The sequence below is a fragment of the Pinus tabuliformis genome, chromosome 6, assembly GCF_031772625.1.
Source record: "Pinus tabuliformis cultivar Carrire ecotype Pingquan chromosome 6, CPIR1, whole genome shotgun sequence".
NCBI classification, from domain to species: Eukaryota; Viridiplantae; Streptophyta; class Pinopsida; order Pinales; family Pinaceae; genus Pinus; species Pinus tabuliformis.
The window spans coordinates 376,638,998-376,711,086 of record NC_142292.1 but is presented as its reverse complement, the minus strand read 5'-3'; the positions used below and the strand labels follow the sequence as shown (position 1 = coordinate 376,711,086).

At 36.7% G+C, this 72,089-nt stretch overlaps 3 protein-coding genes across 4 annotated transcripts in view; all 3 read left to right on the top strand.

Moving 5' to 3' along the window:
• The first annotated feature begins 784 nt into the window (after positions 1-784).
• LOC149258879 (uncharacterized) lies at positions 785-3,555 on the top strand. Its single transcript, XM_089439641.1, has 9 exons — positions 785-1,216; positions 1,337-1,529; positions 1,618-1,751; positions 1,816-2,019; positions 2,198-2,326; positions 2,473-2,628; positions 2,719-2,798; positions 2,912-2,961; positions 3,062-3,555. The coding sequence occupies exons 1-9, from the start codon at positions 833-835 to the stop codon at positions 3,181-3,183; spliced, it is 1,452 nt and encodes a 483-aa protein (XP_089295767.1). The 5' UTR covers positions 785-832; the 3' UTR covers positions 3,184-3,555.
• Positions 3,556-25,878: 22,323 nt separating this feature from the next.
• On the top strand, positions 25,879-40,273 carry LOC149258878 (uncharacterized). Of its 2 annotated transcripts, none has more exons than XM_089416623.1 (9): positions 25,879-26,310; positions 26,431-26,623; positions 26,712-26,845; positions 26,926-27,129; positions 27,464-27,592; positions 39,446-39,601; positions 39,693-39,772; positions 39,886-39,935; positions 40,036-40,273. In XM_089416623.1, the coding sequence occupies exons 1-9, from the start codon at positions 25,930-25,932 to the stop codon at positions 40,155-40,157; spliced, it is 1,449 nt and encodes a 482-aa protein (XP_089272749.1). In that variant the 5' UTR covers positions 25,879-25,929; the 3' UTR covers positions 40,158-40,273. The 2 variants fall into 2 exon arrangements, with proteins under 2 accessions (XP_089272749.1, XP_089272742.1); XM_089416616.1 differs by lacking the exons at positions 39,446-39,601; positions 39,693-39,772; positions 39,886-39,935; positions 40,036-40,273 and adding exons at positions 27,739-27,894; positions 27,986-28,065; positions 28,179-28,228; positions 28,329-28,566.
• A 31,552-nt stretch (positions 40,274-71,825) lies between these two features.
• The window catches only part of LOC149258877 (uncharacterized), a 2,751-nt gene continuing 2,487 nt past the window's right edge, over positions 71,826-72,089 (top strand). The window contains exon 1 of the mRNA XM_089373632.1: positions 71,826-72,089. This exon is cut by the window's right edge and continues 169 nt beyond it. Coding sequence (XP_089229758.1) covers positions 71,875-72,089 — 215 coding nt within the window. The 5' untranslated portion in view covers positions 71,826-71,874.

Sequence of the window (72,089 nt, the reverse complement as noted above, 5' to 3'; positions counted from 1 at the left end):
GTGTTGACCGCCGTAGGTGAGAGAGAGTCATTGAATTTAATGGTGCTACGTAGATTTAGGTGGGCCTTTTTATTATGGGTATGGGCACGTATAATATATGTCTTTTATATATATTTCTTATATACGGCATGTATTAAATGTGAAAACGTATGTAATAAGTTTTTATGTTTTTTGAGTGTGTTGACTTTTATTATGTATTGCACACGGGAGGTAAAAATACATAGGTGTTCACAGTAGCGTAAATATACGAGGGTGCAGTAAAAAGAAAAACACACAGCAGTGTGTAAAATGTGAAGAACCAGAGGGTGTATGCACAGCAGTGCACAAATATGTTGTAATGTTTTTGTGTGGAGCATTGTAAAACGAAGATGCAGTAAAAACCGAAAAACCATGTGTGGTTTTGCACAGTAGTGCAGAAAGGAAATGGTGGAGCGATTTTTGTAACTCTGTGTAAATTTCTTTTACAGCAGTAAATTTATGTAAATCCTTTTATTATAGCAGTAAGTTGTTTTTCACACCAGTGAATATAAAAAGGATTTTACAGTGGTAAATCTTTGTATCAGGTTTTAATGAATAGAATGTTTTTATGGTGGTGAAATACTCTGTCTCTCAGTGAATTTTTTTAGTCTTCTGTGCACAAAAAGATCCTGGAGAAAAGTAAAAACAGAGCATTGCCTCTGTGTGTTTGAATATTTGCTTTTTGGTATTTTCCCCATGAAAAATACCCAACACCATATATATATATATAAAGTTCATGAGATTTTGTATTACATACAGAGTTTTGTCATTCGGGAATATAGTCAGAGCTATCTCTCGAGAGTTCAGAGGAATAATGGGTTTCGAGGTGTATAATGCATTTCGTATCTCTCTACTTTTACTGATAATGGGGGGTAGCGTTATAGATTGTTTAAGGACCCATTCTTTGTCTCTCAGATTGCGTAGTCATCATGATTTGCGAAAGCAGCGGGAGGTAGCTGCCCAGTCGGATGAATATGAGACACATTATTACACTCAACTTCTCGACCATTTTTCTTTCGTATCAGAGTCTCGCACCTTTCAACAGAGATATTTTGTCGACAAAACTTTCTGGGGCGGTCCCCTAAAAAATTCTCCCATTTTTGTCTACCTGGGAGGGGAGGGGAGTCTCGACAGTCCGGTCCCCGGCATCCCTAGCGAGATTGCTCCCCAATTCAAAGCCCTGCTCCTCTTTGTCGAGGTATAAAGTTTATCTTTCCAAATTTTATTTTGTTCTTGTTTTAATCCTTAACGTTTAAGGCATGTGCAAATTTTCTCTGTAAAAGCCCTGAGTATATCAATAAGCTGAATTTTTATGTAGCATCGGTATTATGGGGAGTCGGTGCCGGATATAATAGGTGACCCACTGAATCCCGTGGTCAATACCAGCACATTTGGCTATCTCACTTCGGAGCAAGCGTTGGCCGATTGCGCAACTCTGATTACAGATTTTAAGAAGAATTTATCGGCGGAAAATAGCCCAGTGATCGTGTTTGGTGGATCATATGCAGGAAGTAAATGGTTGCAATTCATATTAAAGTTCCATTTAATTATTACCGTGTGATTGCAGTGATTAATTCAATTTTAAATATATGATTGCAGTGTTAGCTGCATGGTTTCGTCTGAAGTACCCACACATTACAGTAGGCGCACTGGCGTCTTCCGCCCCAATTCTCTTGTTCCCCAACGTCACTCCTGACTATAGCTTCTACGCCGTTGTTACCAAGGATTTCAGAGTATGTTTCGTCCGTTCATCGTTTTCGTCTCTCAAATCGTTCTGACTGTGTTTAATAAACACAGGATACGAGCGAGAGCTGTTACACTACAATTAAAAACTCGTGGGGCGAAATGGACAGAGTTGCGTCTCAGCCCGGAGGCCTCCAAAATTTGTCCAACATATTTAATACGAGCCTAACGGACGTAGCGGCCGTAGCGGACTTGCGTGATGGTCTGATTTTTATGTATGAACAAGCAGCACAGTACTATTATTCGAAGGTTATAAACGTAAGTAGTACTGCATAATTTTATTACTACAGCAAATGGATTTTATGTTTATACAATTTATTATTTATCCTGTTACCCCTTTTAATCTCAATAATCTGCGCTAAAATGTTTGTACAATTGCTTTAAAGTTTGTTTTCTCAGCTGTAGAAATGAATCTTAACATCGTTGGGTACTCTAGATATGCCATGCCATCGATAGCGCTCCCGAAGGTACCGACGTTCTGGTTCGGGTGGCAGCAGGAGTCAGAGCCTCCTCTCTGTCTTCTTTTTCTGAAACATTGGAGCAATTTTTCCCATGGCTGTGGCAGGTTTGCGAATCTTGTTTTGGATGATTAATAGATTTAGTATGAAGTGGTGAGGAGATAATCTGTTTGTTTGCAGACATGCTCATGGAGGACATAATCTGTTTGTTTGCGGACATGCTCATGGACGACATAATCTGTCTGTTTTGCAGACGTGCACGGAAATGGTGTTTCCAATGGCCCAGAATCCGAATAAAACAATGTTTCCCCTTAAGATATTTGATCTAAAGTCCTACGCTGAAGATTGCAAAAGGGAATATGGAGTGATTCCCAGGCCCAACTGGGTAACAACTGAATATGGCGGCCATGTAAGTGCTAAACTAACAAATCAATATGTATGTCTATACATCCTCACCAAAGCTTTAGTATGTGTTTTATTATAATTTGTGTGCACACAGGACATACGAAAGGTGCTGAAACACTTTGCGAGCAACATCATTTTCTCCAATGGTTTGTGGGATCCATGGAGCAGTGGGGGGTAATTCATTCTAAGCACATGAGTGATTAATCTATTTTCAGGGAAAGTCTTTCTATCAACTCTGTTATCAATTCTTCTTTAATGGTCTGCACTTTTTACGGGATGAATTGCAGTGTGAAGGAGAATATATCTGAAAGTATCGTCGCCCTCCCTACACAAAATGGTAAGTGGTAATATGATTTCCAAAAAGGCTGAATATTCATATAACAAATATAGACCGAATTTATATGCACGGTATGTGGTGGATACATTATGAATTGTAGGAACCCATTGCCAAGACCTAGATCAGTCTTCTCCAGATGATCCCGGATGGCTTAAAGAACAGAGATCAGCGGAAATCGAGTACATCAAAAGCTGGATTGAACAATACAACTCTCACAAATGATGTCACCAGTGAAGCTAATAGAAAGCGTTGCAGGAATGAATATGAGATGCAGTTAATTAGGATAAACACTTTTTGCTGGGCATAATCCCCGCATATTGAGGGATCCGGCGGACATAGGCGCAATAAATTTTTTTTTGACTATGACCATATCAGTCAGATTCCCAAATATTCGGGAATCTGCAATCCACTTAAGCGCACCGCTTTTTGCTAAGACGGATCCTGGCATTGACTCTTTTCAAAGGCGTCTCCAGATTTGGCCTTATAGGAAATGTTTCTTTTCAGCCTGGATATTATTAGTGGAATTGAAGCCATTCTTCAATGGTTTTTTGCTTTTATTTTATTTTGGAAAGGTTTAGTTGAAGTTGAAATTTTTATGGAAAGGTTTAGTTGAACTTGAAGTTAAAGTGGTAAGAAATTTGATTTAAATGTTTTATTTGAAAAAATTAGTCAAAGAGGTGTTTAACGGATCAAAAGATCAATTAACACTTAGATTGATTTTAAAATAACTATGGTTTTTTGTTCTGTTGTTGATTAATTAAAAAAATTAATATGGATCTGATTTATTGTTTCTTGTGATGTGGTAAGTGGTATTACTGAACATAGTGTTGGCCAACGGCATCTCAGAAATAAAGTCTATTTACATCAGTGTTAGCACATGGTATTTTAGCATCTTCGTGAATTTCCAAAATGTTTTTTTGGTTATGATGTCGATTAAATAAAAAAAAGGTAATATGGACATGATTTATTGTTTTTTGTGATGTGGTAAATGGTATTACTAAACATAGTGTTCGCCAATAACATTTCGGTAATAAAGTCTATTTACATCCATGTTAGCACGTGGTATCTTAGGGTGTTCATGAATCTCCAAATTTAAGATTTTGATATATATCTATCTATATATAATTTAATTGTGTTAAATTACTGAAATCAGAAATTTTATTAAACATAAATATAATGAGTTCTTAATTTTATTGAATATAAACACAATATATGGAAGATTAGATTACTAAATGAATTTAAAAGTATTAGAAGAGGAAATAAGCTCTTATAGCCCAAGTCCACTTCAAATTTAATTAATAATTTTAACTTCATATTTAATAAAAATTTTAACTTATAAAAATGAAATTTATAACTATGTAAATATAATGAGTTCTTAATTTTATGGAATATAAACACAATATATGGAAGATTAGATTACTAAATGAATTTAAAAGTATTAGAAGAGGAAATAAGCTCCTATAGCCCAAGTCCACTTCAAATTTAATTAATAATTTTAACCTCATATTTAATAATAGTTTTAACCTATAAAAATGAAATTTATAACTATGTAAGAACGTGACATTTAGTTAATAATTTAAGAATGTTATAGCATGTAGTTATGTAAAAGCATTTGAAATCATGCTACAGCATGTAGTTATGTAAAAGCATTTGAAATTATGCTACAAATCTTATCTAGTGAAGTCACTAAGAAAATGTTTTAGAACTCTATAAATTTTTTGAACAAAAAATTATATCTTAAACATAAATCACATCATACAATTTTACATCATACAATTTTACATCATAGTTACCAAATTCATCAAAATCAGATTCAAAAGATTCAAAAATACGATTTGAATATCAAATATAAATTCTTTGAACAAAAAATTATATTTTAAACATAAATCATATCATACAATTTTACATCATAGTTACCCAATTCATGAGAGTCAGACTCAAAAATGCGATTTGAATATCAAATACTTCGATCAAAATTCAAAAATACGAGTTGAATATCAAATATAAATTCTTTGAACAAAAAATTATATTTTAAACATAAATCATATCAGACAATTTTACATCATAGTTACCCAATTCATGAGAATCAGACTCAAAAATGCGATTTGAATATCAAATACTTCGATCAAATTCGCTCTGGTTTGAGTGTACCTGGTTAACATAATGGATTGGATGAAAGCAAACCCATAGTTCAGCTACCCTCCGTTAGTTGTCATAGCTAAAGGAAGTACATTGTGGTAAATAATAATCCCAACAATTACCTTAAACATATTGACAAACACCATGTTTTCCCTTACTGCTTTCCCTCTTTCACGATTGCGATTTTGTTTGCAAGGGAAAGGACTGAAATCAGAGCAAAAGTACAACCCTAGCTATTCAACAAAACAAAAGAGAGTTGAAGGCATTTAATATATTTTGGAAAATAAATGTGGGAAAATATTTACTCTGCCACTGTTGCCCGCACTACACAACACTTGCAAGATCAGAAAACCAATTACGATATTGCGTATTAGTTATTTTCTTTGTCATGTATTAATGTCAAATTTGTATGTGATATAAATATGGATTATTATATTGCGTATTAGTTATTTTCTTTGTCATGTATTAATGTCAAATTTGTATGTGATAACATATGGATTACTATATTACGTATTAGTTATTTTCTTTTTCATGTATTAATGTCAAATTTGTATGTGATATAAATATGGATGTAAAAATCATTTGTATGTGTTGGGAAAGTTAGAGAGCAAGAGTCTCTGAGGTAGTGAGCAGAAAATTGTGGAGGAAATATTGGTGGGTGCATGAAAACTGGTTTTAAGGAGTTTTACAAAGATTTACTCTGGAACCCCAGTGATGGGTAAATCTCAGTAAGTTTTTTGTATTTTCACTTGGAATTGCAGCCTCCATTTATCACGTGAATTTATTTTCCTGTATTTTATATTATAATCAAGAGTATGTTATGTTGCCATGTTTTATTAACCCTGTGTGTGGTTGTGATTTCCATGTTGCAACATAAGACTTACCTCGAAGAAACTGAATTCTCATAAGACTTACTTTGCATTGTGTTTTATTAAGCCCTTCAAAGCAACTGAATTCTTGTCAGACTTACCTTGCATTGTGTTTTATTAAACCTTTGTGTAGTTGCAATTTCCATCCTACAACATAAGACTTACCTCGAAGCAATTGAATTCTCATAAGACTTTGCGATTTCCATGCTGCAACATAAGACTTACCTCGAAGAAACTGAATTCTCATAAGACTTACCTTGCACTGTGTTTTATTAAGCCCCTCAAAGCAACTGAATTCTCGTCAGACTTACCTTGCATTGTGTTTTATTAAACCTCTGTGTAGTTGCAATTTCCATCCTGCAAGACTTACCTCGAAGACTACTCTCCTCTGCCCTAGTAAAATTTTTCTAACATGGTATCTAAGTAGGTTAAATATTGTTAGTGTAAAAACAAGTGGTTTTACTGGCAATTAAAATTTGTTTTGAGCACAGAATTTTTTAAGTGTATTTACTAGCATGTAGAAAGTTGTGTTTTATTAAACCTCTGTGTAGTTGCAATTTCCATGTTGCAACATAAGACTTACCTCGAAGCAATTGAATTCTCATAAGACTTACCTTGCAGCAACCGAATTCTAAGTGAGACTCCTCTCGCCCTAGTAAAATTTTTCTAACATGGTATCTAAGCAGGTTAAATATTGTTAATGTAAAAAGAGTGTTTTTACTAGCAATTAAAATTTGTTTTGAGGAAAGAATTTCTAAGTGTATTTACTAGCATGTAGAAAGTTTTCTACGTGAGACTCCTCTCGCCCTAGTAAAATTTTTCTAACATGGTATCTACGCAGGGTAAATATTGTTAGTGTAAAAACAAATGTTTTTACAAGCAATTAAAATTTGTTTTGATGGAAGAATTTTCTAAGTGTATTTACTAGCATGTAGAAAGTTTTTTCTTTCAGCCATAAATGGAAACATCAAGCACAAGCTTGACTAATTCTTGGATATCTCAGTTTAATGGAAGAAATTATGATTATTGGGCTATTACAATGAAGAGCTTATTTTCGTCTCAAGACATTTGGGATTTGGTGGAGAATAGTCTCCAAGAACGAACAGATGTAGTATCATATAATGCCTTGTCTCAAGTAAAAAGGGATTTTTCAAGGGACAATAGGAAGAAGGATTCAAAAGCCCTATTATATATTTTCCAAGCAGTTCAAGAAAGTATTTTCTCAAAGGTTGTAGCAACAACGAAGTCCAGGCAAGCATGGGACACCCTCTAGACAATCTACCAAGGCATGGCAAATGTCAAAACATCAAAATGGAAAATGTTGAGAAGCGATTTTGAAACACTTTGTATGAAAGAATATAAGAATGTAGACTCATTTTTTACACATGTAATTGGGTTGGTTACTCAAATTAGGTCTCATGAAGAAACAAGAATACTTGAGAAAGTTTTGAGAAGTTTTCCAACAAGGTTTGATGCCATTGTTGTGGCCACAGAAGAGACAAAGGATCTCTCATAGTTCTCATTGAATGAGCTTCATGCATCACTGATTTTCCATGAACATAGATTGAATAGAGAAACAAGATCCTCATTGGAGCATGCCTTCAAGACACAAGTTTCATTTGGTCAAGGTAGAGCTAGAGGAATATCTTATGCCAAAGAAGTCAAGGCGCAAGCCAAAATCAAGCACAAGGTCAGAGGTATCATAAATCTCAAGTCCAATGTCATTACTATAAAAAGTATGGTCATTATGCAAATGAATGTAGAAAGAAGCAATATGGCATTAGTAACAAGCCAAGTGTAAATTTCACAAAAGAAAATTAGAACTATGATAGCATGTTTTTAGCTTGTAATAAGAAAAACAAAGTGATATATGGTATCTAGATTCAGGGTGTAGCAACCACATGTTAAAAAACATAGAAATGTTTTCCAATCTAGATGAAAGTAGTATTACTAAACATAATGTTGGTCAACCACATCTCCATAATAAAGTTTATTTACATCAGTATTAGCACATGGTATTTTAACATTTTCATGAATTTCCAAAATGTTTTTTTGTTATGATGTTGATTAATTAAAAAAATGTAATATAGACCTTATTTACTGTTTTTTGTGATGTGGTAAGTGGTATTACTAAATATAATTATAGTGCTGGCCAATAACATTTCAGCAATAAATTCTATATACATCAGTGTTAGAAGATGGTATCTTAGCGACTTCATGAATCTCCAAATTTAAGATTTTGTTATATATATATATATATATATATTAAAATATATATCTGTTATAATGTATTTAATTGTGTTAAATTATTGATAACAGAAGTTTTATTAAGTATAAACCCAATAAGTTGGTAATTTTATTGGATATAAACATAATATATCCGAGATTAGATTACTGAATGAATTTAAAAAGTATTAGAAGATAATCAGCTCGCATTGCCCAAGTCCACTTCATAATTTTAAGCTACAAAAATAAAATTGTGTAGCCTTTATAACTCTGTAAAAACGTCACATTCAGTTAATAATTTAACAAATGTTGTAGCCCTATAGTAATGTAATAGCATCTGAAATCATGCTACAAATCTTATCCAGTGAAGTCACTAAGAAACTATTTAAGAACTATATAATTTCTTTGAACAAAAAATTTATATCTTAAACATAAATCACATCATACAATTTTACATCGTAGTTACCAAATTCATCAGAATCCCACTCAAAAATACGATTTGAATTTCAAATACTTCGACAAAAATCGATCTGGTTTGGTTTGGAGTGTAGGTGGTTAACATAGTGGATTGAATGAAAGCAAACCCATAGTTCAGCCACCCTCTGTTTGTTGCCATAGCTAAAGGAAGTACATGCCCAAACAGAAATAGATAACCGTTGGGTAGCGTTCACCCAGAAGAAAAGGATAAAATTCTATAGTCAGATTGTTAAGCACATTAAGTGGGTGGACGAAATGATCATTGCCAATATTAAAGGCAAGTCATAATGTAAAAACATAGATGTTAAGACTAACGGAGATAATTATTTCCACCGCATGCGACCAGACCTTGTCCGGTCTCCAGAGGTCACCACGGCCATTCTTGCACCGCCTTACCTACCAGTGATTTCCACTTGCAGAAATGAAAAGGCAGCACCACCTCAAACTAATATTTTAATTCTTCTAACCCACACGAAGTTTTGTATAAATACAGATACCAAGCCGAGGTCATTCACTCTCGTTTTTTTTATTTGTGTAGTTAAGCAGCTGTAGTTACAGTTCACTGTGTTTTCTTGATTTGTTCCATATTTCTTTCATGTGGTATCGAGCCCACGATACAGGGTATCGTTTCGAGCATGAAATATTGAGTGGAGAGAAATAAGATTGTAGAAGAGCACCATAAATTCATTGCTTTTTGACTATTCCAAAACAACTCTCATTTGCCTTTTTGTATTCTCTTCAATTGCTCACGCTGATGTTGACTAAATAGTCCACTAAATATTTGGGACTCTTCCCAGCGTTATTGGCAATGTTTGTGAGCTAGGTCTTGGTTATCACTTGAGGGGCTTGGTATGAGTGGAACACCATGTCCACTAGTGCCCTGTCGTTGATGCCATTGAGGTGACCGCATCTTGAAGTATTGTGAGCAACCTCCAACCGTCACCAAACTGTGTGCAAATAACTGCAAGATTCGTTTGACACTACAAGAGTCATAGCCAAACCTTTGAAAGTAATTTCTTGGCAGCGAAGTGTTGGGATGGGGTCCCCTAAAATCAATTTTCGGGCAAAAGCCCAAGTTTTGTTGTATAAAGATGTAAAGTCTCCGCAAGTTGTAGTCGTGGAGAGCGTAGGTAATTAAAGAGTCCTAAAGGGTTTTACCCTTCTTTTATGTAAGTTGAGTCAGCTTTTGAAGATCTACCCATGGTCTACGGACCTTAGGATTGTATAAATAAATGTGTCTTTGGATGTCTAAAGGGGAAAAAAAGTAATGAAGTTTGGTCTATGGGAGAAGTCTAAAGCATAGTGAAAAAGAGTAGGAAGAAAGGCTCTACAGCTGTGTGCGCAAAGGACTAGAGTAGAGTCTGCAGCTGAGTGCGCAAGGAAATCTTGAGTTTGTAAGTAGAACTGAGTATTAATAAAGAAGATTGTTGCAGAAATACTTGTGTTTATCTATTTACTTTTGCTTATATGAATGTGTCTTATGTTATAATAGGTTTATGAAATAAGGATGTATTGATGCACGACTTTACACGATTTATATTGTTATATGAATGCAATTATTGTTTAATGTTTACGCAAAGATTTTCTTGTTGTATGTTGAAGTTATCGAACATTTAAGTTGATCCGAGTAATTATTATGTTATAAGTAATCTTTGATTTGTATAAGTGAAAGATTCGCCTATTTAGGGTCTGCGAAAGATAATCTTAGACTTTCTCGGAGGCCTAGAGGTTGATTAAAGGAAGTTACATTGATAAACCTTAAAGGCTTATCGATTTGCACGAAGGTAGATTTAGGGTGTAAAACGACATCACGCTCATCTCTCGGTGTAGAAACCTGGTTTCAACACCCCCCCATACTATTTCGGGTGAGACTTCAGTCTGCACTCCTCGGATTGATGCCGAAAGGGCTAGTATTGCAGGGATTTTTTTGACGCAAATAACATTGAACGTGGGTCACAACCCACTAAGCCAACAAATCGTTTCATTGTCTCGTCTTGAAGCTGGGTCTCTCAGGTGAGAGATGAGTATCCTAACCAACTCACTAGGCCACAAAAGATGTTGTGCGGGTCACAAAGACCAAAGTCTTTTGGGTGCTAATGGAGGCGAGCATTCACATGGCCATCAAATAGAAGTCGCAGTTGTCACCAAACATGTTTGAAAAACTTTCAGGGTAGGTGGAGTTTAAAACGACTTCCATTGCATATACATATGGGTGTGGATGGATCCACAAAAAAATTTGTTTGACCTACCCTACCTCACTATAGATGACGCTATTGGGGAGGTCATCAAGTGTTGGCCGACAGATTGGCATTCCCCATCCAATTTGGCCGCAGGGACTAGCAAGTCCATAGAAAAGAAGAAGAAGGAAGCAACCAAGCAGAAGGTTCATCAGTTGGCTGAGAAGTGGAAAAAAGAGGTTGAGGAGAAGGCCCAGGTGGAAGTGGAGCCTGCCGCGAAGCAGTAGTCCAAACAGGAAGAACGTGACTCTGAGCACCTCAAACAGTCTCCTTCGCCGCAAATAGAGAAGGAGGAGCAATTAACACACTGCGACGATGGTCAGGAGGAGCAGGAGAGCACTCCCTTCCAGGTCAAAAGATCCAGAGAACAAGGAAAGGAAGGACTGCAGAAGAAGTCAAAGGTGACAAAGCCATCGCTGGATCTGATCACTTTAACGGATGGCGACCTGGGCGAGATAGGCGAAAATGTGCGGGATACTACAGCAGAATTGTTGCAGCAGTTTGAACAACAATAACAGTAGGCACTGAGCACCATTCAGAAGGATCTGCGTGAGCTGCAGATTCAGAAAAATAGGATATAGGAAGGCACAAGGCATATCAGCGCTGCATCAACAAGTTTGGCACCAGGGACCACTCAGGCAGCAGAGATGGTTCGATCAATAGATCTCCAGATAGTTGTGTTGCCAAACGAATATTTGAGCGCAGAGCTGGCCGATGAGAAGGCCATAGTGAGTTATTTGAAGAAAATTGGCCTCAACCTAGCTGCGCTCCTGAATGAATACCTGAACATGCTGCAGGCAGGAGTGATAGCAGAATTCAGAGCTTGGGAGCAGCGCACACTCAGCCTCATGAGCGAGTATAGAGTGAATAATTAATAGATGTTCACTGAGAAGTTAAAGGCACTGGAGGTACAGAAAAATATCCATGTGCAGAATGACCAGCGTACAGCTATAGTGGCAGAAGCCTGAAGAATAGTGCTCGAACTGCATATACCAGAGGAAGCGTTGTTGGAGGCGAAGATCAGAAAGTTGGCTGTAGGCGTGCGTGATGCCAAGAAAAAAGTGGCTAGAGTTTAGTTTGAGCTGAACTTGAAGATCATTAGAGTTGAAGTCCCAGCCTTCAAATCCGCAAGAGGTGAGGGAACAACGTGAAGCTATTGTGAAGGATGAAGTCGCGACGGTGGATACTGCAGTGGTAGACTACATCGCACTTTGTGGGTAGGCAATGGAGGTAGTCACGTCTCTGCAGGAAGATCCTACCCTGCAGTCCTAGAATACAGAAGCCCACGAACTCCAGCAATAGTGTGATGAAGTAAGGGCAACGACGAGCACCGTTGTTGCCACACAACGCCTTGTTAAGCTACATGAGGTGAGGCAGCTATATATATAGGTGGAAGTAGCACAGAGGAAAGAGGCAGTCCTCAAGGCCAAATTGGGGACTTGGTTGGATGAGGCCTACATCATCTCTGCCAAAGTTCAAGAGAAATTGGTGAACTTACAGAGTATGTAGCAAAAATTCCAGTAGGATAGTGCAGGACAATCCACAGAGCAACTAGTGGAATAGATCAAGCAATAATCCACAGAGAGCGTGACTGAGGTAGCAGTGATATGGGTGGAGCTGAGGGATCTTCGCAATAAGATCTCCATGCTAACAAAGTGACTCGAGGGCGACTCACGATATTTATGTTGGGGGCCTCTTGGGATGGAGTCCCTTAGGGTAAATTTTAGGGCAAAATCTAAAGTTTTGTTGTATAAAGATGTAACGTCTCCATAAGTTTTGGTCACGGAGTGCAAAGATAATTAATGATTCATAAATGGCTTTACACTTATTTTATGTAAGTTGAGTCGGATTTTGAAGATCTACCCATGGTCTGCAGACCATGGGATTGTATAAATAGGTGTGTTTTAGGATGTCTAAAGGGGAAAAAAGAAGTAATGAAGTTTGGTCTATGGGAGAAGTATAAAGAGTAGTGCAGAAGAGTAGGAAGAAAGGCTCTGCAGCTGTGTGCGCGGAGGCCTAGAGTAAAGTCTGCAGCTGAGTGCGCAGATCCCTCTAACTGAGTGCACATGGAAGTCTTGAGTCTGTAACCAGAACTGAGTATTAATAAAGAAGATTGTTGCAAAAATACTTGTGTTTATCTCTTTACTTTTGTTTATATGAATGCACCTTATGTTATTACGGGTTTATGAAATAACGATGTATCGATGCGCAACTTTACATTATTTATATTTTTAAATGAACACAATTACTGTTAACTGTTTACGCAAAGATTATCTTGTTGTATGTTGAAGTTATCGAACACTTAAGCTGATCTGAGTAATTACTCAGTTGTAAGTAATATTTGATGTGCGTAATTAGAGGATTTTCCTATTCAAAGCCTGCGAAAGACATACATAGACCTTCACAGAGGTCTAGAGGCTAATTAAAGGAAGTTACATCGATAAGGCTTAAAGTCTTATCGATCTGCATGAAGGTAGATTTATGACATAAAACAACAACACTCTCATATCTGGGTGTAGAAAATTGGTTCTAGCATCCCCCCATATTTCTTCAGGTGATACTTCAGTCTGCACTTCGCAGATTGATGTTGAAAGGGCCAGTAGTGTAGGGATTTTTTTGGTGCAACTAACTTTGAACCTCAGTCAAGACCCACTGAGCCAACACGAAGGTATGAGGAAACTCCATGTTGGTCATTAGAGCACAAGTACATCAAATTGGACTTTCTGTGAAATTATGCTCGTGTTTTACACACAATTTTATTAAAGGAATATCCTTCTAGTATTTGGATTACAAGGGGTTGAATTTAGCATTTTTACATAGTCGTTGGAATCTGAGAGTGAGCATTTATTCCTTGAGATTTAGTGAGAAGCCTTTGTTGTGTCCCTAAACTTTGGTGAGAAGCCATTGTTGTGTGAGGATGAACAAAACCGTTGTGCAGAGTGCTTGTGACCGAAATAGTTGGTGTTGTTAAGGAATTGTTATTGAGTGGCTTAGAGATACATTGAAAACAAATCTTTCTAGCATAGTGTAGTCTTGTCACATGATGTGATTGTTGCAACGATCCCAGTAGAAGTTTAGAAGACTGAGTGTTGAACCTGAGCTTACCATGAGTTATTATTTGAGGAATTTCAAATTCAAATTTTTATACGTTTTTCAATAATTAGTTCTTTTCGTTGTTTTTGAAAATTTATGTGTTTCCTTAAGTATTATGAGTCCACTTTCTCTTCATATATAAATATTTGCTCCTTCACGTCAAAGGTAATCATTCAGTTATTATCTTGACTTCCTACCCATGAGTTTCTTGGATTTGTTTTTTTATGGAGAATGGCTTATGTTGTCTAAATCATTTTTTGGTATGGTAGAGAGTCATCTACATCATATTTTCTAGCACTAGCCTTTAATTTTCTTGTCCATTGCTTTAAGTAATTCATCCATATTTCGAAAGATTTTCATATTCACCTATTATTGCTAGTGAATAAGCCTAAGCTTCCATCCTCTTTTTTAATTGTCGTGAGTCTAAAGAGCTATAGCCATATTGTGAAAGTACTCTTACATTCCATCTTTAGAATTAGATCTTCTGTGAGAGATGTCGACAAATACTAATATTACTGAGTCATCAATTCCTATTCTAAATGAGCAAAACTTTGATTCCTCATTTATTCGAATGAGAACATCGTTGAGTTCTCATGGTCTTTGGAGATTTGTTATTGATGGGTATCCGGAACCTGATAATGAGGCAGAGTAGATGACTCTTACAAATGTTAAACGAACATTGTTCAGAGAGAACATAAAGAAGGAGAGATGGTGACAACTACCAATATTACTAAGTCATCAAAAAATACAATTCCTCATTAATTCGAATGAGAACATTGTTGCATTCTCATGACCTTCGGGGATTTGTTATTGATGGGTATCTGGAGCTTGTTAATGAGGTGGCAGAGATGGCTCTTACAAATGTTGAAAGAACATTGGTGAGAAAGAAGAAAAAGAAGGACAATAAATATGTTTCCCTAAATTCAACAAGGCTTAGATGACATGATACTTTCAAAAGTCTCAAATGAAGAATCTTAGAAGAAGGCATGGGACACTTGTGAATCATGTTATCAAGGTGTATCAGAAGTGAAGAATGTCAAGTTGTATAATTTGATAAGAGATTTCGAGAATATGAAAATGAAAGACAGTAAAATTGTAGATGCTTTTATGACTCAAGTCGTGATTATCGTTAATAAATTGAGACAATATGGAGAAGACCACACAAACAAGAGCGTGATCAAGAAAGTCCTTCGAAGTTTGTGAAATAAATTTGTAGCAATTGTTGTATCCATAGAAGAGTTCAAGGACACAAGTCAAAATTATCAAAAATATAAATGATTGGTGGTAAAATGTATGACAAAATTGGAGTTTGTAAGTTTAATGTGGTGATATTGATAATAACGACAACTAAATTCCTTATTCTAAAATATATTTAACTTAGATATCATTTTTGGGATTCAACTACGTTAAGTAAGTCATTCACGTATGACTTACTTAACGTAGTTGAATTTCAAAAACGATATCTAATATAATGCATTGCGTAAACCCACTATACTTAAATTCAAAAAAACTGAAGGGATCTCTCCTTGAATGGCTTATGAAGCACAACACTTGCTAAGGTTTTGCAAATGGGGTAGTAAACTAAGTGGGCTTGATTGTGGGAAAAACTCCACAGTTAAGCGTGCTTGAGCCAGAGGCGATCTGGGATGGGTGACCTCTTGGGAAGTCCTGGTTACCAGGAGCAAGCCTCGAAAGTGATTATTTTTTTTAATCGAGCTCATAATAAATAAAAAGTTAATAGTATAAAAAGTTAATAGTAATATAAATCCCGATTCATGTGAACATTTAAATGTTGGCTCAATTAATAAAAAAAAGTTAATGTTAAAGACATTTTGTTATATTTTGATTTTGTTATTAATTTGTGAATATGCTTTGTTACAATACCATGGCTTATCAATACCACATGCCCAAAACCATATCTTATTTCACAATCAAAATATTTTATAAATATGTTAATTTAATTTAATTTTATAACCTTTTTTGTTATGATGTTGACTAATTAAAAAAAATGTGCTAATTTAATTGTGTTAAATTACTGAAACCAGAAATTTTATTAAGCATAAACACAATGAGTTTGTAATTTTATTTAACATAAATACAATATATTGGAAATTAGATTACTAAATGAAGTTAAAAGGTATTAGAAGATAATCAACTCCTATGGCCCAAGTCCACTTCAAGTTTAATTAATAATTTTAACCTATAAAAATGAAATTTTGTAGCCTTTATAACTATGTAAGAGTGTCACATTCAATTAATAACTTTAGAAATGTTGCAGCCCTACAGTTATCTAAAAGAATCTAAAATCATGCTACAAATCTTATCTAGTGGAGTCTCTAAGAAAATATTTCAAAAAAAAATAAATTCGTTGAACAAAAGAGTATATTTTAAACATAAATCACATCACACAATTTTACATCATAGTTAACAAATTCATCTGAATTTGACTCAAAAATACAATTCGAACATCATATACTTCGACCAAAATGGATTCCGTTGGGAGTGTAGGTGGTTAACATAGTGGATTTATTGACACCTATTCATGGGGATTGGGTGAACACTTGTAAGTAGTGTAAATAGTAAATAATGGAAAAGGAAGAGTCATCGGGAGGTCAAACCCAAGAGTCACTCCCTCATGTATATAACCATGAGTAATCTTAATGAAGCAACACAATTGATTTGAGGAGTTACCTGCTAGCTTGACATCGTATCAGAGAAAGCCCCTTTTTTGGCTTCCCTTCGGCTTGTAACTCCTCCCTACCTATGTTCTGCTTATTTTACAAAACTGACACCTCTGCCATATTTTGTGTCCTGCATTAGTATTGAATGCATATTCCACTCCGGTTTCCTTTGCAATCTTGTTGGTTAATATTATATTCGCTCCTCACTCTTCACATATCCCACTATGCATGTTGACTTACATTGTCCCTCTACACAGCGGTATTACACAGTCAGCTACAACGTGAATGTTTCCTACCTCAGTCCTTCCTCCTTTCAGCTTTCCCTCACACATGCACAGCCCATTCAATTCCCTATACACTCTGCTTTGTTGTTCAACTCACACCGTATTGTTGCACCTCCCACTCGACCTCCCCTCCGCTCTTCTCCTATACACATACCTATAACAGAAGGCAAGGTAATCTGAAGCAGGTATTGAGGCTTTTCTAGGGGTTCAATGGTGGTGAACCTTCCATGGTTGATGAGAAGAGTAGGGGCAAAGTAACAGAAGAGGTAGTGCCAATGGCGCCATGACTATAAAATTTTCTGAGCTCAGATGATATATAGATGTGACATATTTGCATTTGAAATAAGTGTTGTGTGCTTTATTTCAAGAGTGAGTTTCGGTTTCAGGAAGGAAGGTGCAAGGGTCATGCAACTTATTTGAGACCAGTCCTCCATCACTCTCAACAACACCATTACTACATTTGTGTAGTTTCCAACCACTGTGCCACTGGCCAGAAGGTGAGAAGTTACTCCCGACAGTTCGCCATCAGCGGCTCCTGTGTTTGTATGCTAGTTTTAATCTAAATATATGTGGTTCCCTCCCACCATTTTTTAATACTTTGACCCCCCGAGGGCCTCCATATCATGCTATCGACATTTCATTTTTATATATATTACTGTGTGGCTTGAAACCGCCTCCCTCATATAAGCCCTTCCTCATATAACACCCTCCCCTCATTCAACCTAGTCCCCCTTATAAGATGTATGCCAAGTATTACTTGTGTCCTATATATCAAAGTGTATTTAAAAAAAAAAAATTACACTAGAACTCATTTTTTTTACCACTAGGAATGCAAATTTTATACATTGGCAACAAAAGTATTTTACAGTACATGGATTTTAAAATGCATTTATTGATATCTATTATGGAAGTGGTTCTCACTGGAAAATAGAACTATCTAGAATGGTCACGAAATATCAAACACACTCTCATTTTTAATGAGCTGTGGAAAGGAGTTTGTGTTGGAGAAGGAGACAATGAACCAACAAAGCCTACCTCAGATAAGGAATTCGCCATTTGGGAAAACAAGAATAGCAAGGCCTATGCCTTGATTGTAGCATCTGTAAATGGTGAGTCACCATATTTCACCATTTTCAAATGCTTTTAAAGCCTTACAAAAATTGAAGGAACTCTATGACTCATGCTCTGCGGTTGATATTGTCCAATTGATGATTAAATTGTTCAACCTTGAATTACAAAATGATGATCGTCTTGCTCTTGCATCACAAGTAAAATCTACTATGCATGATATCAAAGTCACTAATGTTGAACTAGACATTCCTCTGGTAGATTTTGTCAGGGCACTTTATCCTACTTATTCAAATTACCTTGAGTTATTGCAAGCAAATGGAAACCTCAAAGAAATTACCTTTGACTCCCTTGTGAATAAATTTTCTGAGGGAGAGAAAGATTTTGGGAAGAGAAAAACTCCTCGGTATTCTAAAGAAGATGTGTGTCTTGCACATAGAGAGAAGAATAATTCTCCAGATTCTTCCAGAGGAAGAGGTGGTTGAAGAGGAAGAGGAAGAAGAAATTTCAAAGGCAGGGGGGAAGAATACTCTCAAGAGAAAAACTCCTCGGTATTCTAAAGAAGATGTGTGTCTTGCACATAGAGAGAAGAATAATTCTCCAGATTCTTCCAGAGGAAGAGGTGGTTGAAGAGGAAGAGGAAGAAGAAATTTCAAAGGCAGGGGGGAAGAATACTCTCACTATGTGGTGGCACATTATAATATTGGAGTAAATGAAGACATGTTTAATGCTTCACTTGCTTCCTGAAAACTTGATTGGTTGCTTGATTTAGGAGCAACTTGCCACATGACTTTTAGAAGAGATTTTTGTGAATAATTCACTAACAATGTTGATGGAACAATATACTTTGGAGACAAATCAAAACTCAAGCCATCAGGGCTTGGCACAATCAAGCTCAAATTTCCTGGTCTTCCATACTTTATTCTGCATGATGTGTTATATCTCCCATAGCTGAGGAGAAACTTGTTGTCCGTAGTCCACATCTTCCAGCAAGGACACTCAATTCATATGTTTGATGGCAATGTTGAGGTGAGAAAAGCATCAGATCACTCACTTCTCATGACGAGGTTAGAAGAAGAAAGACTTCTCAAGCTGCAAGGTACCTCTACTCGTGCACAAAATTTATCATACAATTCTCATTACGATGATTGTACATTTTAATCAAGTCTATTATAGTATGCTATATTTGGACACTTGAACTATGACAACCTTCGCTTATTGAAGAAAAATGGTGTTACTAGTTTGCCTACAATCCCTAGGAAAGCAATGTGGTGCTTGCATTCTAGGAAAGTATAGCAAAAAAACTTTTCATGATTCACATTCCAAAGCACATAGAAAACTTGAACTCATTCATTCAGGATTATGTGGTCCAATGCCTATTGCTTCTGCAAATGGAAATAAATATATGATGACATTTATTGATAACTAAACCAGAATGTGTTGGGTTTATTTATTAAAGAACAAATTTAATGATTTTCAAACATTCAAGAACATTCGTACATGAACTGAAAATGATGCACAATCTCATAATATGCTTCAAATGAATTTGAAAACTATCTTCGCTAACATGGGATAAAATATCAAACAACTGTGCCTTATAATCCCCAACAGAATGAAGTAGCTGAAAGAATGAATAGGACAATCTTAAATATGGTATGTTCCATGATGTTTTTCAAGAATTTAAAATTGATGTTTTGGGTTGATGCAATTATATGTGTTGTATATGTAAAGAATAGATATCCATCTAATGCTATTAGAAAAAAGAATCCTTATGAAATATGGTATGGCCACATTCCTTCAGTAAAGCAGCTCAGGGTCTTTGGTTCCACTTGTTATGCCTTGATACCAAAAGTACATAGAAACAAAATTGGTGTAAGGAGTCGTAAGTGTATCTTCTCGGGCTATTCAAATACCTCGAAAGCATACCATCTCTATGATGAAGTTAATAAAAATTTTGATGTATCTAGAGATGTAGTATTTGTTGAATCTTCCAAAACTGATAATGTTTTTGAGTAGCAACTTGATCGCTTGAATAGATTTGAACATGCAAAATCATTTCAAGGATTTGATCATCATATTCCACATATTTAAGGGGCATGATTCCTATACTGGATCAATATGTGTAATCTTCTTCTGAAGAACTCTCTCCCCCACATGAAACTCCAACCATTGATGATACTTTGAGTGATGTGGTTGAAAAAATTGGGAGACTCAATATTGATTCAATCCCAACTCAATCAACTGAGCAAAATGGACCATCTTAGAAAGGTCCCCCAAAGTGGCTAATAAAGACACTTGAAAGTGTTCATCCTGATGAGGTTGGAAAGACAGGAACAAGAAACTCAACGAGGAAAAATGGAGGTGATGTAGATGATTTTGAATCACCTTTTGATATGGATGTTTCTTATAATTGTGAACTGAATTTGTCTACATATTTTGAACCAATTGTTGGAAATAATACTTGGGGGGGGGGGGGTGGTGTGGTGGGGGGGTTAATCAGTATTATCAAATCAATAATTTAATTTTCAAAATTGACTTGTATACGCTACTTCAGCTTAAGGAACTAAGATGTATACGCAACTGTACTTAATGCAACCAGCGTATATGCAGAGATCTATAGATTTACCCAAATTATCATGCATTGAACTTTAACCAGAATATCAGGAATTCATTAGACATTGTAGTAAAAACAGAATAAAGCATCACACATAAGTAACACACATGAACACCAAGATATAAGGTGGAAACCCAATGTGGGTGAAAACCACCTGCTGTAATCGTCTCTTCCTTCTTTTAATAATAAGAGAATTCTATTTACAATTTTTGTACTGGTTCAGTCTTATACCAGTACCCAGGCTTCTACTTGCAGAAGGCTACAACCTTCTCTCATTCTCCAGCTTATACTGGAAGGGAGCTACAACCCCCTAGCTCTTGTACTAGCTAATACGTTTACTAGTATGTAGGTGTTGGCCTAGAGAAGACTACAACCTTCTCTTTTCTTTTAGGGACCACGTTTCATAAATTTTCAAACTGGATCCATCAACAACATCATTCAATCATCAAATATATCTACATCAACCAATCTCTTTTTGAACCAACCAGAACCGAATCAATCAATCACTTTGACAACCCATCAATCTAATCATTCATAATGATGTCACCAGAATACAGTAACCAGAACCCAAGCTAGAACCCAGAACACTACAACAGCAAATAGAAGTAACTAAAACATATTTTATAAGGTATACGCTACTTCCATGTGTCTAACCTGCATGCATATGTGCTTTCCTCAAAGAAAACCAGTGTACAGATCTGTAAATCAAATTTATGATGTATACGCTGCTTTGATATGCAGAACCAGTGTGTATATGCTTCTTTTCTAAAGTGAACCTACGTACAGATCTGTAAATGATGATTTAAACATTACAACTATTCCAGACTTTAGTTATACCCAGATCATCATATTTACAGACTACAACATGCACCAATTATTTAGATACATGATCAAACCACATAAAGATAATTCACTTCAAACCTTAAGATCCTGATACATCATTAGATCCTATCCTTCATCAAACACTAAGGTTCATCCTTGGTTCAGATCAGGCACAGCACCATAAGCCAATAACCTGCATATTAGATCTCACACTTCATCAGATATTCGATACTTGCACACCTTGGCCTAATGATCTTCTCCTCCTTTTATAGTTTTAGGCCTCTCTCATTACCATGGACCAAAACCACTTAGGACCAATACCTTGGACCAAATACCTAGGGTCAATACCTCGGACCATATACTTTGGACCAATACCATGGATCAAAATACCATGGACCAAATACTTCAAACCAAAAATTTAGTTTTCCAAAGTATACACGCTTTTCTTTCTATGAAAGTACGTGTGTACCTATACGTGAATTGGTTAATGGTGAACTTGCATGTATACGCAGCTTGGTCAATGGTGAACCTGCGTATACCTCTCTTTCTTCATTCTATGATGACTGATCTATAATTCTTTGTTTTTTACCTACTATACTGTGATATTTCATTTGAGTGAGTTGCCTTCTGAACTGGTTCCTTGAAGCTACTCTACATTTCATCACATTTGTAAACACTACTGCCATGCATTCTGTCACATCTAATATCTCTTCTATAGATTCATCTAGTTACCCTATACAAGTGATTTGTTCTGCTACAAGTGGGTTGCCATCAAGTACAACACATAAATCATAATGGCAACAATTTCCCCCTTTGGACTTGATGGCAACAACCACACCAAGTCACTCTCCCCCTTTGACATCAAGGGAAAATGGTCATGCTCCCCCTGAGTGCATGCTGAATTCTCTAATATGCTGAAGTGTGTTGATTGAGCTCCCATGATCAAGTCCATGCTCCCTCTGAGCATAAGAAAATTCTGCAAAAATATGTTCTAAAAGAAGAACATGACTCTATACATACATCACAAATGACCTTCCTATCACCAATGACTCATACATACATCCATCTCCCAACCAAGTGGGGATATACCAAATTTGACTCATCTACCCAAGCAAGTGGGGATATATCAATTGTTTACACATGCCAAAAAGAAGAAACATTACATCATCCATCCATGCATAGTGGGACTACAAATTACATCATATGATTCATGGGTATTTAAAAGATATACATGACATTTTTAACAAAGACCAAAGACCTAAACAAGACTATGATAGTCATCAGAAACTATCATACAGCATATATGATATGCAACATAAGCATCTGTCAACAACATCAGCAACCTGTATATGTACATCATTAGTTCCCAAAATATCATCAATCGTGTTCTCCCCCTGAACCTGTTCCTCCTGTTCACTGTCAGATCTAATCATTGCATATGTCAGTAAGAGATATCAAAGCATCATCATCATCAGATATACATCAAGTGATCAACAACACTATAAGGACCAATATATCAACAAATTGAAACCATGATCAAACAGAGCAAATAATTGACAGAACCATAGCAGACCCATTTTTTCTTGAGTTTGGCCCATTGCTTTTCTTCAAAACAACATATACGCAACTATGCCCACAAAAACTGGTGTATGTATGTGACTATGCTTCATGAAATGCGCGTATAACCACCTTTCTCTGAAAAATAGGATTTAACAGTAGGATGATGCAGAAACGACTCCCAGCTTTTGTCTAAGATATTCAAATGTCTCTCTAGGCAGTGGTTTAGTGAATATAACATCAACCTATTCTTTGGAGGGAACATACACCAATTTGACCTTTTGTTCAAGAACTTGTTCATGTAGGAAATGATATTTAATGGGTATGTGCTTGGTCTTGGAGTGCATGACTGGATTTTTGATGGAGCTTGTATTATCACATAGAATGGAGATGGGTGGAGTACATGTGATCTGAATGTCTTCCAATGTTTGCATAATCCAAAGTAGTTGTGTGCATCAAGATGCAGCAGCCACGTATTCTGCTTTAGCTGTAGATAATGCAATTGAACTTTGTTTCTTGTTGAACCAAGACACTAACCTAGAACCCATATAGAATGCACCACCACTAGTGCTTTTTCTGCCATCAAAACTTCCTGCCCAATCTGCATTTGTATATGCATGAACTGTAGGATCTATATCTCTAGGATATCATAAACCAAAGTTCTGTGTTCCTTGAAGATATTTGAAGATCCTTTTGACTGTCTAAAGGTGTGATTCCTTTGGATTTGCTTGGAATCTTCCAACAATGTTAAAATTTTTGAAGTAAATTAACCCAATAATACGGGCAATTACACCACCCAAAATAATTCAATATTATATAAATAAGATCGACCTTTGAAAAAATTCTAAGATACTAGAGTTCTACATAGAACTCCTTATTAAAAAGATTCTTTAAAATTTTTGAAGTAAATTAAACCAATAATACGCGCAGAAAAAAACAAGAGCATCTAATAATTAAAAATCTGAAGTACACTTTAAAAATTAAATAATTTTATCTTCAATCCCTTTCCTATTTTCAAGAAAGATGACTTTCGGTATACGGCATATGAATCTTAAGAGCCCGTCCAATAATGAGAGCAACGGGAACAAAACATGTACCGCTCCAAGACAAGAGCAAAGGGTGACGGAAAATAAAGGGAGGATTAGCTATCATTATACAACAATCCTGCCCACAAACCAAACCATACCATACCATGGATCTTCCTTCTCTATCATTATACTACAAGAATGGCCACAAACCAAACAAACCATGGATCTGACTTCTCTCATGTGGACATACATACATGGACAACAATAATTTTTGATGAGGGAGAGAGCGGTGGTGTTGAATACAAACTAATAATAATAATGTTCTCCACATACATACATCCAAACTAATAATAATAATAATGTTGTCCACATACATACGTCCAAACGTCTGATGATTATCTTATCTTCTTTTTATTCTCTCTTTGGACGTCGCTAGTTTCCTTCTTAAAGCTGCCTGCCTCCATCGAAGAGAGATTTTCCAGTCCATGTCCTACATGCAACTTTTTGTATATTTTGGGTGGCCAAAGCTGTTTGATTTTGATTATAATTTTTGGACTAGTTATTATTTATAAAAAATTTAAATATTAAATATTAAATTTTAACATTTACACACTACTTCATAACATAGTAATTATCACTTAACTCACATACTTCATAACACCGGGGCAACAAATTAAACTACCTTATGTTATCACTTAACTCACATACTTCATAACACCGGGGCAACAAATTAAACTACCTTATGTTATCACTTAACTCACATACTTCATAACACCGGGGCAACAAATTAAACTACCTAAACTACCAGTAACGTACAACTTCAAATAGCTGAAAAGCTTTTAATTCTAACCAGGGATTCGATAAGTGCCACTTACTGGTAATATTAACGGCCCATATGATCCATTAACCCAATTGTATGGCAATAAATACCTGGGTCCGATTTTAGGGCATACAAACGGAAAACATGATAACAAAGTGTTATTAATTCTATCCGACAATCATTCAAAATGTTAAATGCTTCACTTCTGTCCACTCGCTGGGCATAAAACAACCCTCAGCTTTTTATGGAAAAATTAATGTTAGGGAGACACACAGAATTTACAATTAAGAAACCAATGAATAGATTATATTATTTCAAACCCCAACAAAATAATATTTTTGATACCAGTATATATCACACAATCCGCCAGATTACATGCAGTTGCCGCCCATGCAAAAAACTTATAGACAGCTAGTATCATTGACAGAATGGGCCTGTCACCTCTCTGACATACATTAACAGAATACATATAGTTATGGTTCTGACAAAAAATATATATATTTTCTGCAGTGAGCAATAGTCGACCAAAAAAAATTTCCTCTCCCTGTTTACATATTATCTATAATCCTTCAAAATTCACTGTTTATATATAACCATTTTGATTTTGAAAGACTACCCTGCTAAATTTATTTTATATTCCAATATTATCTTATTATATTTATTTTACAGAATTACACACTCATAGTTTCACATCATTAATGTGATTGTTGCGTCATGATTTTATTTTAAATTTCATTTATAGACTTATTACATAGTTTACAATTTTTACCGTATATAATATAATTTTTTGAAATATTTATAATATAATTATCTAGGATTAAATTCAACAATAAATTTAGAGCTTATTAAGTGCGTTTTACTACTAAATGCTTTTCTTTTACCGTCTTAGTATACGCTTGACCTTAATAAATTTTTTTTATTTACAAAATAAGCATTGGCTTCCCATCCATATATATATATATATATATAAAGTTCATGAGATTTTGTATTACAGACAGAGTTTTGTCATTCGGGAATATAGTCAGAGCTATCTCTCGAGAGTTCAGAGGAATAATGGGTTTCGAGGTGTATAATGCATTTCGTATCTCTCTACTTTTACTGATAATGGGGGGTAGCGTTATTGATTGTTTAAGGACCCATTCTTTGTCTCTCAGATCGCGTAGTCATGATTTGCGAAAGCAGCGGGAGGTAGCTGCGCAGTCGGATGAATACGAGACACATAATTACACTCAACTTCTCGACCATTTTTCTTTCGTATCAGAGTCTCGCACCTTTCAACAGAGATATTTTGTCGACAAAACTTTCTGGGGCGGTCCCCTAAAAAATTCTCCCATTTTTGTCTACCTGGGAGGGGAGGGGAGTCTCGACAGTCCGGTCCCCGGCATGCCTAGCGAGATTGCTCCCCAATTCAAAGCCCTGCTCCTCTTTGTCGAGGTATAAAGTTTATCTTTCCAAATTTTATTTTGTTCTTGTTTTAATCCTTAACGTTCAAGGCATGTGCAAATTTTCTCTGTAAAAGCCCTGAGTATATCAATAAGCTGAATTTTTATGTAGCATCGGTATTATGGGGAGTCGGTGCCGGATATAATAGGTGACCCACTGAATCCCGTGGTCAATACCAGCACATTTGGCTATCTCACTTCGGAGCAAGCGTTGGCCGATTGCGCAACTCTGATTACAGATTTTAAGAAGAATTTATCGGCGGAAAATAGCCCAGTGATCGTGTTTGGTGGATCATATGCAGGAAGTAAATGGTTGCAATTCATATTAAAGTTCCATTTAATTATTACCGTGTGATTGCAGTGATTAATTCAATTTTAAATATATGATTGCAGTGTTAGCTGCATGGTTTCGTCTGAAGTACCCACACATTACACTAGGCGCACTGGCGTCTTCCGCCCCAATTCTCTTGTTCCCCAACGTCACTCCTGACTATAGCTTCTACGCCGTTGTTACCAAGGATTTCAGAGTATGTTTCGTCCGTTCATCGTTATCGTCTCTCAAATCGTCTAATATCTGAGATCTTCTGACTGTGTTTAATAAACACAGGATACGAGCGAGAGCTGTTACACTACAATTAAAAACTCGTGGGGCGAAATGGACAGAGTTGCGTCTCAGCCCGGAGGCCTCCAAAATTTGTCCAACATATTTAATACGAGCCTAACGGACGTAGCGGACGTAGCGGTCTTGCGTGATCGTCTGATTTCTATGTATGAACAAGCAGCACAGTACAATTATTCGAAGGTTATAAACGTAAGTAGTACTGCATAATTTTATTACTACAGCAAATGGATTTTATCTTCAATGTCGCATGGAGACGGATCAGAAAGACATTTAGAAATTAAAAAAAAAAATGAACTTAAGAAATTCAAGATTATGTAAATATGTATTCTTAGAATTTTAGAAAATTTAAGATGAATATGTATTATTAGAATATAAAATAAAATAAATTTATGTGTATACAATTTATTATTTATCATTTTACCCCTTTTAATCTCAATAATCTGTGCTATAATGTTTGTACTATTGCTTTAAAGTTGGTTTTCTCAACTGTAGAAACGAATCTTAACATCGTTGGGTACTCTAGATATGCCATGCCATCGATAGCGCTCCCGAAGGTACCGACGTTCTGGTTCGGGTGGCAGCAGGATTCAGAACCCCCTCTCTGTCTGCTCTTTCTGAAACATTGGAGCGATTTTCCCCATGGTGGTGGCAGGTTTGCGAATCTTGTTTTGGATGACTAATAGATTTAGTATGAAGTTGTGAGGAGATAATCTGTTTGTTTGCAGACATGCTCATGGAGGACATAATCTGTTTGTTTGCAGACATGCTCATGGACGACATAATCTGTTTGTTTTGCAGACGTGCACGGAAATGGTGTTTCCAATAGCCCAGAATCCGAATAAAACAATGTTTCCCCTTCAGATATTTGATCTAAAGTCCCACGCTGAAGATTGCAAAAGGAAATATGGAGTGGTTCCCAGGCCCAACTGGGTAACAACTGAATATGGCGGCCATGTAAGTGCTAAACTAACAAATCAATATGTATGTCTATACATCCTGACCAAAGCTTTTAGTATGTGTTTTATTATAATTTGTGTGCCCACAGGACATACGAAAGGTGCTGAAACACTTTGCGAGCAACATCATTTTCTCCAATGGTTTGTGGGATCCATGGAGCAGTGGGGGGTAATTCATTCTAAGCACATGAGTGATTAATTTATTTTCAGGGAAAGTCTTTCTATCAACTCTGTTATCAATTCTTCTTTAATGGTCTGCACTTTTTACGGGATGAATTGCAGTGTGAAGGAGAATATATCTGAAAGTATCGTCGCGCTCCCTACACAAAATGGTAAGTGGTAATATGATTTCCAAAAAGGCTGAATATTCATATAACAAATATAGACCGAATTTATATGCACTGTATGTGGTGGATACATTATGAATTGTAGGAGCCCATTGCCAAGACCTACGTCCTTCTTCTCCAGATGATCCCGGATGGCTTAAAGAACAGAGATCAGCGGAAATCGAGCACATCAAAAGCTGGATTGAACAATACAACTCTCACAAATGATGTCACCATTGAAGCTAATAGAAAGCGTTGTATGAGATGCAGTTAATTAGGATAAACACTTTTTGCTGGGCATAATCCCCGCATATGGAGGGATCCGACGGACATAGGCGCAATAATTTTTTTTTTTTTTTTTGACTATGACCATATCCGTCAGGGAATTTGCAATCGACTTAACCGCACCGCTTTTTGCTAAGACGAACCCTGGCATTGACTCTTTTCAAAGGCGTCTACAGATTTGGCCTAATAAGAAATGTTTCTTTTCAGCCTGCATATTATTAGTCCTAATAAGAAATGTTTCTTTTCAGCCTGCATATTATTAGTGGAATGGAAGCCATTCTTTTCAGCCTGCATGTTATTAGTGGAATGGAAGCCATTCTTCAGTGGGTTTTTGCTTTTATTTTATTTTGGGAAGGTTTAGTTGAAGTTGAATTGTTAAGAAACTTTTATGGAAAGGTTTAGTTGAACTTGAAGTTGAAGTGTTAAGAAACTTTTATGGAAAGGTTTAGTTGAACTTGAAGTTAAAGTGGTGAGAAATTTGATTTAAATGTTTTATTTGAAAAAATTAGTCAAAGAAGTGTTTAACGGATTAAAAGATCAATTAACACTTAGATTTATTTTAAAATAACTATGTTTTTTAAAATAACTATGGTTTTTTGTTCTGTTGTTGATTAATTAAAAAAATTAATATGGACCTGATTTATTGTTTCTTGTGATGTGGTAAGTGGTATTACTGAACATAGTGTTGGCCAACGGCATCTCAGAAATAAAGTCTATTTACATCAGTGTTAGCACATGGTATTTTAGCATCTTCGTGAATTTCCAAAATGTTTTTTTGTTATGATGTTGATTAAATAAAAAAATGTAATATGGACATGATTTATTGTTTTTTGTGATGTGGTAAATGGTATTACTAAACATAGTGTTCGCCAATAACATTTCGGTAATAAAGTCTATTTACATTCATGTTAGCACGTGGTATCTTAGGGTGTTGATGAATCTCCAAATTTAAGATTTTGATTTATATATATATATAATTTAATTGTGTTAAATTACTGAAATCAGAAATTTTATTAAGCATAAATATAAGAGTTCTTAATTTTATGGAATATAAACACAATATATGGAAGATTAGATTACTAAATGAATTTAAAAGTATTAGAAGAGGTAATAAGCTCCTATAACCCAAGTCCACTAATTAATAATTTTAACCCCATATTTAATAATAGTTTTAACCTATAAAAATGAAATAATTTATAACTATGTAAGAACGTCACATTCAGTTAATAATTTAAGAAATGTTATAGCATGTAGTTATGTAAACGCATTTGAAATCATGCTACAGCATGTAGTTATGTAAAAGCATTTGAAATCATGCTACAAATCTTATCTAGTGAAGTCATTAAGAAAATGTTTTAGAACTCTATAAATTCTTTGAACAAAAAATTATATCTTAAACATAAATCACATTATAGTTACCAAATTCATCAAAATCAGATTCAAAAGATTCAAAAATACGATTTGAATATCAAATATAAATTCTTTGAACAAAAAATTATATTTTAAACATAAATCATATCATACAATTTTACATCATAGTTACCCAATTCATGAGAATCAGACTCAAAAATGCAATTTGAATATCAAATACTTTGATCAAAATCGATTTGGTTTGAGTGTAGGTGGTTAACATAATGGATTGGATGAAAGCAAACCCATAGTTCAGCTGCCCTCAGTTAGTTGTTATAGCTAAAGGAAGTGCATTGTGGTAAATAATAATCCCAACGACTACCTTAAACAAACTGACAAACACCATGCTTTCCCTTACTGCTTCCCCTCCTCCACGGTTGCGATTTTGTTTGCAGGGGAAAGGACTGAAGTCAGAGCAAAAGTAAAACCCTAGCTATTTCACAAAACAACAGAGAGTTTAAGGCATTTAATATATTTTGGTAAATAGATATGGGCAAATATTTACTCTGCCATTGTTGCCCGCACTCCACAACACTTGCAAATTAGAAAACCAATTATTATATTGCATATTAGTTATTTTCTTTGTCATGTATTAATGTCAAATTTGTATGTGATATAAATATGGATTACTATATTGCGTATTAGTTATTTCTTTGTCATGTATTAATGTCAAATTTGTATGTGATATAAATATGGATGTAAAAGTCATCTGTATGTGTTGGGAAAGTTAGAGAGCAAGAGTAAAACTAGTTTTAAGGAGTTTTACAGAGATTTACTCTGCAACCCCAGTGATGGGTAAATCTCAGTAAGTTTTTTGTATTTTCACTTGGAGTTGTAGCCTCCATTTATCACGTGAATTTATTTTCTGTGTTTTATATTATAATCAAAAGTATGTTATGTTGCCATGTTTTGTCGTGAGTTGTGTTTTATTAACCCTCATTTCCATGCTGCAACATAAGACTTACCTCAAAGAAACTGAATTCTCATAAGACTTACCTTGCATTGTGTTTTATTAAGCCCCTCAAAGCAACTGAATTCTTGTCAGACTTACCTTGCATTATGTTTTATTAAACCTCTGTGTAGTTGCAATTTCCATCCTGCAACATAAAACTTACCTTGAAGCAATTGAATTCTCATAAGACTTTGCGATTTCCACGCTGCAACATAAGACTTATCTCGAAGAAACTGAATTCTCATAAGACTTACCTTGCATTGTGTTTTATTAAGCCCCTCACAGCAACTGAATTCTTGTCAGACTTACCTTGCATTGTGTTTTATTAAACCTCTGTGTAGTAGAAATTTCCATTCTGCAACATAAGATTTACCTCGAAGCAATTGAATTCTCATAAGACTTACCTTGTCCCAACCGAATTCACACTCCTCTCCTCTTCCCTAGTAAAATTTTTCTAACATGGTATCTAAGCAGGTTAAATATTGTTAGTATAAAAACAGGTGTTTTTACTAGCAATTAAAATTTGTTTTGAAGGAAGAATTTTTTAAGTGTATTTACTAGCATGTAGAAAGTTTTTTCTTTCTCTCAGATTGCGTAGTCATCATGATTTGCGAAAGCAGCGGGAGGTAGCTGCCCAGTCGGATGAATGTGAGACACATTATTACACTCAACTTCTCGACCATTTTTCTTTCGTATCAGAGTCTCGCACCTTTCAACAGAGATATTTTGTCGACAAAACTTTCTGGGGCGGTCCCCTAAAAAATTCTCCCATTTTTGTCTACCTGGGAGGGGAGGGGAGTCTCCACAGTCCGGTCCGCGGCATCCCTAGCGAGATTGCTCCCCAATTCAAAGCCCTGCTCCTCTTTGTCGAGGTATAAAGTTTATCTTTCCAAATTTTATTTTGTTCTTGTTTTAATCCTTAACGTTTAAGGCATGTGCAAATTTTCTCTGTAAAAGCCCTGAGTATATCAATAAGCTGAATTTTTATGTAGCATCGGTATTATGGGGAGTCGGTGCCGGATATAATAGGTGACCCACTGAATCCCGTGGTCAATACCAGCACATTTGGCTATCTCACTTCGGAGCAAGCGTTGGCCGATTGCGCAACTCTGATTACAGATTTTAAGAAGAATTTATCGGCGGAAAATAGCCCAGTGATCGTGTTTGGTGGATCATATGCAGGAAGTAAATGGTTGCAATTCATATTAAAGTTCCATTTAATTATTACCGTGTGATTGCAGTGATTAATTCAATTTTAAATATATGATTGCAGTGTTAGCTGCATGGTTTCGTCTGAAGTACCCACACATTACAGTAGGCGCACTGGCGTCTTCCGCCCCAATTCTCTTGTTCCCCAACGTCACTCCTGACTATAGCTTCTACGCCGTTGTTACCAAGGATTTCAGAGTATGTTTCGTCCGTTCATCGTTATCGTCTCTCAAATCGTCTAATATCTGAGATCTTCTGACTGTGTTTAATAAACACAGGATACGAGCGAGAGCTGTTACACTACAATTAAAAACTCGTGGGGCGAAATGGACAGAGTTGCGTCTCAGCCCGGAGGCCTCCAAAATTTGTCCAACATATTTAATACGAGCCTAACGGACGTAGCGGACGTAGCGGTCTTGCGTGATCGTCTGATTTCTATGTATGAACAAGCAGCACAGTACAATTATTCGAAGGTTATAAACGTAAGTAGTACTGCATAATTTTATTACTACAGCAAATGGATTTTATGTTTATACAATTTATTATTTATCCTTTTACCCCTTTTAATCTCAATAATCTGCACTATAATGTTTGTACAATTGCTTTAAAGTTTGTTTTCTCAGCTGTAGAAATGAATCTTAACATCGTTGGGTACTCTAGATATGCCATGCCATCGATAACGCTCCCGAAGGTACCGACGTTCTGGTTCGGGTGGCAGCAGGAGTCAGAGCCTTCTCTCTGTCTGCTCTTTCTGAAACATTGGAGCGATTTTCCCCATGGGGGTGGCAGGTTTGCTGTTGAAATCTAATTTCAACGCAGTCGTACGCTCCCCAAAACCGCCAGCAAAAACCACAAACCGGTTTAAAGATTTCTCGGACCGCCTACCTGCAGAGAATGGTTTTCGTACACAAGGGCCCGAGAAAATGTGGAGCTGACACGTGGTTCAGCCCTGACGTAACGCAACGTCATTTTCTCGGAGGATAAAGTTCAGCACTTGTTGGTCTTCCGATATTGTTCTCCACCGTTGGATTTGCTCCCGTGTTCTCCGCCGTTGATCACCTGGAGCTGCATACGAACCCACATCAATTCAATGTTTTGCGTGGAGTAAATTAAAAGCATGGTTGACCATACCTTTCATTAATGCTTGTCATAAACTTAGGTGAATAGTTAATTTTTTTTACATAGGGCACATAATGCATTTAGTTTTATATATACGGCATATATTTATTTAAGTGTTGACCATATGTAATGTAAAAAAAAGGGGGCCACGGTAATATAGAGTTTTTACGCATTATGTTTTATATAGCGAGCAAAACATATATGCTTGAGTTTTTGCTCATTGTATTTTTGAAAAAGGGAAAACACACAGCAGTGTGTAGAAAAACAAGAACAGGGGTGTGAGTTTTTTTTTGGCGATGTAATTTTTTTTTGTGTTGGCCATAGCGAAAAACCATGTGTGGTTTTGCACAGCAGTGCATAAGGAAAATGGTGGAGCGAATTTTGTAAGCCTGTGTAAGTTTTGCTTTTACAGCAGTATGTAAAATTGTTTTACACCAGTAAATGTGAATGGAGGTTTTACAGCAGTAAATGTTAATGGGAATTTTTCCAGCAGTGTAAATTCTCATATGGAGACACAGTGAATGTTTTTTTTTGTTTTAATGAATAGAAATATTTTATGGTGAAATCCTCTGTTCCTCAGTGAATTTTTTTTAAGTCTTCTGTGTGCACAAAAGATCCTGGAGCAAAAGAAACAGAGCATTGCCTCTGTGTGTTTGAATATTTGGTTTTTGGTATTTTCCCCATTAAAAATACACCAACAGTGGTATCAGAGCAGGCTTAGGCTCTTTAAAGAAGTTAAAGAAGCTGAAGGGAGAAGGTTGTTGCTGCAGCAAAACTTCTCAGGCAGACAGAAGACAGTCAACAAAAGATTCAGGTATTCCAAAAAGTTTTTTTTGTGTTGCTGAAGAAGCAGTGATTTGTTTTAAACACACAGTCAAGGATTTAGAGGCATAGATCAGAATACAAGGAATGGCCAGCACAAGCACTGGCATGGGTTTGTTTAACACCCAGCTCCCACAGTTTAATGGGAAAAACTATGACTACTGGGCAATAACCATGACAGCCCTGTTTGCCTCTCAAGACTTATGGGAAATAGTTGAGGAAGGCTTTCAAGAACCAGCAGATGAAACTGAGTTCAATGCACTAACTCAGGGAGAGAGAGATCAGCTGAAGAGCAATAGGAAGAAGGATTCGAAAGCCCATATGTTGTTGTATCTAGCAGTAGACCAGAGTGTGTTTCCAAGGTTAGCAGCAGCTAAGACAGCAAATGAAGCATGGCAAACCCTCAAGACAGCCTATCAAGGCATGGAGAGAGTGAAGACAGCAAAGCTACAATTGCTGAGAAAGGATTTTGAGAACTTGAACATGAAGGAGTCAGATAACATTGACTCATTCTTCACTCATGTGATTGGTGTAATCACACAAATGAGAACTCATGGAGAAACCATTGAAGACAGAAGAATTGTGGAGAAAATATTGAGGGTCTTACCCTCAAGGTTTGATGCCATAGTCACCACCATTGAAGAGACGAAGGATCTCTCAAGTTATTCAGTTGATGAGCTACATGCATCACTGATAACACATGAGCAGAGGTTGAGTAGGAATGAAAACTCATCTCTTGAGCAAGCCTTCAAGACCCAGATGTCCTTTGGAAGAGGCAGAGGTCAAGGCAGAGGAAACAAAAGAGGAAGAGGCAGAAGCCAGAATAGAGGTGGAAGGAACAACTCATCAAATGCACAAGGAAGAGGCAACAATCCAAATCAGAACCAAGGCCAAGGCAGCAGCCAACAAGGAGGACAACATCATGCTCAAGGACAAAGGTATGATAAATCTAATGTTCAATGCTATTATTGCAAAAAGTATGGACATTATGCTAGTGATTGTAGAAAGAAACAACATGATATGAACAACAGACAAAATGCAAATGTTACAAGAGAAAACAGCAGTCAAGAAAATGTCCTGTTAGCTTGTAACATGGCTGAAACACATAGTGAGGACATATGGTTTTTAGACTCAGGTTGCAGCAACCATATGACCGGAAACATAGCCTTCTTTTCTGCCCTAGATAAAAATGTGAAATCAGAAGTCACACTAGGAACTGATAGTAAAGTGTCTGTTATGGGAAGAGGAGAAATAAAAATACTTTCAAAGCAAGGAGAAAGGAAAACCATAGCAGATGTCTACTATGTCCCCGGAATGAGATGTAACCTATTGAGTGTTGGACAGCTTATCCATAAGGGCTACAATGTTTTCTTTAAAAATGATGTGTGCACCATCATGGATATACCACCCAGCAAAAGATGCATTGCTGAAGTGAAGATGACAAGGAACAGGATGTTCCCTCTGAGGATCAGGGCAGATTTGAAAAACAAAGGTGAAATTGCAGCAGTCACCCAAGAGGCTTTCCAAAGCGTGCCAAAGGATGAGAACTGGTTATGGCACTTGAGATTTGGGCATCTAAATTTTGGAGGTCTAAACTTATTGAGCAGAAAAGGAATGGTAAAGGGATTACCATTGATAGAGAAACCGGACAGCCTATGTGAAGGCTGCATTTTGGGAAAACAACACAGAGAAAGTTTTCCATCAGGGAAGAGCATAAGGGCAAAGACACCCTTAGAGATCATCCACTCAGATTTATGTGGACCAATGCAAGCTCCATCATTAGCTGGCAGCCTATATTTCTTAACATTCATTGATGACTGTACAAGAAAGACTTGGATATATTTCCTTAAAAACAAAAGTGAAGTGTTTGAGAAATTCCAAAATTTCAAGGCATTTGTTGAAAACCAAAGCGGGCTGCATATAAAAGTTTTGAGAACTGATAGAAGAGGTGAGTATATCTCCAAGGAATTCCTAAGATTTTGTAGAGAAAATGGAATTCACAAACAGTTTACAGCAAGGTACACCCCACAGCAAAATGGAGTTGCTGAAAGGAAGAACAGGACCATCATGGATATGGCGAGGAGCATGTTGAAGGCAAAGCATTTGGCAAATGAGTATTGGGCTGAAGCTGTACATTGTGCAGTTTATATTTTGAACAGGTGTCCTACAAAAGCAGTCATGAACAAAGTGCCAGAAGAGGCATGGAGTGGGAGAAAGCAAGTAGTCACCCACATGAGAGTTTTTGGGTGTGTGGCCTATGCACACATTCCGGATCAGCTAAGGAGGAAGTTGGACAGCAAAGGGGAGAAATGCATCTTCATTGGATACAGTGATGAATCCAAAGCCTACAGGCTGTACATTCCATCTACCAAGAAGTTCTTTGTCAGCAGGGATGTTCAATTCATTGAAGAGGAAGCTTGGGATGGAAGCATAGAGAAAACAGTGAATGTCAAGAACTGTTTGTCTCATGATGAAGATGAAGAGGAGGTGGCTGAAATGCATCCCCAAACAGCAGCGCCAACACAAGGACAGCAAGGAACACCATTGAGGATCAATGAGAGTGCTTCTCCAAGCACACCACAAGGAGGAAATTCAAGTGCATCTTCAAGCACTTGCACACCAAGTGAAAGAGGTAAGAAGTTTAGAAATCTAAGTGAAATTTATGAAGAAGGAATGAATTCCTTATTTGCCTTGTTTTGTCATGTTGATGATCCTATTCATTTCGAAGATGCAATTAAAGATAGGAAATGGATAGAAGCTATGGATGAGGAGATGAATGCCATAGAGAGAAACAAAACATGGGATTTGGTTGAGTTACCAAAAGGCAAAGAAGTCATTGGTGTGAAATGGGTCTACAAGACCAAGAGCAATGCTGAAGGCAAGATTGAAAGGCATAAAGCAAGGCTGGTTGTCAAAGGCTACAAGCAGCAGTATGGGAGAGATTATGAGGAGACTTTCGCCCCGGTTGCAAGAATGGAAACCGTGAGAGCAGTGCTGTCCATAGCAGCACAAAACAAATGGAAAGTCTACCAAATGGATGTGAAATCAGCATTCCTAAATGGAGTGTTAATGGAAGAGGTCTATGTGGAACAGCCTCTCGGATATGAGAAGAAAGGTGAAGAGCACAAAGTGTGCAAATTGAAGAAAGCTCTTTATGGGCTGAAGCAAGCGCCAAGAGCATGGTACAGCCGGATAGATTCATATCTATTAGATAATGAATTTGACAAATGTGAAGGAGAACCCACAGTCTACATCAAAGAAAAGGATGGTAAAATTTTAATTGTTGTCTTATATGTTGATGATGTTATTTTCACAGGTAATGATGATCAGCTCATTAAGAATTTTAAATCAGTCATGAAGAATGAATTTGAAATGACTGACATGGGTTTCTTGAGATACTTCTTAGGCATAGAAGTAGATCAAAATGAAAAAGGAATTTTTATATCTCAAGCAAGATATGTAAATCAAGTTCTGGGCAGATTTAACATGCAAGAATGCAAGGCAGCAATCACTCCCACAGTGATGGGATTAAAGCTCAGCAGAGAGGACAGCAGCAAGGATTTTGATCCTAGTTTGTACAAGAGTATTGTAGGTAGCCTTATGTATTTAACAGCTACTAGGCCTGATTTAATGTATGCTGTTAGTTTAATTTCCAGGTTCATGGAGAGGCCAAAGGAGGCACATTGGCAGGCAGCAAAGAGAATTTTGAGGTATGTCAAAGGCACCAAAATGTTTGGAATTTTATATCATGCCTCAGAACATTCAGATTTGGTTGGATACACAGATAGCGATTGGGCTGGAAGTGTAGATGATCGGAAGAGCACTTCCGGTTATGTTTTTAATATGGGTTCAGGAGCCATTTCATGGGCTTCTAAGAAGCAGTCCATTGTAGCATTGTCTACAGCAGAGGCTGAATATGTGGCAGCGACAGCAGCAGCGTGTCAGGCAGTGTGGATGAGAAGAATGTTGAGAAGCTTAGGCCAAGAGCAGGCAAAAGCGACAGTGATCTTTTGTGACAATAGCTCAGCTATTGCACTGTCAAAGAATTCAGTGTTTCATAAGAGAACGAAACACATTGATACAAGGTTTCACTACATCAGAGAATTAGTGAACAATGGAGAAATTGTCCTAGAACATTGCAGGACTCAAGAGCAGGTAGCAGACATCTTGACAAAGCCACTTGATCAGAAGAGCTTTGAATTTTTGAGAAAGTGTCTCGGTATGACCGAATGCCCAGCTGTTGAAATTAAAGGGGAGTGTTGAAATCTAATTTCAACGCAGTCGTACGCTCCCCAAAACCGCCAGCAAAAACCACAAACCGGTTTAAAGATTTCTCGGACCGCCTACCTGCAGAGAATGGTTTTCGTACACAAGGGCCCGAGAAAATGTGGAGCTGACACGTGGTTCAGCCCTGACGTAACGCAACGTCATTTTCTCGGAGGATAAAGTTCAGCACTTGTTGGTCTTCCGATATTGCCCTCCACCGTCGGATGTGCTCCCGTGTTCTCCGCCGTTGATCACCTGGAGCTGCATACGAACCCACATCAATTCAATGTTTTGCGTGGAGTAAATTAAAAGCATGGTTGACCATACCTTTCATTAATGCTTGTCATAAACTTAGGTGAATAGTTAATTTTTTTTACATAGGGCACATAATGCATTTAGTTTTATATATACGGCATATATTTATTTAAGTGTTGACCATATGTAATGTAAAAAAAAGGGGGCCACGGTAATATAGAGTTTTTACGCATTATGTTTTATATAGCGAGCAAAACATATATGCTTGAGTTTTTGCTCATTGTATTTTTGAAAAAGGGAAAACACACAGCAGTGTGTAGAAAAACAAGAACAGGGGTGTGAGTTTTTTTTTGGCGATGTAATTTTTTTTTGTGTTGGCCATAGCGAAAAACCATGTGTGGTTTTGCACAGCAGTGCATAAGGAAAATGGTGGAGCGAATTTTGTAAGCCTGTGTAAGTTTTGCTTTTACAGCAGTATGTAAAATTGTTTTACACCAGTAAATGTGAATGGAGGTTTTACAGCAGTAAATGTTAATGGGAATTTTTCCAGCAGTGTAAATTCTCATATGGAGACACAGTGAATGTTTTTTTTTGTTTTAATGAATAGAAATATTTTATGGTGAAATCCTCTGTTCCTCAGTGAATTTTTTTTAAGTCTTCTGTGTGCACAAAAGATCCTGGAGCAAAAGAAACAGAGCATTGCCTCTGTGTGTTTGAATATTTGGTTTTTGGTATTTTCCCCATTAAAAATACACCAACATTTGCGAATCTTGTTTTGGATGACTAATAGATTTAGTATGAAGTTGTGAGGAGATAATCTGTTTGTTTGCAGACATGCTCATGGAGGACATAATCTGTTTGTTTGCAGACATGCTCATGGACGACATAATCTGTTTGTTTTGCAGACGTGCACGGAAATGGTGTTTCCAATAGCCCAGAATCCGAATAAAACAATGTTTCCCCTTCAGATATTTGATCTAAAGTCCTACGCTGAAGATTGCAAAAGGAAATATGGAGTGGTTCCCAGGCCCAACTGGGTAACAACTGAATATGGCGGCCATGTAAGTGCTAAACTAACAAATCAATATGTATGTCTATACATCCTGACCAAAGCTTTTAGTATGTGTTTTATTATAATTTGTGTGCCCACAGGACATACGAAAGGTGCTGAAACACTTTGCGAGCAACATCATTTTCTCCAATGGTTTGTGGGATCCATGGAGCAGTGGGGGGTAATTCATTCTAAGCACATGAGTGATTAATTTATTTTCAGGGAAAGTCTTTCTATCAACTCTGTTATCAATTCTTCTTTAATGGTCTGCACTTTTTACGGGATGAATTGCAGTGTGAAGGAGAATATATCTGAAAGTATCGTCGCGCTCCCTACACAAAATGGTAAGTGGTAATATGATTTCCAAAAAGGCTGAATATTCATATAACAAATATAGACCGAATTTATATGCACTGTATGTGGTGGATACATTATGAATTGTAGGAGCCCATTGCCAAGACCTACGTCCTTCTTCTCCAGATGATCCCGGATGGCTTAAAGAACAGAGATCAGCGGAAATCGAGCACATCAAAAGCTGGATTGAACAATACAACTCTCACAAATGATGTCACCATTGAAGCTAATAGAAAGCGTTGTATGAGATGCAGTTAATTAGGATAAACACTTTTTGCTGGGCATAATCCCCGCATATGGAGGGATCCGACGGACATAGGCGCAATAATTTTTTTTTTTTTTTTGACTATGACCATATCCGTCAGGGAATTTGCAATCGACTTAACCGCACCGCTTTTTGCTAAGACGAACCCTGGCATTGACTCTTTTCAAAGGCGTCTACAGATTTGGCCTAATAAGAAATGTTTCTTTTCAGCCTGCATATTATTAGTGGAATGGAAGCCATTCTTTTCGGCCTGCATGTTATTAGTGGAATGGAAGCCATTCTTCAGTGGGTTTTTGCTTTTATTTTATTTTGGGAAGGTTTAGTTGAAGTTGAATTGTTAAGAAACTTTTATGGAAAGGTTTAGTTGAACTTGAAGTTGAAGTGTTAAGAAACTTTTATGGAAAGGTTTAGTTGAACTTGAAGTTAAAGTTATTGTTTCTTGTGATGTGGTAAGTGGTATTACTGAACATAGTGTTGGCCAACGGCATCTCAGAAATAAAGTCTATTTACATCAGTGTTAGCACATGGTATTTTAGCATTTTCGTGAATTTCCAAAATGTTTTTTTGTTATGATGTTGATTAAATTAAAAAAAAAAAGTAATAAGGACATGATTTATTGTTTTTGTGATGTGGTAAATGGTATTACTAAACATAGTGTTCACCAATAACATTTCGGTAATAATGTCTATTTACATCCATGTAACCACGTGGTATCTTAGGGTGTTCATGAATCTCCAAATTAAAGATTTTGATAGATATATAATTTAATTGTGTTAAATTACTGAAACCAGAAATTTTATGCTAATGAGTTCTTAATTTTATTGAATATAAACACAATATATGGAAGATTAGATTACTAAATGAATTTAAAAGTATTAGAAGAGGTAATAAGCTCCTATAGCCCAAGTCCACTTCAAATTTAATTAATAATTGTAACCTCATATTTAATAATAATTTTAACCTATAAAAATGAAATTTATAACTATGTAAGAACGTGACATTCAGTTAATAATTTAAGAAATGTTATAGCATGTAGTTATGTAAAAACATTTGAAATCATGCTACAGCATGTAGTTATGTAAAAGCATTTGAAATCATGCTACAAATCTTATCTTATTAGTTATTTTTTTTGTCATGTATTAATGTCAAATTTGTATGTGATATAAATATAGATTACTATATTGCGTATTAGTTATTTTCTTTGTCATGTATTAATGTCAAATTTGTATGTGATATACATATAGATTACTATATTGCGTATTAGTTATTTTCTTTTTCATGTATTAATGTCAAATTTGTATGTGATATAAATATGGATGTAAAAATCATTTGTATGTGTTGGGAAAGTTAGAGAGCAAGAGTCTCTGAGGTAGTGAGCAGAAAATTGTGGAGGAAATATGGATGGGTGCATGAAAACTGGTTTTAAGGAGTTTTACATAGATTTACTCTGCAACCCCAGTGATGGGTAAATCTCAGTAAGTTTTTTGTATTTTCACTTGGAGTTGCAGCCTGCATTTATCACGTAAATTTATTTTCCCCTGTTTTATATTATAATCAAGAGTATGTTATGTTGCCATGTTTTATTAACCCTCTGTGTGGTTGCGATTTCCATGTTGCAACACAAGACTTACCTCGAAGAAACTGAATTCTCATAAGACTTACCTTGCATTGTGTTTTATTAAGCCCCTCAAAGCAACTGAATTTTTGTCAGACTTACCTTGCATTGTGTTTTATTAAACCTCTATGTAGTTGCAATTTCCATCCTGCAACATAAGACTTACCTCGAAGCAATTGAATTCTCATAAGACTTTGCGATTTCCATGCTGCAACATAAGACTTACCTCGAAGAAACTGAATTCTCATAAGACTTACCTTGCATTGTGTTTTATTAAGCCCCTCAAAGCAACTGAATTCTCGTCAGACTTACCTTGCATTGTGTTTTATTAAACCTCTGTGTAGTTGCAATTTCCATCCTGCAACATAAGACTTACCTCGAAGACTACTCTCCTCTGCCCTAGTAAAATTTTTCTAACATGGCATCTAAGCAGGTTAAATATTGTTAGTGTAAAAACAAGTGGTTTTACTAGCAATTAAAATTTGTTTTGAGGGCATAATTTTTTAAGTGTATTTACTAGCATGTAGAAAGTTGTGTTTTATTAAACCTCTGTGTAGTTGCAATTTCCATGCTGCAACATAAGACTTACCTCGAAGCAATTGAATTCTCATAAGACTTACCTTGCAGCAACCGAATTCTAAGTGAGACTCCTCTTGCCCTAGTAAAATTTTTCTAACATGGTATCTAAGCAGGTTAAATATTGTTAATGTAAAAACAAGTGTTTTTACTAGCAACTAAAATTTGTTTTGAGGGAAGAATTTCGAAGTGTATTGACTAGCATGTAGAAAGTTTTCTAAGTGAGACTCCTCTCGCCCTAGTAAAATTTTTCTAACATGGTATCTACGCAGGGTAAATATTGTTAGTGTAAAAACAAATTGTTTTTACTAGCAATTAAAATTTGTTTTGATGGAAGAATTTTCTAAGTGTATTTATTAGCATGTAGAAAGTTTTTCTTTCAGCCATAAATGGAAACATCAAGAACAAGCTTGACTAATCCTCGGATATCTCAGTTTAATGGAAGAAATTATGATTATTGGGCTATTACAATGAAGAGCTTATTTTCGTCTCAAGACATTTGGGATTTGGTGGAGAATAGTCTCCAAGAACCAACAGATGCAGTATCATATAATGCCTTGTCTCAAGCAAAAAGGGATTTTTTTAAGGGACAATAGGAAGAAGGATTCAAAAGCCCTATTATATATTTTCCAAGCAGTTCAAGAAAGTATTTTCCCAAAGGTTGTAGCAACAACGAAGTCCAGGCAAGCATGGGACACCCTCTAGACAATCTACCAAGGCATGGCAAATGTCAAAACAGCAAAATGGCAAATGTTGAGAAGAGATTTTGAAACACTCTGTATGAAAGAATATAAGAATGTAGACTCATTTTTTACACATGTAATTGGGTTGGTTACTCAAATTAAGTCTCATGAAGAAACAAGAATACTTGAGAAAGTTTTGAGAAGTTTTCCAAAAAGGTTTGATGCCATTGTTGTGGCCACAGAAGAGACAAAGAATCTGTCATAGTTCTCATTGAATGAGCTTCATGCATCACTGATTTTCCATGAACATAGATTGAATAGAAAAACAAGATCCTCATTGGAGCATTGTAATATACCTATGGTGATTAACCCCACGTAAGGTAATTTTAAATTACCAATCAGTTAATCAAACCTGCGTAAAAGTAATTTTAAATTACATATCAGTTACAACTAATTCTTGGCATTGGTTAAATGGATCAGCGAGCACCCTAACAGGGGAACAGGAAGAAGGTGGATGAAGAATGGTGTGCTAGAGAGACAGGCAGAGTGTGTGAGAGAGAAAAGGGAAAAGACCCTGAAAAGGACTACGTCTGGTAAGGACCAGATAGTCAAGCACAGAGTGCTGGAAAAGGACTACGTCTGGTAAGGACCAGATAGTCAAGCACAGAGTGCTGGTTTACTGAGGATTGTGATCCGGTAAGCAGAAGCTTGGGGGGAGACTCAAGTCTTGGAGGACTGGTCTCACGGTTGGGAGGAAAACAAGCATCACACAAGGATTGACTGAAGGCTGTTCCAGATTTCATCTTACCCCAGGTAAGTAACGGAACCTATTCAAGTCTGGATATCTGTGAAGCTGGAAAATTAACTGTGATTATCTGCATCATTTTTATAGATAGTCTATGGTTAAACTGTGGTAGAAAGACTGTCTAGGGTCTAAACTGAGTCAATATCTGTAATGTTAAAGATAGTGGGTACACGTAGCTGGTACAGATTATTGATAGCCTGTATGGCAAGTTAAGTAGTGATGTACTGTAAAGATCTTGTATTCAGTTACAGTTATTCGCTGCAAAATGTCAGTAGACAGAGAATAAGATGGTGTTCATACCCTAAGAAACGCATACACAGTCAGCTGAAAAGAATACCCTCTTCACTCTTAGAATCATCTGTTAACAGAGTTATTATTAAAATGATGAGGAAAAACACAGTAATGCGGAACCCCGAGTCGGTATAGTGTACCAAGCGGCTCATATGAAATCAGAACGTTAAAGAAAGGGCTGAGATTATCCTATTATAAACCGGGGTTTGATACCGAGAAAAGTATTATCACACATAGAGAAGAAATTAGAACCTGCGGCACAGCCACAACATTCATTCCGCAATCATTGTGGTAATATCACTGCATAAAAAGGGTTCGAAGACATAATGCCTGTTCTTTATAACTAGAATCCCAATTTTCATATGATGAGCCGAAGAAATGGAAATGAGCATTCATATGTCAACCTCATAGTCCTTGCATGAAGGGTTGTCACTGTCAGCCATACATCTATAGTAACAGATGATGGCGCGACAGCATACCCTTCTATGCTAATTCAAACCCTCAGCCAGTTAGCCATGCATCTACGGAACCAGATGTAGGCACGGCGGGGTAACATATGTACATTCCTTCACAGATAATGACGAAATACAATAAGCATTACAGAACTCCATATTACTAAACAGAACATTAAGTCATTATATAACCAAAAGAGGGATACTGTAAACCTCAACTTTCAATCTATATGGGTACAAAAATAAATAGGCCACTGGTCTCGAACCAGGGTTTGTAACCAGTCACAAGTAAGCCATAGTTCCGGCATTTAAATCAAATGAAAGTACATATTCATATGTATAGAGACAATAGAAGTCCGGCCTCAGAAAAACAACGATGTTCACCATGGAGGGGAGGGACCCGACTCCTCAAGCGGTCCCAGAAGTTCTTGGTACCCAAGTAGAAGGGAGGTCCATTGAGACCTGCGACCAACCGAATGACAATGAGGTTGGGCCGCTGCTCTTGCTCAGAGAAAAACTCTGGCAACCCGAAAAATAAACCGAAAGAATCCAACCGAGAGTCAAACCCTTGTTCAGGTAAATACCTGTGAAAGACTGGGTGGGCTTCAATAGCTCGGACTCCACGTTACACCAGAGATGCCGGAAGCCGGAGGTGCAACCTGTCAAACCAGAGAAGTAAATTAGGGCTCGGCGTGAATGTTCAATGACTATAAACATAGCAAGAGCTATTAACTGGTAAGCAAATTCACCTGATCGTTTCAGTAATACCATCTCCGCAGCTAGAAACCCCTCGAATGGTGTACGAGACTGGAGCGGTGTAGTTCTTGGCGCGGAATGAAGGAGCAACCATGGCAGCGAAGAATAAGGAGCAGATACGAATGAAACTGAAGACAAAAGACTCCGAAGATCCGGAGAGCAACCTTTATAAACTTTAATGGCAGCGGTGGTACGTGGAAGCTCTGACCACCCTCGATTGCATCCGGTGGCTGAGCGCCGTTGATGAGGGTGACATTTTCTAGAGAGCCGGCGCGGGAAAAACCCAGGCTTAGAAACCATGCCCTCATCACATGGCCTGTCAGATATAACATTAAGTCACCGCCAGTTGTCCAATGCTGGAGACGCCAACGAAGGAGTTTGGTACAGCCTCGGTATATACGAGGAATGTGCATAGAGATCTCCAACCATAGAGTTAACATGTAACCAGATTTATATATTAGCGGTATGGCAGCTGGATACATAACCTGTTCGCCTGCCATGTATACATTGCCTTGGGTCAGGCATGTACGCGATACAATGGCGTTAACAATAATCAGTAATGGATTATTTATTATAAGATGTTAACCATGAGTGGGTGCGGTTATATAGTATATAAAAAATTTATTTATAGGTGTATTATAGTGTGTAGGTCGTGACAAATTGGTATCAGAGCCAAAGGTTGCAATACTGGTGCCTTTGGGAATTGGTAAGCGGAAAGGATATTGAAGTACGCCATTAGTAGGCATTAACTCGGGTATGAGTTTAATCATTCGCATATTCATTTATGCCGTACACTACTTTTGGCATGACAGGTGTGATTCATGTTTATAACTTCTTTGAGAAGTAGGTGATAAGTTGTTGCATAACTACGTTCATAACGTTGGATTCCTGATGAGGATAAAAGACAATGAAACTTTTGTTGCACCTAAGAACAATATTGAGTACTCATTACAATCATGAACAATATTGAACACTCAGGGAGAAAAGTGACAATCAACTACCAACTTTTACCTTGCAAATATGGTAATAACAATGATACATTCGTTAAACAAAATTGAAGTTACCATGAACAAAACCTAATGAGCCAATGCATGAATATAAATTAGGGGAACATCCTTGAATAGGATGAAAAATTGTTTTAAAAAAAAAAACATTAGCAGAACCCCTTTAGATATTGAAAACATGCAATGAGTCAAGCAGCTAGACTTGATTTTCATAACTAACTTTTGATTCAGTCTTGTCATGGATGCATGAAGACGATTGGTAGTTGAGATTGGTTAGTGTTGTATGACTAACCCATAGAACTTATATGCATTAATTGAATTGGACTAAGATTGCTACAATTCGTAAACAAGTAAAGTTGATTGATGTCACATGCATGAAATGTGTGTGTGAAGATTCTTACTCTCTCTGTGCTATAGTTCTAGTGTTTATGAGAAGAGCCTTAATTTTATTCACCATGAGAATGCATGATGAATAGTATATGCTTATGTCCTAATAGTTTTAATGATGATTACCTTCTAATTGATTGAAATCCATTAGCATGGTATGTGCCGATGTTAATCATTACTTGTTGGGAGACAAAAACCATTGGAGCTTCGATTAAATGATGGTTGAATTTATCTCTACTATGGGAATGATGGATTTCTTATGCATGTTGCATACCAGTGTGAAGTTAAGGGTAGAGGCATGTTCAGTGAATGATGGATTTCTTATGCATGTTGCATACTAGTGTGAAGTTAAGGGTAGAGACATGTTCAGTGGGTATTTCTAGGACCCATTCATGGTATAATTACATGTGATAATTATTCATAAATAGACTACCTGTGTTAATACAGTTGTCAGTAAACTTTAATTACCTTCCCCAACCATAGATGCTTCCAAAGGAAAAGGAAGCAAGGAGAAGGAAGAAGACCGTGCTGTAGGGACAGACGGAGATGGGAAAAAGAAATCGCTAAGTCTGGTGATGACCAGATAAAGCAAGCTTTGAGTGTTAGAATCTCGCGGAAGACTCTAAGTCTTGGGATGACTAGATAAGCGCTTGATGTGCATGTGAGTATTCCTTTGACCATGCTTAAGGAGTTGGAAAATGATAACTATAGAGTATTGATGTTAATGATTTTCATAATGTCTCCTTGAACTCGTTATTCTGAAATGGTCACATAGTAGTGTTATGATAGTTGTTGCATATAGCACCAAATGGTAGCTCTAGTGCATGTGTGACACTTAGGAGATTATGCTTCTAATTGCATAAGTAGAGCAATTGCTTCCGGTAGGGGTGGTTTAACTTGTTAGTTATGCATGTTGATCCAAGGATAAGATAAGTGTCTTGTTCACTTACTTGAAGAACATGTATGAATGTTTTATATGCTTTCTTAGTAGAGAAAGTATTTGAATGCATGCAATAAAAGAATGGTTCTTTTATAGATTTTCTTGGTAAAGAAAATGTGTTAAGGCATGCAGTTAAGGATTGATTGTCTTCATTCTTTTATAGATTTTCTTGGTAAAGAAAATGTGTTAAGGCATGCAGTTAAGGATTGATTATCTTGTATGTGTTCTTGGTAAAGAAAATAGGTAGATCCTATCAGAAAGACTCCACGTGAGTCTTGTGTGTGAAATGCTTGTCTCTGGTCTATAAAATCCTTGTTAAATATAGCCAAGTATCTCCTTGAGAAAGAGGATGAGGTATATAAATGTCCTGAGAACATAGCATGGAAGGTGGCCAAGTTTCTTTAAAAAAAATATATATATATATATATATCTATATATATATATATATATATATATATATATATATATATATATATATATATGCTAATTGCATTACGATTCTAGTTAGTCTCTAAGTTCTAGTGAAATGATTATGCATTACATGCATGATAAAATATAACTAAGGATGTGCTTCTAGGCATATAGATATTTATCCCTAATTTCTTGAGGGAAGGGTATATTACATATATACAAAAATATAGTCTCATTCTAAGAGTATGCATACTTCATGTATGAAGATAAAGGATTTTATGAGAGTTCTTGAAAATGGAAATAGAGGTTCTTTCCTTTAAAGACACATTAGAATAGTGTTCATACAAGAACCAAAATCCTTACTTGTTTCATGAAAAGAACTATGTGCATTAAAGTAAAGTAACTGTGTTAGGAGAACACATGTTGCATATTGGTAGCTATTTTGACTTTGGAATTATGAGACTGTGCGTACTTAGAGACAGTGGTCATGATAGCTTCCTTGAAAATAAAATAATCTCTTGGAGAGATTGTCTTGTTGGAAGAGCTGTGTCGATTGCTTGATTTGATGCATAAAGGATAAGTAAACCTTGTTTTTGTATCTTGGTTTTTTATACCGGAAGATAGACATCTTTAATAATTCTTGAAAGGGAATCTTGAGAAATCCTCACATCGGAAGATAGAGAAATGAGGATTAAAATGACTTCCTTAAGAAAGAGGTATGTGGTTTATTGTAAGAAATGATGGTAGTATTCTAGTGAAAGGAATATGGGTTGCATACACTAAAGGAAGGCTTATATGATAAGCAATGGTATGCACAAAGATTAGTCATTATGATATAGAGTTATGATCTTTGTATATTAGAGATATTATGTCTAATTACATTAACAATGCATGACCTAAGCTAGCCATAGTAAACGTGAGATAATACTCCATTAATGATGATTTGAATTGGAGCAGCAGACTATGGCAAAATTGGGAATGCTGAGAGTATTAACTCAACTTTTGTTGACATTTATACATTAATGAGTATTTGCATATGCTCTTATACATGACAATATTGTATGCATGAGAATTCTTGGAAATTGAATAGGTAATGACTGATGCATACTTATAATTAACGTTGCTGATGGGATTAAGTAGTGGTAGCTTAATGGCAACAAGAAAACTCATCACATAAATTGCTGCAATGTGAAATGCAATTATAAATGAGAAAGAATGATGTTATATGATATGCATGAATTATGTTATTTGGAAAATTTGCATGCATACAATGTGTATGATGGATATGTTTCCCATCAATCTTGATGTTGTGAACCCATGTTGGGGTTTAGTGTAAATGCATGGTATACATGCATGTTTGTTGTGCTAATTATAATGTTCATATGGTTCATTATGTAAATTACTTTGAGGAAGAGTATTAAAAGAAAAAATATTCATGCTATGTCTGGTTGGGATCAGATGGCATAAGAGGAAAGAATTTCCTGTGTACGCTACGTCTGGTTAGGATCAGATAGCGTTTACTGGCGAGACCAGTGTGATTGCGGTCGAGCAGGACCTGCGTTTACTGGCGAGACCAGTGTGATTGCGGTCGAGTAGGACCTGCATTTACTGGCGAGACCAGTGTGATTGCAGTCGAGTAGGACCTGCAAGTGCTTGGGTTGATTGCAGCTACCTGCCCGGAGGGGTTGATGGTACTTGTCTGCCCGGAGTTGGGTTGATGGCAGCTACCTACCCGGAAGGGTTGATGGTACTTGTCTGCCCAGATCTCCTCTCCTTAGAATTCTTGAGCTGGTTGGCCAGTGGGATTCTATGTTAGACCTGGTAAGGTCTTTATTAAAGAAACTGTCAGGATGTGAAAATGACTCGATTTGGTTGTGAGAACCAGTTCCCATGGGTTGGGAATTCCTTAGTCCAGTGTGAACTCATGGCTAAAGGAATTAACTAATCAGCTATATGTTATGTTAAAAATGAATTTTACATATAGTTGTGTAAAATATGTTATGAACATTTAATAAGAAATGAGCTTAGTGCTCGATAAAGAATAAATGGAAATTTTAATTCCTTTATTGTGTTAATAATGTTGTGAACATCTTAGTGGAAGCTAAGACAATTCTTGCTTGATGAAATGATTGACTGTTTTGATGATTAGAGAGCTAGGTGCTCTTTTGGTACCTCTTGAAGTACTTTACGGATGTCTTTAGTAAGAATTCGTTCAGTGTGCACGTGAGCAGTGATTTATCATTTGATGATTAGCATTAGTGCTCTTTAAGTACTTGTAAAAGTACTGTGATTTAGAAAGCATCTAACATTGCACAATTGGTTGCCAGTCAAAGTGTCTCATTTGACTCAAAATATAGTGACTAATGTGGTTGAATTTGTTAGTCATATATTGCAGGAACTACTTACCATGGAAGGTTGAAGAATTGTCCAACCTCTGTTAACAGGCTTACATGAAAGTATTCATGATTTTCAAGCATAAGATGGTAAGTTATGGTAAGTTGACACAGAGAATTGTTTATTATGAATAAACAAGGGCCAGGTGGTGGCGAGTAGAAGTTGCATATTTTTGCAATTACAAATAATTATGACTATTGATGCTTGTAACTAATGATATTTCTTATGACTATATCATTACTATTTTGTTTGTCGTCTTTTCTTGGAATGAAATCGTTGATTTCAAAGAGAAAGGATCACATTTGTGTGGATTAGATAGTAATACCACAAGTAAAATATCAAGTTCCGACGAAAGATGAACACCGAGGACGGTGTTCCTGTTAAGGGGGGGAGTATGTAATATACCTATGGTGATTAACCCCACGTAAGGTAATTTTAAATTACCAATCAGTTAATCAAACCTGCGTAAAAGTAATTTTAAATTACATATCAGTTACAACTAATTCTTGGCATTGGTTAAATGGATCAGCGAGCACCCTAACAGGGGAACAGGAAGAAGGTGGATGAAGAATGGTGTGCTAGAGAGACAGGCAGAGTGTGTGAGAGAGAAAAGGGAAAAGACCCTGAAAAGGACTACGTCTGGTAAGGACCAGATAGTCAAGCACAGAGTGCTGGAAAAGGACTACGTCTGGTAAGGACCAGATAGTCAAGCACAGAGTGCTGGAAAAGGACTACGTCTGGTAAGGACCAGATAGTCAAGCACAGAGTGCTGGTTTACTGAGGATTGTGATCCGGTAAGCAGAAGCTTGGGGGGAGACTCGAGTCTTGGAGGACTGGTCTCACGGTTGGGAGGAAAACAAGCTTCACACAAGGATTGACTGAAGGCTGTTCCAGATTTCATCTTACCCCAGGTAAGTAACGGAACCTATTCAAGTCTGGATATCTGTGAAGCTGGAAAATTAACTGTGATTATCTGCATCATTTTTATAGATAGTCTATGGTTAAACTGTGGTAGAAAGACTGTCTAGGGTCTAAATTGAGTCAATATCTGTAATGTTAAAGATAGTGGGTACACGTAGCTGGTACAGATTATTGATAGCCTGTATGGCAAGTTAAGTAGTGATGTACTGTAAAGATCTTGTATTCAGTTACAGTTATTCGCTGCAAAATGTCAGTAGACAGAGAATAAGATGGTGTTCATACCCTAAGAAACGCATACACAGTCAGCTGAAAAGAATACCCTCTTCACTCTTAGAATCATCTGTTAACAGAGTTATTATTAAAATGATGAGGAAAAACACAGTAATGCGGAACCCCGAGTCGGTATAGTGTACCAAGCGGCTCATATGAAATCAGAACGTTAAAGAAAGGGCTGAGATTATCCTATTATAAACCGGGGTTTGATACCGAGAAAAGTATTATCACACATAGAGAAGAAATTAGAACCTGCGGCACAGCCACAACATTCATTCCGCAATCATTGTGGTAATATCACTGCATAAAAAGGGTTCGAAGACATAATGCCTGTTCTTTATAACTAGAATCCCAATTTTCATATGATGAGCCGAAGAAATGGAAATGAGCATTCATATGTCAACCTCATAGTCCTTGCATGAAGGGTTGTCACTGTCAGCCATACATCTATAGTAACAGATGATGGCGCGACAGCATACCCTTCTATGCTAATTCAAACCCTCAGCCAGTTAGCCATGCATCTACGGAACCAGATGTAGGCACGGCGGGGTAACATATGTACATTCCTTCACAGATAATGATGAAATACAATAAGCATTACAGAACTCCATATTACTAAATAGAACATTAAGTCATTATATAACCAAAAAGAGGGATACTGTAAACCTCGACTTTCAATCTATATGGGTACAAAAATAAATAGGCCACTGGTCTCGAACCAGGGATTGTAACCAGTCTCAAGTAAGCCATAGATCCGGCCTTAAAATCAAAACAAAAGTACATATTCATGTGTATAGAGACAATAGAGGTCCGGCCTCAGAAAAACAGCGATGTTCACCATGGAGGGAAGGGACCCGACTCCTCAAACGGTTTCCGAAGTTCTTGGTACCCAAGTAGAAGGGAGTTCCATTGAGACCTGCGACCAACCGAATGACAATGAGGTTGGGCCGCTGCTCTTGCTCAGAGAAAAACTCTGGCAACCCGAAAAATAAACCGAAAGAATCCAACCGAGAGTCAAACCCTTGTTCAGGTAAATACCTGTGAAAGACTGGGTGGGCTTCAATAGCTCGGACTCCACATTACACCAGAGATGCCGGAAGCCGGAGGTGCAACCTGTCAAACCAGAGAAGTAAATTAGGGCTCGGCGTGAATGTTCAATGACTATAAACATAGCAAGAGCTATTAACTGGTAAGGAAATTCACCTGATCGTTTCAGTAATACCATCTCCGCAGCTAGAAACCCCTCGAACGGTGTACGAGACTGGAGCGGTGTAGTTCTTGGCGTGGAATGAAGGAGCAACCATGGCAGCGAAGAATAAGGAGCAGATACGAATGAAACTGAAGACAAAAGACTCCGAAGATCCGGAGAGCAACCTTTATAAACTTTAATGGCAGCGGTGGTACGTGGAAGCTCTGACCACCCTCGATTGCATCCGGTGGCTGAGCGCCGTTGATGAGGGTGACATTTTCTAGAGAGCCGGCGCGGGAAAAACCCAGGCTTAGAAACCATGCCCTCATCACATGGCCTGTCAGATATAACATTAAGTCACCGCCAGTTGTCCAATGCTGGAGACGCCAACGAAGGAGTTCGGTACAGCCTCGGTATATACGAGGAATGTGCATAGAGATCTCCAACCATAGAGTTAACGTGTAACCAGATTTATATAATAGTGGTATGGCAGCTGGATACATAACCTGTTCGCCTGCCATGTATACATTGCCTTGGGTCAGGCATGTACGCGATACAATGGCGTTAACAATAATCAGTAATGGATTATTTATTATAAGATGTTAACCATGAGTGGGTGCGGTTATATAGTATATAAAAAATTTATTTATAGGTGTATTATAGTGTGTAGGTCGTGACAAGCATGCCTTCAAGACACAAGTTTCATTTGGTCAAGGTAGAGCCAGAGGAATATCTTATGCCAAAGAAGTCAAGGCGCAAGCCAAAATCAAGCACAAGGTCAGAGGTATCATAAATCTCAAGTCCAATGTCATTACCATAAAAAGTATGGTCATTATGCAAATGAATCTAGAAAGAAGCGGCAATATGGCATTAGTAACAAGCCAAGTGTAAATTTCACTAAAGAAAATTAGAACTATGATAGCATGTTTTTAGCTTGTAATAAGAAAAACAAAGTGATATATGGTATCTAGATTCAGGGTGTAGCAACCACATGTTAAAAAACATAGAAATGTTTTCCAATCTAGATGAAAGTGGTATTACTAAACATAATGTTGGCCAATCGCATCTCAGTAATAAATTTTATTTACATCAGTATTAGCACATGGTATTTTAACATTTTCATGAATTTCCAAAATGTCTTTTTGTTATCATGTTGATTAATTAAAAAAATGTAATATAGACATTATTTACTGTTTTTTGTGATGTGGTAAGTGGTATTACTAAATATAATTATAGTGCTGGCCAATAACATTTCAGCAATAAATTCTATTTACATCAGTGTTAGCAGATGGTATCTTAGCGACTTCATGAATCTCCAAATTTAAGATTTTGTTATATATATATATATATATATTAAAATATATATCTGTTATAATGTATTTAATTGTGTTAAATTATTGATAACAGAAGTTTTATTAAGTATAAACACAATAACTTGGTAATTTTATTGGATATAAACATAATATATCCGAGATTAGATTACTGAATGAATTTAAAAAGTATTAGAAGATAATCAGCTCGCATTGCCCAAGTCCACTTCATAATTTTAACCTACAAAAATAAAATTGTGTAGCCTTTATAACTCTGTAAAAACGTCACATTCAGTTAATAATTTAACAAATGTTGTAGCCCTGTAGTAATGTAATAGCATCTGAAATCATGCTACAAATCTTATCCAGTGAAGTCACTAAGAAACTATTTAAGAACTATATAATTTCTTTGAACAAAAAATTTATATCTTAAACATAAATCACATCATACAATTTTACATCGTAGTTACCAAATTCATCAGAATCCCACTCAAAAATACGATTTGAATTTCAAATACTTCGACAAAAATCGATCTGGTTTGGTTTGGAGTGTAGGTGGTTAATATAGTGGATTGAATGAAAGCAAACCCATAGTTCAGCCACCCTCTGTTTGTTGCCATAGCTAAAGGAAGTACATGCCCAAACAGAAATAGATAACCGTTGGGTAGTGTTCACCCAGAAGAAAAGGATAAAATTCTATAGTCAGATTGTTAAGCACATTAAGTGGGTGGACGAAATGATCATTGCCAATATTAAAGGCAAGTCATAATGTAAAAACATTGATGTTAAGACTAACGGAGATAATTATTTCCACCGCATGCGACCAGACCTTGTCCGGTCTCCAGAGGTCACCACGGCCATTCTTGCACCGCCTTACCTACCAGTGATTTCCACTTGCAGAAATGAAAAGGCAGCACCACCTCAAACTAATATTTTAATTCTTCTAACCCACAGGAAGTTTTGTATAAATACAGATACCAAGCCGAGGTCATTCACTCTCGTTTTTTTTATTTGTGTAGTTAAGCAGCTGTAGTTACAGTTCACTGTGTTTTCTTGATTTGTTCCATATTTCTTTCATGTGGTATCGAGCCCACGATACAGGGTATCGTTTCGAGCATGAAATATTGAGTGGAGAGAAATAAGATTGTAGAAGAGCACCATAAATTCATTGCTTTTTGACTATTCCAAAACAACTCTCATTTGCCTTTTTGTATTCTCTTCAATTGGTCACGCTGATGTTGACTAAATAGTCCACTAAATATTTGGGACTCTTCCCAGCGTTATTGGCAATGTTTGTGAGCTAGGTCTTGGTTATCACTTGAGGGGCTTGGTATGAGTGGAACACCATGTCCACTAGTGCCCTGTCGTTGATGCCATTGAGGTGACCGCATCTTGAAGTATTGTGAGCAACCTCCAACCGTCACCAAACTGTGTGCAAATAACTGCAAGATTCGTTTGACACTACAAGAGTCATAGCCAAACCTTTGAAAGTAATTTCTTGGCAGCGAAGTGTTGGGATGGGGTCCCCTAAAATCAATTTTCGGGCAAAAGCCCAAGTTTTGTTGTATAAAGATGTAAAGTCTCCGCAAGTTGTAGTCGTGGAGAGCGTAGGTAATTAAAGAGTCCTAAAGGGTTTTACCCTTCTTTTATGTAAGTTGAGTCAGCTTTTGAAGATCTACCCATGGTCTACGGACCTTAGGATTGTATAAATAAATGTGTCTTTGGATGTCTAAAGGGGAAAAAAAGTAATGAAGCTTGGTCTATGGGAGAAGTCTAAAGCATAGTGAAAAAGAGTAGGAAGAAAGGCTCTACAGCTGTGTGTGCAAAGGACTAGAGTAGAGTCTGCAGCTGAGTGCGCAAGGAAATCTTGAGTTTGTAAGTAGAACTGAGTATTAATAAAGAAGATTGTTGCAGAAATACTTGTGTTTATCTATTTACTTTTGCTTATATGAATGTGTCTTATGTTATAATAGGTTTATGAAATAAGGATGTATTGATGCACGACTTTACACGATTTATATTGTTATATGAATGCAATTATTGTTTAATGTTTACGCAAAGATTTTCTTGTTGTATGTTGAAGTTATCGAACATTTAAGTTGATCCGAGTAATTATTATGTTATAAGTAATCTTTGATTTGTATAAGTGAAAGATTCGCCTATTTAGGGTCTGCGAAAGATAATCTTAGACTTTCTCGGAGGCCTAGAGGTTGATTAAAGGAAGTTACATTGATAAACCTTAAAGGCTTATCGATTTGCACGAAGGTAGATTTAGGGTGTAAAACGACATCACGCTCATCTCTCGGTGTAGAAACCTGGTTTCAACACCCCCCCATACTATTTCGGGTGAGACTTCAGTCTGCACTCCTCGGATTGATGCCGAAAGGGCTAGTATTGCAGGGATTTTTTTGACGCAAATAACATTGAACGTGGGTCACAACCCACTAAGCCAACAAATCGTTTCATTGTCTCGTCTTGAAGCTGGGTCTCTCAGGTGAGAGATGAGTATCCTAACCAACTCACTAGGCCACAAAAGATGTTGTGCGGGTCACAAAGACCAAAGTCTTTTGGGTGCTAATGGAGGCGAGCATTCACATGGCCATCAAATAGAAGTCGCAGTTGTCACCAAACATGTTTGAAAAACTTTCAGGGTAGGTGGAGTTTAAAACGACTTCCACCGCGTATACATATGGGTGTGGATGGATCCACAAAAAAATTTGTTTGACCTACCCTACCTCACTATAGATGACGCTATTGGGGAGGTCATCAAGTGTTGGCCGACAGATTGGCATTCCCCATCCAATTTGGCCGCAGGGACTAGCAAGTCCATAGAAAAGAAGAAGAAGGAAGCAACCAAGCAGAAGGTTCATCAGTTGGCTGAGAAGTGGAAAAAAGAGGTTGAGGAGAAGGCCCAGGTGGAAGTGGAGCCTGCCGCGAAGCAGTAGTTCAAACAGGAAGAACGTGACTCTGAGCACCTCAAACAGTCTCCTTCACCGCAAATAGAGAAGGAGGAGCAATTAACACACTGCGACGGTGGTCAGGAGGAGCAGGAGAGCACTCCCTTCCAAGTCAAAAGATCCAGAGAACAAGGAAAGGAAGGACCGCAGAAGAATTCAAAGGTGACAAAGCCATCGCTGGATCTGATCACTTTAACGGATGGCGACCTGGGCGAGATAGGCGAAAATGTGCGGGATACTACAGCAGAATTGTTGCAGCAGTTTGAACAACAATAACAGTAGGCACTGAGCACCATTCAGAAGGATCTGCGTGAGCTGCAGATTCAGAAAAATAGGATATAGGAAGGCACAAGGCATATCAGCGCTGCATCAACAAGTTTGGCACCAGGGACCACTCAGGCAGCAGAGATGGTTCGATCAATAGATCTCCAGATAGTTGTGTTGCCAAACGAATATTTGAGCGCAGAGCTGGCCAATGAGAAGGCCATAGTGAGTTATTTGAAGAAAATTGGCCTCAACCTAGCTGCGCTCCTGAATGAATACCTGAACATGCTGCAGGCAGGAGTGATAGCAGAATTCAGAGCTTGGGAGCAGCGCACACTCAGCCTCATGAGCGAGTATAGAGTGAATAATTAATAGATGTTCACTGAGAAGTTAAAGGCACTGGAGGTACAGAAAAATATCCATGTGCAGAATGACCAGCGTACAGCTATAGTGGCAGAAGCCTGAAGAATAGTGCTCGAACTGCATATACCAGAGGAAGCGTTGTTGGAGGCGAAGATCAGAAAGTTGGCTGTAGGCGTGCGTGATGCCAAGAAAAAAGTGGCTAGAGTTTAGTTTGAGCTGAACTTGAAGATCATTAGAGTTGAAGTCCCAGCCTTCAAATCCGCAAGAGGTGAGGGAACAACGTGAAGCTATTGTGAAGGATGAAGTCGCGACGGTGGATACTGCAGTGGTAGACTACATCGCACTTTGCGGGTAGGCAATGGAGGTAGTCACGTCTCTGCAGGAAGATCCTACCCTGCAGTCCTAGAATATAGAAGCCCACGAACTCCAGCAATAGTGTGATGAAGTAAGGGCAACGTCGAGCACCGTTGTTGCCACACAACGCCTTGTTAAGCTACATGAGGTGAGGCAGCTATATATATAGGTGGAAGTAGCACAGAGGAAAGAGGCAGTCCTCAAGGCCAAATTGGGGACTTGGTTGGATGAGGCCTACATCATCTCTGCCAAAGTTCAAGAGAAATTGGCGAACTTACAGAGTATGTAGCAAAAATTCCAGTAGGATAGTGCAGGACAATCCACAGAGCAACTAGTGGAATAGATCAAGCAATAATCCATAGAGAGCGTGACTGAGGTAGCAGTGATATGGGTGGAGCTGAGGGATCTTCGCAATAAGATCTCCATGCTAACAAAGTGACTCGAGGGCGACTCACGATATTTATGTTGGGGGCCTCTTGGGATGGAGTCCCTTAGGGTAAATTTTAGGGCAAAATCTAAAGTTTTGTTGTATAAAGATGTAACGTCTCCATAAGTTTTGGTCACGGAGTGCAAAGATAATTAATGATTCATAAATGGCTTTACACTTATTTTATGTAAGTTGAGTCGGATTTTGAAGATCTACCCATGGTCTGCAGACCATGGGATTGTATAAATAGGTGTGTTTTAGGATGTCTAAAGGGGAAAAAAGAAGTAATGAAGTTTGGTCTATGGGAGAAGTATAAAGAGTAGTGCAGAAGAGTAGGAAGAAAGGCTCTGCAGCTGTGTGCGCGGAGGCCTAGAGTAAAGTCTGCAGCTGAGTGCGCAGATCCCTCTAACTGAGTGCACATGGAAGTCTTGAGTCTGTAACCAGAACTGAGTATTAATAAAGAAGATTGTTGCAAAAATACTTGTGTTTATCTCTTTACTTTTGTTTATATGAATGCACCTTATGTTATTACGGGTTTATGAAATAACGATGTATCGATGCGCAACTTTACATTATTTATATTTTTAAATGAACACAATTACTGTTAACTGTTTACGCAAAGATTATCTTGTTGTATGTTGAAGTTATCGAACACTTAAGCTGATCTGAGTAATTACTCAGTTGTAAGTAATATTTGATGTGCGTAATTAGAGGATTTTCCTATTCAAAGCCTGCGAAAGACATACATAGACCTTCACAGAGGTCTAGAGGCTAATTAAAGGAAGTTACATCGATAAGGCTTAAAGTCTTATCGATCTGCATGAAGGTAGATTTATGACATAAAACAACAACACTCTCATATCTGGGTGTAGAAAATTGGTTCTAGCATCCCCCCATATTTCTTCAGGTGATACTTCAGTCTGCACTTCGCAGATTGATGTTGAAAGGGCCAGTAGTGTAGGGATTTTTTTGGTGCAACTAACTTTGAACCTCAGTCAAGACCCACTGAGCCAACACGAAGGTATGAGGAAACTCCATGTTGGTCATTAGAGCACAAGTACATCAAATTGGACTTTCTGTGAAATTATGCTCGTGTTTTACACACAATTTTATTAAAGGAATATCCTTCTAGTATTTGGATTACAAGGGGTTGAATTTAGCATTTTTACATAGTCGTTGGAATCTGAGAGTGAGCATTTATTCCTTGAGATTTAGTGAGAAGCCTTTGTTGTGTCCCTAAACTTTGGTGAGAAGCCATTGTTGTGTGAGGATGAACAAAACCGTTGTGCAGAGTGCTTGTGACCGAAATAGTTGGTGTTGTTAAGGAATTGTTATTGAGTGGCTTAGAGATACATTGAAAACAAATCTTTCTAGCATAGTGTAGTCTTGTCACATGATGTGATTGTTGCAACGATCCCAGTAGAAGTTTAGAAGACTGAGTGTTGAACCTGAGCTTACCATGAGTTATTATTTGAGGAATTTCAAATTCAAATTTTTATACGTTTTTCAATAATTAGTTCTTTTCGTTGTTTTTGAAAATTTATGTGTTTCCTTAAGTATTATGAGTCCACTTTCTCTTCATATATAAATATTTGCTCCTTCACGTCAAAGGTAATCATTCAGTTATTATCTTGACTTCCTACCCATGAGTTTCTTGGATTTGTTTTTTTATGGAGAATGGCTTATGTTGTCTAAATCATTTTTTGGTATGGTAGAGAGTCATCTACATCATATTTTCTAGCACTAGCCTTTAATTTTCTTGTCCATTGCTTTAAGTAATTCATCCATATTTCGAAATATTTTCATATTCACCTATTATTGCTAGTGAATAAGCCTAAGCTTCCATCCTCTTTTTTAATTGTCGTGAGTCTAAAGAGCTATAGCCATATTGTGAAAGTACTCTTACATTCCATCTTTAGAATTAGATCTTCTGTGAGAGATGTCGACAAATACTAATATTACTGAGTCATCAATTCCTATTCTAAATGAGCAAAACTTTGATTCCTCATTTATTCGAATGAGAACATCGTTGAGTTCTCATGGTCTTTGGAGATTTGTTATTGATGGGTATCCGGAACCTGATAATGAGGCAGAGTAGATGACTCTTACAAATGTTAAACGAACATTGTTCAGAGAGAACATAAAGAAGGAGAGATGGTGACAACTACCAATATTACTAAGTCATCAAAAAATACAATTCCTCATTAATTCGAATGAGAACATTGTTGCATTCTCATGACCTTCGGGGATTTGTTATTGATGGGTATCTGGAGCTTGTTAATGAGGTGGCAGAGATGGCTCTTACAAATGTTGAAAGAACATTGGTGAGAAAGAAGAAAAAGAAGGACAATAAATATGTTTCCCTAAATTCAACAAGGCTTAGATGACATGATACTTTCAAAAGTCTCAAATGAAGAATCTTAGAAGAAGGCATGGGACACTTGTGAATCATGTTATCAAGGTGTATCAGAAGTGAAGAATGTCAAGTTGTATAATTTGATAAGAGATTTCGAGAATATGAAAATGAAAGACAGTAAAATTGTAGATGCTTTTATGACTCAAGTCGTGATTATCGTTAATAAATTGAGACAATATGGAGAAGACCACACAAACAAGAGCGTGATCAAGAAAGTCCTTCGAAGTTTGTGAAATAAATTTGTAGCAATTGTTGTATCCATAGAAGAGTTCAAGGACACAAGTCAAAATTATCAAAAATATAAATGATTGGTGGTAAAATGTATGACAAAATTGGAGTTTGTAAGTTTAATGTGGTGATATTGATAATAACGACAACTAAATTCCTTATTCTAAAATATATTTAACTTAGATATCATTTTTGGGATTCAACTACGTTAAGTAAGTCATTCACGTATGACTTACTTAACGTAGTTGAATTTCAAAAACGATATCTAATATAATGCATTGCGTAAACCCACTATACTTAAATTCAAAAAAACTGAAGGGATCTCTCCTTGAATGGCTTATGAAGCACAACACTTGCTAAGGTTTTGCAAATGGGGTAGTAAACTAAGTGGGCTTGATTGTGGGAAAAACTCCACAGTTAAGCGTGCTTGAGGCAGAGGCGATCTGGGATGGGTGACCTCTTGGGAAGTCCTGGTTACCAGGAGCAAGCCTCGAAAGTGATTATTTTTTTTAATCGAGCTCATAATAAATAAAAAGTTAATAGTATAAAAAGTTAATAGTAATATAAATCCCGATTCATGTGAACATTTAAATGTTGGCTCAATTAATAAAAAAAAGTTAATGTTAAAGACATTTTGTTATATTTTGATTTTGTTATTAATTTGTGAATATGCTTTGTTACAATACCATGGCTTATCAATACCACATGCCCAAAACCATATCTTATTTCACAATCAAAATATTTTATAAATATGTTAATTTAATTTAATTTTATAACCTTTTTTGTTATGATGTTGACTAATTAAAAAAAATGTGCTAATTTAATTGTGTTAAATTACTGAAACCAGAAATTTTATTAAGCATAAACACAATGAGTTTGTAATTTTATTTAACATAAATACAATATATTGGAAATTAGATTACTAAATGAAGTTAAAAGGTATTAGAAGATAATCAACTCCTATGGCCCAAGTCCACTTCAAGTTTAATTAATAATTTTAACCTATAAAAATGAAATTTTGTAGCCTTTATAACTATGTAAGAGTGTCACATTCAATTAATAACTTTAGAAATGTTGCAGCCCTACAGTTATCTAAAAGAATCTAAAATCATGCTACAAATCTTATCTAGTGGAGTCTCTAAGAAAATATTTCAAAAAAAAATAAATTCGTTGAACAAAAGAGTATATTTTAAACATAAATCACATCACACAATTTTACATCATAGTTAACAAATTCATCTGAATTTGACTCAAAAATACAATTCGAACATCATATACTTCGACCAAAATGGATTCCGTTGGGAGTGTAGGTGGTTAACATAGTGGATTTATTGACACCTATTCATGGGGATTGGGTGAACACTTGTAAGTAGTGTAAATAGTAAATAATGGAAAAGGAAGAGTCATCGGGAGGTCAAACCCAAGAGTCACTCCCTCATGTATATAACCATGAGTAATCTTAATGAAGCAACACAATTGATTTGAGGAGTTACCTGCTAGCTTGACATCGTATCAGAGAAAGCCCCTTTTTTGGCTTCCCTTCGGCTTGTAACTCCTCCCTACCTATGTTCTGCTTATTTTACAAAACTGACACCTCTGCCATATTTTGTGTCCTGCATTAGTATTGAATGCATATTCCACTCCGGTTTCCTTTGCAATCTTGTTGGTTAATATTATATTCGCTCCTCACTCTTCACATATCCCACTATGCATGTTGACTTACATTGTCCCTCTACACAGCGGTATTACACAGTCAGCTACAACGTGAATGTTTCCTACCTCAGTCCTTCCTCCTTTCAGCTTTCCCTCACACATGCACAGCCCATTCAATTCCCTATACACTCTGCTTTGTTGTTCAACTCACACCATATTGTTGCACCTCCCACTCGACCTCCCCTCCGCTCTTCTCCTATACACATACCTATAACAGAAGGCAAGGTAATCTGAAGCAGGTATTGAGGCTTTTCTAGGGGTTCAATGGTGGTGAACCTTCCATGGTTGATGAGAAGAGTAGGGGCAAAGTAACAGAAGAGGTAGTGCCAATGGCGCCATGACTATAAAATTTTCTGAGCTCAGATGATATATAGATGTGACATATTTGCATTTGAAATAAGTGTTGTGTGCTTTATTTCAAGAGTGAGTTTCGGTTTCAGGAAGGAAGGTGCAAGGGTCATGCAACTTATTTGAGACCAGTCCTCCATCACTCTCAACAACACCATTACTACATTTGTGTAGTTTCCAACCACTGTGCCACTGGCCAGAAGGTGAGAAGTTACTCCCGACAGTTCGCCATCAGCGGCTCCTGTGTTTGTATGCTAGTTTTAATCTAAATATATGTGGTTCCCTCCCACCATTTTTTAATACTTTGACCCCCCGAGGGCCTCCATATCATGCTATCGACATTTCATTTTTATATATATTACTGTGTGGCTTGAAACCGCCTCCCTCATATAAGCCCTTCCTCATATAACACCCTCCCCTCATTCAACCTAGTCCCCCTTATAAGATGTATGCCAAGTATTACTTGTGTCCTATATATCAAAGTGTATTTAAAAAAAAAAAATTACACTAGAACTCATTTTTTTTACCGCTAGGAATGCAAATTTTATACATTGGCAACAAAAGTATTTTACAGTACATGGATTTTAAAATGCATTTATTGATATCTATTATGGAATTGGTTCTCACTGGAAAATAGAACTATCTAGAATGGTCACGAAATATCAAACACACTCTCATTTTTAATGAGCTGTGGAAAGGAGTTTGTGTTGGAGAAGGAGACAATGAACCAACAAAGCCTACCTCAGATAAGGAATTCGCCATTTGGGAAAACAAGAATAGCAAGGCCTATGCCTTGATTGTAGCATCTGTAAATGGTGAGTCACCATATTTCACCATTTTCAAATGCTTTTAAAGCCTTACAAAAATTGAAGGAACTCTATGACTCATGCTCTGCGGTTGATATTGTCCAATTGATGATTAAATTGTTCAACCTTGAATTACAAAATGATGATCGTCTTGCTCTTGCATCACAAGTAAAATCTACTATGCATGATATCAAAGTCACTAATGTTGAACTAGACATTCCTCTGGTAGATTTTGTCAGGGCACTTTATCCTACTTATTCAAATTACCTTGAGTTATTGCAAGCAAATGGAAACCTCAAAGAAATTACCTTTGACTCCCTTGTGAATAAATTTTCTGAGGGAGAAAGATTTTGGGAAGAGAAAAACTCCTCGGTATTCTAAAGAAGATGTGTGTCTTGCACATAGAGAGAAGAATAATTCTCCAGATTCTTCCAGAGGAAGAGGTGGTTGAAGAGGAAGAGGAAGAAGAAATTTCAAAGGCAGGGGGGAAGAATACTCTCAAGAGAAAAACTCCTCGGTATTCTAAAGAAGATGTGTGTCTTGCACATAGAGAGAAGAATAATTCTCCAGATTCTTCCAGAGGAAGAGGTGGTTGAAGAGGAAGAGGAAGAAGAAATTTCAAAGGCAGGGGGGAAGAATACTCTCACTATGTGGTGGCACATTATAATATTGGAGTAAATGAAGACATGTTTAATGCTTCACTTGCTTCCTGAAAACTTGATTGGTTGCTTGATTTAGGAGCAACTTGCCACATGACTTTTAGAAGAGATTTTTGTGAATAATTCACTAACAATGTTGATGGAACAATATACTTTGGAGACAAATCAAAACTCAAGCCATCAGGGCTTGGCACAATCAAGCTCAAATTTCCTGGTCTTCCATACTTTATTCTGCATGATGTGTTATATCTCCCATAGCTGAGGAGAAACTTGTTGTCCGTAGTCCACATCTTCCAGCAAGGACACTCAATTCATATGTTTGATGGCAATGTTGAGGTGAGAAAAGCATCAGATCACTCACTTCTCATGACGAGGTTAGAAGAAGAAAGACTTCTCAAGCTGCAAGGTACCTCTACTCGTGCACAAAATTTATCATACAATTCTCATTACGATGATTGTACATTTTAATCAAGTCTATTATAGTATGCTATATTTGGACACTTGAACTATGACAACCTTCGCTTATTGAAGAAAAATGGTGTTACTAGTTTGCCTACAATCCCTAGGAAAGCAATGTGGTGCTTGCATTCTAGGAAAGTATAGCAAAAAAACTTTTCATGATTCACATTCCAAAGCACATAGAAAACTTGAACTCATTCATTCAGGATTATGTGGTCCAATGCCTATTGCTTCTGCAAATGGAAATAAATATATGATGACATTTATTGATAACTAAACCAGAATGTGTTGGGTTTATTTATTAAAGAACAAATTTAATGATTTTCAAACATTCAAGAACATTCGTACATGAACTGAAAATGATGCACAATCTCATAATATGCTTCAAATGAATTTGAAAACTATCTTCGCTAACATGGGATAAAATATCAAACAACTGTGCCTTATAATCCCCAACAGAATGAAGTAGCTGAAAGAATGAATAGGACAATCTTAAATATGGTATGTTCCATGATGTTTTTCAAGAATTTAAAATTGATGTTTTGGGTTGATGCAATTATATGTGTTGTATATGTAAAGAATAGATATCCATCTAATGCTATTAGAAAAAAGAATCCTTATGAAATATGGTATGGCCACATTCCTTCAGTAAAGCAGCTCAGGGTCTTTGGTTCCACTTGTTATGCCTTGATACCAAAAGTACATAGAAACAAAATTGGTGTAAGGAGTCGTAAGTGTATCTTCTCGGGCTATTCAAATACCTCCAAAGCATACCATCTCTATGATGAAGTTAATAAAAATTTTGATGTATCTAGAGATGTAGTATTTGTTGAATCTTCCAAAACTGATAATGTTTTTGAGTAGCAACTTGATCGCTTGAATAGATTTGAACATGCAAAATCATTTCAAGAATTTGATCATCATATTCCACATATTTAAGGGGCATGATTCCTATACTGGATCAATATGTGTAATCTTCTTCTGAAGAACTCTCTCCCCCACATGAAACTCCAACCATTGATGATACTTTGAGTGATGTGGTTGAAAAAATTGGGAGACTCAATATTGATTCAATCCCAACTCAATCAACTGAGCAAAATGGACCATCTTAGAAAGGTCCCCCAAAGTGGCTAATAAAGACACTTGAAAGTGTTCATCCTGATGAGGTTGGAAAGACAGGAACAAGAAACTCAACGAGGAAAAATGGAGGTGATGTAGATGATTTTGAATCACCTTTTGATATGGATGTTTCTTATAATTGTGAACTGAATTTGTCTACATATTTTGAACCAATTGTTGGAAATAATACTTGGGGGGGGGGGGGGGGGGGTGTGGTGGGGGGGTTAATCAGTATTATCAAATCAATAATTTAATTTTAAAAATTGACTTGTATACGCTACTTCAGCTTAAGGAACTAAGATGTATACGCAACTGTACTTAATGCAACCAGCGTATATGCAGAGATCTATAGATTTACCCAAATTATCATGCATTGAACTTTAACCAGAATATCAGGAATTCATTAGACATTGTAATAAAAACAGAATAAAGCATCACACATAAGTAACACACATGAACACCAAGATATAAGGTGGAAACCCAATGTGGGTGAAAACCACCTGCTGTAATCGTCTCTTCCTTCTTTTAATAATAAGAGAATTCTATTTACAATTTTTGTACTGGTTCAGTCTTATACCAGTACCCAGGCTTCTACTTGCAGAAGGCTACAACCTTCTCTCATTCTCCAGCTTATACTGGAAGGGAGCTACAACCCCCTAGCTCTTGTACTAGCTAATACGTTTACTAGTATGTAGGTGTTGGCCTAGAGAAGACTACAACCTTCTCTTTTCTTTTAGGGACCAAGTTTCATAAATTTTCAAACTGGATCCATCAACAACATCATTCAATCATCAAATATATCTACATCAACCAATCTCTTTTTGAACCAACCAGAACCGAATCAATCAATCACTTTGACAACCCATCAATCTAATCATTCATAATGATGTCACCAGAATACAGTAACCAGAACCCAAGCTAGAACCCAGAACACTACAACAGCAAATAGAAGTAACTAAAACATATTTTATAAGGTATACGCTACTTCCATGTGTCTAACCTGCATGCATATGTGCTTTCCTCAAAGAAAACCAGTGTACAGATCTGTAAATCAAATTTATGATGTATACGCTGCTTTGATATGCAGAACCAGTGTGTATATGCTTCTTTTCTAAAGTGAACCTACGTATAGATCTGTAAATGATGATTTAAACATTACAACTATTCCAGACTTTAGTTATACCCAGATCATCATATTTACAGACTACAACATGCACCAATTATTTAGATACATGATCAAACCACATAAAGATAATTCACTTCAAACCTTAAGATCCTGATACATCATTAGATCCTATCCTTCATCAAACACTAAGGTTCATCCTTGGTTCAGATCAGGCACAGCACCATAAGCCAATAACCTGCATATTAGATCTCACACTTCATCAGATATTCGATACTTGCACACCTTGGCCTAATGATCTTCTCCTCCTTTTATAGTTTTAGGCCTCTCTCATTACCATGGACCAAAACCACTTAGGACCAATACCTTGGACCAAATACCTAGGGTCAATACCTCAGACCATATACTTTGGACCAATACCATGGATCAAAATACCATGGACCAAATACTTCAGACCAAAAATTTAGTTTTCCAAAGTATACACGCTTTTCTTTCTATGAAAGTACGTGTGTACCTATACGTGAATTGGTTAATGGTGAACTTGCGTGTATACGCAGCTTGGTCAATGGTGAACCTGCGTATACCTCTCTTTCTTCATTCTATGATGACTGATCTATAATTCTTTGTTTTTTACCTACTATACTGTGATATTTCATTTGAGTGAGTTGCCTTCTGAACTGGTTCCTTGAAGCTACCCTACATTTCATCACATTTGTAAACACTACTGCCATGCATTCTGTCACATCTAATATCTCTTCTATAGATTCATCTAGTTACCCTATACAAGTGATTTGTTCTGCTACAAGTGGGTTGCCATCAAGTACAACACATAAATCATAATGGCAACAATTTCCCCCTTTGGACTTGATGGCAACAACCACACCAAGTCACTCTCCCCCTTTGACATCAAGGGAAAATGGTCATGCTCCCCCTGAGTGCATGCTGAATTCTCTAATATGCTGAAGTGTGTTGATTGAGCTCCCATGATCAAGTCCATGCTCCCTCTGAGCATAAGAAAATTCTGCAAAAATATGTTCTAAAAGAAGAACATGACTCTATACATACATCACAAATGACCTTCCTATCACCAATGACTCATACATACATCCATCTCCCAACCAAGTGGGGATATACCAAATTTGACTCATCTACCCAAGCAAGTGGGGATATATCAATTGTTTACACATGCCAAAAAGAAGAAACATTACATCATCCATCCATGCATAGTGGGACTACAAATTACATCATATGATTCATGGGTATTTAAAAGATATACATGACATTTTTAACAAAGACCAAAGACCTAAACAAGACTATGATAGTCATCAGAAACTATCATACAGCATATATGATATGCAACATAAGCATCTGTCAACAACATCAGCAACCTGTATATGTACATCATTAGTTCCCAAAATATCATCAATCGTGTTCTCCCCCTGAACCTGTTCCTCCTGTTCACTGTCAGATCTAATCATTGCATATGTCAGTAAGAGATATCAAAGCATCATCATCATCAGATATACATCAAGTGATCAACAACACTATAAGGACCAATATATCAACAAATTGAAACCATGATCAAACAGAGCAAATAATTGACAGAACCATAGCAGACCCATTTTTTCTTGAGTTTGGCCCATTGCTTTTCTTCAAAACAACATATACGCAACTATGCCCACAAAAACTGGTGTATGTATGTGACTATGCTTCATGAAATGCGCGTATAACCACCTTTCTCTGAAAAATAGGATTTAACAGTAGGATGATGCAGAAACGACTCCCAGCTTTTGTCTAAGATATTCAAATGTCTCTCTAGGCAGTGGTTTAGTGAATATAACATCAACCTATTCTTTGGAGGGAACATACACCAATTTGACCTTTTGTTCAAGAACTTGTTCATGTAGGAAATGATATTTAATGGGTATGTGCTTGGTCTTGGAGTGCATGACTGGATTTTTGATGGAGCTTGTATTATCACATAGAATGGAGATGGGTGGAGTACATGTGATCTGAATGTCTTCCAATGTTTGCATAATCCAAAGTAGTTGTGTGCATCAAGATGCAGCAGCCACGTATTCTGCTTTAGCTGTAGATAATGCAATTGAACTTTGTTTCTTGTTGAACCAAGACACTAACCTAGAACCCATATAGAATGCACCACCACTAGTGCTTTTTCTGCCATCAAAACTTCCTGCCCAATCTGCATTTGTATATGCATGAACTGTAGGATCTATATCTCTAGGATATCATAAACCAAAGTTCTGTGTTCCTTGAAGATATTTGAAGATCCTTTTGACTGTCTAAAGGTGTGATTCCTTTGGATTTGCTTGGAATCTTCCAACAATGTTAAAATTTTTGAAGTAAATTAACCCAATAATACGGGCAATTACACCACCCAAAATAATTCAATATTATATAAATAAGATCGGCCTTTGAGAAAATTCTAAGATACTAGAGTTCTACATAGAACTCCTTATTAAAAGATTCTTTAAAATTTTTGAAGTAAATTAAACCAATAATACGGGCAGGAAAAAAACAAGAGCATCCAATAATTAAAAATCTGAAGTCCACTTTAAAAATTAAATAATTTTATCTTCAATCCCTTTCCTATTTTCAAGAAAGATGACTTACGGTATACGGCATATGAATCTTAAGAGCCCGTCCAATAATGAGAGCAACGGGAACAAAACATGTACCGCTCCAAGACAAGAGCAAAGGGTGACGGAAAATAAAGGGAGGATTCGCTATCATTATACAAGAATCCTGCCCACAAACCAAACCATACCGTGGATCTTCCTTCTCTATCATTATACAAGAATGGCCACAAACCAAACAAACCATGGATCTGACTTCTCTCATGTGGACATACATACATGGACAACAATAATTTTTGATGAGGGAGAGAGCGGTGGTGTTGAATACAAACTAATAATAATAATGTTCTCCACATACATACATCCAAACTAATAATAATAATAATGTTGTCCACATACATACGTCCAAACGTCTGATGATTATCTTATCTTCTTTTTATTCTCTCTTTGGACGTCGCTAGTTTCCTTCTTAAAGCTGCCTGCCTCCATCGAAGAGAGATTTTCCAGTCCATGTCCTACATGCAACTTTTTGTATATTTTGGGTGGCCAAAGCTGTTTGATTATAATTTTTGGACTAGTTATTATTTATAAAAAATTTAAATATTAAATATTAAATTTTAACATTTACACACTACTTCATAACATAGTAATTATCACTTAACTCACATACTTCATAACACCGGGGCAACAAATTAAACTACCTTATGTTATCACTTAACTCACATACTTCATAACACCGGGGCAACAAATTAAACTACCAGTAACGTACAACTTCAAATAGCTGAAAAGCTTTTAATTCTAACCAGGGATTCGATAAGTGCCACTTACTGGTAATATTAACGGCCCATATGATCCATTAACCCAATTGTATGGCAATAAATACCTGGGTCCGATTTTAGGGCATACAAACGGAAAACATGATAACAAAGTGTTATTAATTCTATCCGACAATCATTCAAAATGTTAAATGCTTCACTTCTGTCCACTCGCTGGGCATAAAACAACCCTCAGCTTTTTATGGAAAAATTAATGTTAGGGAGACACACAGAATTTACAATTAAGAAACCAATGAATAGATTATATTATTTCAAACCCCAACAAAATAATATTTTTGATACCAGTATATATTACACAATCCGCCAGATTACATGCAGTTGGCGCCCATGCAAAAAACTTATAGACAGCTAGTATCATTGACAGAATGGGCCTGTCACCTCTCTGACATACATTAACAGAATACATATAGTTATGGTTCTGACAAAAAATATATATATTTTCTGCAGTGAGCAATAGTCGACCAAAAAAAATTTCCTCTCCCTGTTTACATATTATCTATAATCCTTCAAAATTCACTGTTTATATATAACCATTTTGATTTTGAAAGACTACCCTGCTAAATTTATTTTATATTCCAATATTATCTTATTATATTTATTTTACAGAATTACACACTCATAGTTTCACATCATTAATGTGATTGTTGCGTCATGATTTTATTTTAAATTTCATTTATAGACTTATTACATAGTTTACAATTTTTACCGTATATAATATAATTTTTTGAAATATTTATAATATAATTATCTAGGATTAAATTCAACAATAAATTTAGAGCTTATTAAGTGCGTTTTACTACTAAATGCTTTTCTTTTACCGTCTTAGTATACGCTTGACCTTAATAAATTTTTTTTATTTACAAAATAAGCATTGGCTTCCCATCCATATATATATATATATATAAAGTTCATGAGATTTTGTATTACAGACAGAGTTTTGTCATTCGGGAATATAGTCAGAGCTATCTCTCGAGAGTTCAGAGGAATAATGGGTTTCGAGGTGTATAATGCATTTCGTATCGCTCTACTTTTACTGATAATGGGGGGTAGCGTTATTGATTGTTTAAGGACCCATTCTTTGTCTCTCAGATTGCGTAGTCATCATGATTTGCGAAAGCAGCGGGAGGTAGCTGCCCAGTCGGATGAATGTGAGACACATTATTACACTCAACTTCTCGACCATTTTTCTTTCGTATCAGAGTC

What these genes read in the sequence shown, in the direction of transcription:
- LOC149258878 (XM_089416623.1), top strand. Translation starts at nt 25,930, where the DNA reads ATGGGTTTCGAGGTGTATAATGCATTTCGTATCTCTCTACTTTTACTG. An exon ending in ATTATTCGAAGGTTATAAAC is followed by an intron (nt 27,130 to 27,463) that starts GTAAGTAGTACT and finishes TGGGTACTCTAG; the next exon opens with ATATGCCATGCCATCGATAG. An exon ending in CAACTGAATATGGCGGCCAT is followed by an intron (nt 39,602 to 39,692) that starts GTAAGTGCTAAA and finishes GTGTGCCCACAG; the next exon opens with GACATACGAAAGGTGCTGAA.
- LOC149258879 (XM_089439641.1), top strand. Translation starts at nt 833, where the DNA reads ATGGGTTTCGAGGTGTATAATGCATTTCGTATCTCTCTACTTTTACTG. An exon ending in TTGTTACCAAGGATTTCAGA is followed by an intron (nt 1,752 to 1,815) that starts GTATGTTTCGTC and finishes TAATAAACACAG; the next exon opens with GATACGAGCGAGAGCTGTTA. An exon ending in CGCCCTCCCTACACAAAATG is followed by an intron (nt 2,962 to 3,061) that starts GTAAGTGGTAAT and finishes TATGAATTGTAG; the next exon opens with GAACCCATTGCCAAGACCTA.